This window comes from Bufo gargarizans, chromosome 3 (genome assembly GCF_014858855.1).
Source record: "Bufo gargarizans isolate SCDJY-AF-19 chromosome 3, ASM1485885v1, whole genome shotgun sequence".
In the NCBI taxonomy this organism is placed as follows: Eukaryota; Metazoa; Chordata; class Amphibia; order Anura; family Bufonidae; genus Bufo; species Bufo gargarizans.
The window spans coordinates 106,380,447-106,452,535 of NC_058082.1; the positions used below are offsets into that span (position 1 = coordinate 106,380,447).

The 72,089-nt window shown below is 44.5% G+C and overlaps 1 protein-coding gene and 1 long non-coding RNA gene across 2 annotated transcripts; one reads left to right on the forward strand and one right to left on the reverse strand.

The window, feature by feature from the left end:
- Window positions 1-3,027: 3,027 nt before the first annotated feature.
- Window positions 3,028-29,208, reverse strand: SP1 (Sp1 transcription factor). Its single transcript, XM_044284148.1, has 6 exons — window positions 29,007-29,208; window positions 28,426-28,514; window positions 16,757-18,128; window positions 14,556-14,724; window positions 13,058-13,257; window positions 3,028-6,737 (listed from the first exon to the last, which is right to left on the reverse strand). Exons 1-6 carry the CDS (start codon window positions 29,011-29,013, stop codon window positions 6,421-6,423), a joined length of 2,154 nt encoding a protein of 717 aa, XP_044140083.1. The 5' UTR covers window positions 29,014-29,208; the 3' UTR covers window positions 3,028-6,420.
- LOC122930638 lies at window positions 28,431-35,906 on the forward strand. The gene is made up of 3 exons (XR_006388152.1): window positions 28,431-28,652; window positions 32,616-32,783; window positions 35,639-35,906. It is a non-coding gene; the product is annotated as an uncharacterized LOC122930638 (long non-coding RNA).
- The last annotated feature ends 36,183 nt before the right edge of the window (window positions 35,907-72,089 follow it).

Sequence of the window (72,089 nt, forward strand, 5' to 3'; positions counted from 1 at the left end):
ATGGTTTGCAGCGAATCCCCTTGCTCATATAAATCAGTGCAGAATTTTATTGTCAGACATCCGGCAGCCGTGGGTGTCACATAATTTGAGTAAAAACCACAAAGACCAAGAAGCAAGACAGTTTCTTATCAGAAAGAGGAGCTTAAACTAACACAGCAGAAACTAACATTTCTGTGAAAAGAAAAAAGGTGGGGGTCAACTGATCCCCCGCAGCTGTCCTGCAATGTGGTGGAATGATCTGCATGGAATGATCTGCAAATTTAGCTTTTGTCCATTTCTGTAGTTGTTCTATAAAGAATTCTCCAGACTCATGATCTTGGGGGTCAAAGTTAGCACCTTTTAAGTTCAGGAATGTGGATTTGATCCATTATCAGTGAGGAGTATTCACCTGTCTTGTTTTCCACTATACTTTGCAGGTCCGACCATGTGCACCCATAGGTTTGATGCACTTGGGACAGTTTCCTGAAAAAGGGCATGGGATGGGTCTCAGGGTCAGGCAGTAAATTCACTATGGTGAATAACTGTTGTGGGGTGAAAGACACATATTCTGGTGGTCCCTGTGGCCGGTTAAGTGCTAGGGCTTCTTTCAGTGTCTCAAGGTTTCCCTGCTCAATTTTCTGTAAGTTCTTTTGTAACTCTGTAATCTGACCCTGCAGTATTTGATCTTGTGAACGTCGTGATGGGCGCACGGTCATGGGTACAGTCCACTGTGGTGCCAGGGGTAAAGTTGGCGGATCACCGTAGTCTGTCGGGGTACCCCGCGAAGGAGTTTGCATATTACCCGGTGCATTTTGTATGCCCATTGTGGATTCTGCAGCACCGTCTGCATCCCCCTTGTTCGGCTTCATCAGGTTGCCCCCCTACCATTATAGGAGTAAGGGTGGCAGGTGAGTGGGGTAGCATGAATGTACCGTCCGGGTTTATCATCGGGTACAAGGTAGTAGGAAGGGGCAAGGGTGACATAGGAGTGACGGGGGGGTCCGGACCGAATGATATTAAAGGTCCGTTCATGGGCGTTGCCTGGGGACAAGATGGCGCTGTAGCTAACACGGGAAGTGATGGGACGTGCCGGGGAGTAGTTACCAAGGTGTGGTTTTGTGGGTGGGGAACCCCACAGGGAAGGCACGTATCACGGGAGGAGGGATTCTGTTGACCACATGTTTTGCAGGTCCACCCACCTGCTTTCTTCCCGGCGCCATTATAGGGTGGTGGCTAGTCATGTATCAATGCAACACCAGGCTCACAGAAATATCTCTGTCTTTTCTCATCAAAATTTAGTTCCCCCCCGGTCTGTTCAAATTCTTTACTACAGTCCAACCACACACGGACCATGTCTGTCAATTCATCATCTTCTAACTTCCCCCTCTTCTCGTTTAACAACACTTGCCAGGTAGCACTACATAGGATGCCTCCTTTACAGACACCTTTAACTCTTCTCCAACTTACTTAATCCTTTTATGAGGATGCCTCCTTTACAGACACCTTTAACTCTTCTCCAACTTACTTAATCCTTTTATGAGGATGCCTCCTTTACAGACACCTTTAACTCTTCTCCAACTTACTTAATCCTTTTATGAAACGTTTGCCTCTCCTGTCCGCCACGTACTGTTCAGGTGAACAGTAACCCTTCGGGACACTTTCCTCATTTCCCATTATCTCTCGTACCTACTGAAGCCGCCTAAAGACCTCTGCATAGAGTAATCACTGGACGTGAAGACCTTTGAGTCCCGGTCAGCACACTCTGGGCTACCGCGAACCGCTCTCCACCCATCTGTGATCGTCCCCTTTATGGAGATTCGAGTCAGACACCGGGCTGAACTCCGATACAGGAACACAGGAGAACTCCGTGTCTCAGTCAATGATACTTGTCAACAGGGTCTTCACAACTTATAGGCACAACACAGTACATCAAGACTTTAAGAAAACATATGGGGTTCTTACTTTCATGCCCTCGAGGACGTCCCAGACTGCTTCCGCACCCCTCCCTCAGACGAACACCAAGAGGCTACACCAGGGGACACTTTATAGGCAAGATGACTAAATTTTCCTACCTCATATCACGGGTTGCGACCCCGGTGTCCGTTAGTGCGCCTCTCCTCGTCTGGTCTCTGGGGGTACGGGAACAGAGGGTCCAATCCTCGAGCCCCACGTTGGGCGCCAAAATTGTTCTGGTTCTGACAAAGCTGCCAGTTTGATTTGATGTACTGCTCCAAATTAATTAAGATACGTGCACGGAGAGATCAGACAGACAACTCACTACATGGAGTTAATCAGTATCTCTGGTTTATTTCTGAAAACAACATGGGTTTCATGAGAGGAGGGAGTGGGAGGGGGGTGAAAGATAAAGTATATATTTTCTATTGGCTATGAACTCTCTACTTTTCTGTAACCTTGACGGCCAGAGGAAATTCCTTCTCCCTCCCCCCCTTGTTCCTGGGTGAAACCGTTACTTCTTTCTTTGTAGCTGCTTGCTTGAGCTGAACGGAAACCACAAAGAAACACATGATAAAAACACAAAGTAAGATTCTAGTTTATAGGTGTAGGCTGAATGCCTGGCCGCCATCTTAGCTCAACAAGCAAGTATCCATTTTGTATCAATAGTCCATAACAGAGCGATGTGACAATGTGGCCCCCAGACCAAAAAAGGTTGTGCACCCCTGCTCTAGAGGGATAGGAGTCCTGTAAGGGGATGTGTATTGGGTGTATCATCAAATTTGAGTGCATTTTTGTGATCTCTATGGATAGAATTTGCTCTAAATATCTGGATATGTATGATATTTATCGGCTATTGGAGTCATATTACTATTAGACAATCCTTTGTAATACTCTAAATCTGTCAAGGGGGTGGCGGGTTTGTGTTGTGTTTAAGTGTATTTTTAACTCATTATTGTAGCTATGTTATGTCATGATTTTGTATTATAACATTTGACGCTGCTTGATTGTAAACTTCTGATCTGCATTTTGTATGGTCATTTTACTTGAATGAAACAAAATAAAAATTATCTGAAAAAAAAAAAACACACCAGATCGGACAGAGCTCTTAAGAGACTTTATTAAAAACAAAAATGTAATTAAGTTTACAAATGAGTTATAAACTACAGTAATTGTCACCTTTGTACAAAAGGATGGTTTTAAAATGCTTCCCCTATAACACCAGGATAAAAAAAAAAAATACAAAAGTTTTATTATAGTCTAGCCTTTAGTTTATTGCCAGTGTTAAAGTTTTAGGCACGGTTTATACATTCCCAGAGGTTTTAGAAAAGTTAATGGCTTGACAAATACTGTCCAGAGAAAAGACTTGGAAGTCAGATTGGACAAAAATTTTGCAACGTACAAAAATAAAAAACATAAGGAAACCATTAAGGAAACCAAAACTATCTACAATTCCTGCCATTGGGTGATCTCCCTAGGTGCCAAAGATAACCAACAACCCTTACATATAAATAATCTTACCGAAGCATCTCATCCTATAAGTTGGGATGAACATATTCAATGACCACCCCACCTGCAAAGAGCCAAGTCAACACCTGCACATAATATTACTGGAAGCCACATCATCCTACTTACACCACACAAGTAAATCTTGCTTTTCATCATCGATGGCACAAGTAATGCTTGAAACCCCAATTATCTTCCACATTTTCAGAGAACCTGCTCCATAGAAATCATGCAGGTGCTATATCAAAATGTAGACCTGTATTTACCCATGGAGCGCTCCTCTTCCAGACAATATTCATTAGTGGACTGCAATTACGGTACTGTCGTTTCTCCAGTGGCCAAGCAACTTTCCAGCAACGTCTACAAACAGTAAATCACGTCACATAGAAAGTTATCCGTATTAACAGCTATATAGTCCACTTATAACATACTAGTCATATCAATCATTTCATTTGATGGCCACGTGGTCTCCCAATAGCGCGTCACTCGGCCCCTACATATGGGCTTGTCCATCATATGACAAATAAGGCTTATCCATTCATTAGGACTCAATGTTACATGGGATGTCCCCCACTTTCTTTCCCTCTGGAAAACCTATGACTGCAGTGGTTCAAATTTATGGAGCCAAAACGGTAACATAGCCCATGAACAGGTTTGGGACTAGACCTGTTTTTGATAATCCTGCCTTTCCAGGACCTTATGACAGGTCTCGAACAATTAGACATTGGGTTATTATGGGATAAGCAGAGACACTTGGCTTGTGAATATCAGCTAAGTCAGACAAAAAGCAAGGTGCAAAAGAGAGCCTGTTCACGAAACGCCATGACCTGGAGAGACAATGGCAAGTCCACTGGTTTTCCTGAATACTCCGCTTACTGCACGGTAAATTGAAACAAACTTGGAGCCTTTTTGACAGAAATAGAAAGAAGTCATTTATTTACAAGAAATAATAGAGAGGTCACAGAATTTATAGGTTTTAAAAAATAAAACTACTAGTTAGTACATAGGTAACGATGCAGGAAATCAAGTACAATGCATGAGACATGACAACATTGGAATTAGGGGGGGGGGGGGCAATTTTAAAAATAATTGCGTGACATACGGTAATGCATAGCTCGTAACTGATTGAGTGGGTTTCCTTATAAAGTAATCATTTATGGTCTAGCCACATAATGATAGATTAAGGCACAGTCATTGAGAAAACACATCTTCTCCATCAAATGTAACCAGCTCTCCCCTCACATCCAACCTGAACAGAAACCTCAACAAAGCCTAGTATCCAACGTGACGTCCTCCACTGAAAGCAAGATGCGCGGATTTCATCTACACCCTAGTAAGATGATAAATCTCTACCTTTTACTTTTAGGAGCAGAATACAAGATGCCCTGAGGGGACAAACCACTGTATAAAAATACATTTTAGTTTTGTGTGTAGGCTGCATGAATATAGCTCTATAAAATATGCAGGTGGAAGCCCCCCCAAATACAATTTTCAAAAAAAAATAAAAAAAAGGTAAGTATACAAGTACCTAAAAAAACAAAAACAAACCTCTCCACTAACATTTACAAAATGGGCCAGAAGATGAGCAAAGGGGACACGACATAACACCGAAGAGAACAGTCCATGTCAGGAACCTAAAATTCCTCTCCACATTCAGAGACACTGTGCTCAGTAGACGGCATGACTCCTCTTCCTCCGGCCAGAAAAGGAACATAAATGAACACTTAAAACCCCACAACTAAGACGAGTCAGAATGTGGCAACAAGAACTCACTAGTCTGGTGCATTATCACCCAGGGGATTTCATTGCTCCATGGGAGGTCTGACTGGACCAAATGATGTCAGGAAACCAAATATGCAGAACAGAACGAATAGATTAGCAGCTCCATTTCATATTTAGCCTCCAAATTCTTCATACAGCACTGATAAATCTACAATACATGACTGGATACAAAACACTTATTGCTTGCACCACTTGGTATTTCCACTTTTTATGGCAGAATCATGACCAACCCACTACAGTTAACGATAGCTTCTACATATGGCAGACTGCTTCCATTGTGGCGTGCATGCCAGATCAAGACAAGATGATCGCCATTATTTCTGCTGCTCAATGGCAATGTGACAGTTAATGAAGAAAAGGGTATGAGAGAGAAAATGTATACAGAAGCCCACAAAATGCCTGAAAATTCAACAAACAACTCAATCCATTCAGATTACAGATTAGCCAAAAAAAATAAAATAAAAATAAAGTAAATGACAAGATAAGGCTATGCAGAGAGACCAGAGAACATTTTGGTCTAAGCACTTGTTATAACGTCACAATTTTTGGCATTTTTGTCTTTCATGTTTTAATATCCTCTATATATTATATGTGTGTGTCTTGTTAAAAATGTATTGCTTTGACAATAATTATAAAGGTTCAACGTTTACTGGTGTACCTTAGGTTCTCCTCTGTTTCTGAAAATATAAGAAAATAGAAATATTTATTATATATATATATTTATAATAAAAAAGGAAGAATAGATAAGTCCTGGCAAACACCTTCACCCTAACAGAGTCAGAGGCTTTACAGTGGCTAGCTGCTGGCTCTCCTTCAGAAGGCGGGTATCATTAGCCTTTATATCAAGCGGGTTAAAGCTCAAATCCACTCTGCCTCAACCAGGTCAAGGTTTAATAACTGGAGGTTCGTTTCCCATTTCAACACATACATGGTTACCTTCCGTCCAAACAGGAAGCCCTGTAGAGATCTGTAATATATTGTTAATCAATGAGAATGGAGGGGGAGGGGGGGGGGGGGGCACTGAAAATTGCTACAGAGGGCGAGTCTCCCCGCATCAAAGCTGGGAGGAGAAGTTGGCACAAACTTCCAAGTCACAACAGACGTTTGACACTTTTGGACCCATCATTCTTTTACAGCCCAGACTCCAATAACTAAACACATTTTTCCCAATTATTTACAGTCCTGCCCGAACAAGGCCCCTCAGAAGCCATTGCCGCTGATATTGATTGACTGCAGGTCTGCCACTTGCATGACGTTTATGCCGCTGCTGGCGAGACGGGCAATGCCTTCGGGCGATATTGCCTCCATGGCTACCATATTGGTGGTGATGAGGGCCTGAGGGGTGGGAGTGGAGGCAGCACTTCCATCAGAGCCTGTCCCTGTTTCCATTGGAACTGTAGTCAGGGCTATTGGTCCGGGCTGGCTCTTCTTGTTTTGATGTGTCTTTATGTGCTTCGACAAATGATCACTTCTCATGAAGCGCTTTGGACACTCCGGACACACAAATTTCTTCTCACCTACAAAGCACATAGAAGTGTATGATATTAATATTACACTGTTAATTCATCTACTTAAAAATATTTTAATACCATTGGCTCCAAAATCCGATATAATGTGTATGTATATATGACAATCATTGTGTTACAATCAATAAGGAGGTCTCAGAGTGCCCTGCTGTATACAGCAACAAACGTGAAACTGCAGTTAATCTGTATTAGTTTTTAGGGAATTGAACAATTCCTAATTAAATGGGCTCCAAAGTAATGGAGTAATATGCTGATACCTCAAGATCCTTTGTAATATCTCTCACAATCATTTATGGACAGGGCCCTGAACAGAGGAGCTCCTTCTTTAAGTGTAATGGAATTTTTTTTTTAACACAAGAATCCCTCATGTGGGCTTTGTAATTCAATCTTTAGTAAGTTCCCCTAGTGGCGGCTGCAGACAGCCATACATTTGTCCTATGTGGGTGTTCAGAGTTTTTTTTTTTTCATATGACCTATCCTCTGCATAGGTCATCGGTATTTCATTGGTGGGGCCCGACAACTGGAACCCCCGCCGATCAGCTGTTTTATAAGGCACCGGTGCCGCAGTCTTCTCCAGCTTTGACTAGGCCATGCGACCTGACCATTATCAGACACACAGCATAGGTGCAGCTCAGTCCCATTGAAGTAATTGGGGCTGAGCTGCAATACCAAGCACAGCCGCTATACAATATATGGTGCTGTGCCTGGCGAGCTGAGAGAAGGCTGTGGAGCTACTGTGAGCACAGGTGCCGTCTCGGAAGTCGGACCCCCACCATCAGCGATAAAAAAAAGAAATAATTTAAAACCCTCAGAAAATCCTTTTAACTTAATGGCTATATAAAACGGACCCAGAAAATTAGGGTCAGACGAAGACCCATTTAGCAAAGAGAACCAAAAATACAACTGTAAATTGCAGCCACAAGTTGAAAGACTTTAACCCCTTCTACCCCGGACCAGTTTTCACATCCCTGCATTTTTTGCAAATCTGACATGTGTTACCGTATTTTTCGCCCCATAAGACGCACTTTTTCCTCCCCAAAAATGGGAGGAAAATGCCCCTGCGTCTTATGGGGCGAATGCTGACAGTTTAACATCGCTGGACGCGATGTACGGAGCGGGGGCCGGGGGAGGGACTGGGAGGAGGAGGAGGAGCTGGGGGCCGGCAATAGCAGTGGGGGGGTGCGGTCACTGTACTATAGCCCCGCCGCTCCGGTATACTAATATAAAATGCATTATTGAATTAATTTATTAAACATGCCCCCCTCACTCCTAATAGTATCGTATATCCGAATTTCTTCTGTATAATGCCGGCAGGCAGGGCGGCGCGTCACTCACTGATGTCACGTGCCTGCGCCGCCTGCTTTATGAATGAAGCAGGCGGCGCAGACAAGTGAAGTCACTGAGGGACGCGCCGGCCGCCATTATACAAAAGAAATTCTGATATACAGTACTATTAGGAGTGAGGGGGGCATGTTTAATAACTTTTAATTCAATAATACATTTTATATTTGTATGTGGCGGTGGCCACACGGAATCTGTGGATGGCACAGTTATGGGGTGGGGGGTCTGTGGATGGCACATATATAACAGTGCCAGCCACAGATCCCCCTGTAACAGTGTCGAGTCATCCACAGATCTCCCCCCCCCCCCATAAGTGTCCGTCATCCACAGACCCCCCCCCCCATAAGTGTCCGTCATCCACAGACCACCATTAGTTCCAAACCCACCAAAAGCACACCTTTTTGGTTAATTTTTTCTTATTTTCCTCCCCAAACACCTAGGTGCGTCTTTATGGGCCGGTGCGTCTTAAAGGGCGAAAAATACGGTACTTTATGTGGTAATAACTTTGGAACAATTATTTATCCAAGCCATTCTGAGTTTTTCTCGGGACACATTGGACTTCATGATAGTAATACATTTAAGTCAATATATTTTACCTTTATTTATGAAAATAAATTCACAATTTTCAAAATTACTATTTCTCCGCTTTTAAAACAGAAAGGGATACCTCAAAATATGTATTACTTAACATTCCCCATATGTCTACTTTACGTTTGCATCATTTTGCAAATGTCAATTTTTTGGGGGACGTTAGAAGGTTTAGAATATTAGAAGCAATTCTGAACATCTTTAAAAAGTGGGATTTGGAAATTTTCTTAAAGGACCAGTTCAGGTCTGAAGCCACTTTGTGAGGCTTACATAGTGGAAACCCCCCCATAAGTTACTCAAAACTGACTTTACAAACTTTGCTAACCCTTTCAGTGTTCCACAAGAATTAAAGGATTTTCCATTTTAATTCATTTCTTTCTTTAACACAGAGGGTTAACAGCCAAACAAAACTCAATATTTATTACCCCGATTCTGCGGTTTACAGAAACACCCCACATGTGGTTGTAAACTGATGTAAGGGCACACGGCAGGGAGCAATAGAAAAGGAGCGCCGCATGGTTTTTGGAAGGCAGATTTTGTTGGACTGGTTTTTAGACACCATGTCCCATTTGAAGCCCCCCCTAAGAGTAGAAACTCCCAAAAGTGACCCCATTTTGGAAACTAGAGGATAAGGTGACAGTTTTATTGGTACTATTTTGGGGTACATATGATTTTTAATCGCTCTATAGTACGTTTTTTTTTTGTGAGGCAAGGTTTTTTTTGTGAGCCATTTTTTGTGAGCCATTTACATCCCCTTGGGCACCTTATTTTTATGAATGACAGGTTAGTAATAGCGTATTTTTAGCAAAATGTGCCTACAGATTACATTTATAAGACCACATTAGGAATGGTTAAAGCTCCCTGAACATAACCATATTTTTATCTGGAGGGGGTGAAACCTGGTGACAGTATCCCTTTAAGTTTTACACAATAGCATTTTTTAAACAAACAAATTGTTTTAGTGTCTCCATAGTCTAAGAGAGCCATAGTTTGTTTTTTTTCCCGATTTTTTTAGGGGCTCATTTTTTTGCGGGGTGAGGTGATGGTTTCATTGGTTCTATTTTGGGGGGGCATACGCCTTTTGATTGCTTGGTGTTGCACTTTAAATGATGATCGGTGACAAAAAAAAAAAAGTTTTTGTGCACTTTTTACGATGTTCATCTGAGGAGTTAGGTCATGTGTTCTTTTATTTCACTGACACAATAATAATTTGTTTTTTTTTGCTTCAAAAATGCTTTTTAGGCCTCATGCACACGACAGTTTTTTTTCACGGCCCGCAAAAACGGGTCGGGTCCGTGATCGTTTTTCCGTCCGTGGGTCTTCCTTGATTTTTGGAGGATCCACGGACATGAAAAAAAAAGTCATTTTGGTGTCCGCCTGGCCGTGCGGAGCCAAACGGATCCGTCCTGAATTACAATGCAAGTCAATGGGGACGGATCCGTTTGATGTTGACACAATATGGTGCCATTTCAAACGGATCCGTCCCCATTGACTTTCAATGTAAAGTCTGGAGTTCTGTTATACCATCGGATTGGAGTTTTCTCCAATCCGATGGTATATTTTAACTTGTAGCGTCCCCATCACCATGGGAACGCCTCTGTGTTAGAATATACTGTCGGATATGAGCTACATCGTGAAACTCATTTCCGACAGTATATTCTAACACAGAGGCGTTCCCATGGTGATGGAGACGCTTCAGGTTAGAATATACAAAAAAACTGTGTACATGACTGTCCCCTGCTGCCTGGCAGGTGCTGCCAGGCAGCAGGGGGCAGACCCCCCCCCCCCCCCCTGTTTTTAACTCATTGGTGGCCAGTGGGCCCCCCCTCCCTCCCTCCCTTGTAATAATAGCATTGGGGCCAGTGTGCGCGCCCCCCCAACCCCCCCCCCCCCCTCCCTCCCTCTATTGTAATAATAGCATTGGGGCCAGTGTGTGCCCCCCCCCCCCCCCCCCCCCCCGATCATCGGTGCCAGCGGAGTAGAAGATTCATACTTACCTGGCTGCTGCGATCTCTGTGTCCGGCCGGGAGCTCCTCCTACTGGTAAGTGACAGGTCTGTGCGGCGCATTGCTGTCACTTACCAGTAGGAGGAGCTCCCGGCCGGACGCAGACATCGCAGCAGCAGCCAGGTAAGTATGAAAATCTTCTACTCCGCTGCCACCGATGATCGGGGGGGTGTGCGCACACTGGCCCCAATGCTATTATTACAATAGAGGGAGGGAGGGGGGTTGGGGGGGTGCGCACACTGGCCCCAATGTATTAAAACAATAGAGGGAGGGAGGGAGGGGGGGGGGGGGTTGGGGGGGCGCGCGCACACTGGCCCCAATGTATTAAAACAATAGAGGGAGGGAGGGAGGGAGGGGGGTGCGCACACTGGCCACCAACGAGTTAACAACAGGGGAGGGGGGGCCGCACAATGATATTCAAACTGGGGAGGGGGGGGTCTGCCCCCTGCTGCCTGGCAGCCCTGATCTCTTACAGGGGGATATGATAGTACAATTAACCCCTTCAGGTGCCGCACCTGATGGGGTTAATTGTACTATCATATCCCCCTGTAAGAGATCGGGTGCTGCCAGGCAGCAGGGGGCAGTCTTGTACACAGTTTGTAGTGTATTCTAACTAGAAGCGTCCCATCACCATGGGAACGCCTCTGTGTTAGAATATACTGTCGGATCTGAGTTTTCACGAAGTGAAAACTCAGCTCTGAAAAAGCTTTTATGCAGACGGATCTTCGGATCAGTCTGTATGAAACTAAAACCTACGGCCACGGATCACGGCCACGGATGCCAATCTTGTGTGCATCCGTGTTCTTTCACGGACCCATTGACTTGAATGGGCCCGTGAACCGTTGGCCGTGAAAAAAATAGGACAGGTCATATTTTTTTCACGGCCAGGAAACACGGCTCACGGATGCGGCTGCCAAACGGTGCATTTTCCGATTTTTCCACGGACCCATTGAAAGTCAATGGGTCCGTGAAAAGAAACGGAAAACGGCACAACGGCCACGGATGCACACAACGGTCGTGTGCATGAGGCCTTAGTGTCTCCATTGTCTGAGAGTCAAATATTTATATTTTTTGTGGGATGAGGTGACTTATTGGTACCAGCTTGGGGGCATACGCCTTTTTGATCGCTTGGTGTTGCAATTTTGTGATGTAAGGGGACCCAAAAAAAAGGCTTTTTTTGGCAGTTTTTTATTTTATTTACGGTGTTTATCAGATGGGGTGGATCATGTGATAGACTGTCGTTACGGACGAGGCGATACCCAATATGCAAGTTCTTTTTTTTAAACTTTATTTTGACCCACTCTGGGACTTTACTTTTGGGTGTCCGATCCCCTCTGCAATGCATTACAATATATCTGTATTGTAATGGATTGCCTGTTCGTGTACTACAGCGAGTAGTACACAAACAGGTTGCCTAGGAGACCCAGCCTGAGGCTGGATCTCCTGGGCACCCGTAGAAGGCATGTCCCGAGGCTGCCTCTGGTCCCCGCCACAGCAGCGCGGGGACCCCTCCTATGCCGCGGTCAGTGCTAATCGCGGCATAGAAGGGGTTAATCTGTCCGCATTGGCTTGTACAGCGATGCCGGCGGATACAGCAGGTGCCCGGCTACCAGGGACTGCCGGGCCCCTGCAGTGAACGGGTGCGCAACGCACCGGTGCCCGCCCGATCACTCATGACTTATTAGTACGTCAAAATGAGGGAATGCACCTGCCGCAATGACGTACTATTACGTCATATGTCGGGAAGGGGTTAAAGGTGTTGTCCACGTCATTATTGTTGATGGCCTCTCCTCAGGATAGGCCATCAATATCTGATCAGCGGGGGTCCCACACTCACTAACCAGCTAGCTGTTTCAGAGTAGCTCCGGTGCTGGAACCACACAGCCCCCACCCACTTCTGCAGTGCTACAGTTACAAGCTCCATCCACTGCACAATGGACGAAGTTGTGTGGTTCCAGCTCTAACACTACTGACACAGCTGGGTGTCAGAACCCTGCAGATAACATATTGATTGCCTATTCTGAGGATAGGCAATCAATAACAAAAGGCATGGACCACCCTTTAAGCTTCAAATAATAATAAAAAGTGGTTCCATTTATACAGTGTTCCACAGTATGTTATACCATGAAATGTCACAGTAATACATGCTGTCAGTTTTAACAGAAATGTCTGCTCAGAACAATATGAATACCTGTACTATCTGCAACTTTGGCTACATAGAAATACCAAGAAGTAGGTGATAACTTTATTATAAATTATTTTGTAATCACCAGACCTAACAGATGTCAGGAGAAAAAAAATATATAAAAATTTGTGCAGCTGCCCTCACACTGGTCAGTATGAGCATAGCTGGCACAACTGGTACAGACAACTCACCAGTGTGGGTACGCTTGTGCCTCTGTAGTTCATCACTCCGGGTAAAGCGTTTTCCGCAGAATACCCAGGTGCAGACAAAAGGTCTTTCCCCTGTATGCCAACGTAAATGAGCCCTCAGATGGGATGTCTTTCCATAGACTTTGCCACAGCCTGGGATATGACAGATATGTTGCTTTTTCTTCCCTGGGTCACTTGAACTCCTGAAAAAGAAGATATGTTTGAAGATGTTTAAGCATTCTGTAATATAACAAACCAGGGCATTTTTTAAATACAAGACGCATGGTAGAGGATGCAAGAAATCCTTCAGTAACTCATGAGCACTGGAGGAATAGACTCAATCTACCAATATCTTAGACAGCAGCTTATTCACCTCTGCTGCCAAGTTATGGTGATATAACCCCATGACAAGGAATCTGTGGTCAATGACTTACTTTTATAAGTTTTTATGTTAATGTTTATGTGGCACCCTCACAAAAGTCTGACCTTTCCTGTTTGGTAGAAATTACTTTTCAGTTTGTGCTGTGAGCAGTGCCACCAGGGGCAGCTGTCATCTGTCATCACAGGCGGCATTAAAATTAGATTAAACTACTCTTAAAAAGCTGGAGATAGACAACACAGGATACATCATTCACAAAGGGTGATGATCAGAGCTTACCTCCTCCCCTCCCTACACAACGGACCTCTGCAATGGTCACATAACACACCCACAAGTATAACTCACGGAAGTTAAAGGAGGTAAGGTCATCAGTTCTGAAATCTTAGAAAACCCTTTAAATAGGTTGTTTTTTTCCCTTTAAGAGAGCAACAGCAAAGAACTTGCTTTGGGTGGAAACTGCTCATCTATGTATTAGGGCTCATTCAGATTAGCTTAACTTATGAATGAGTTCGCATCCACAGACCGTTGTTTCATTCCGTGGCTCTGCAAAAAAGATTGAGCATGTCCTATTCTTGTCCACAACTGCAGACAATAGGCATTTCTATCATAGTGCCAGCCATCTGTGGTCCACAAAATGCAGAACGCATATGGGACTGTACCCATGCTTTGCGGATCCGCAGTTTGCGGACCACAAAACACTACGACCGCTTGAATGAGCCCTTAAGCTACCTTCACATTAGATCCGTCATGGATCTGCAAAAATGCTTTTGTTACAATAATACAACCACATGCATCCGTCATGAACAGATCCGGTTGTATTGTCTTCTATAGCCACGACATATCCGTCTTGAACACCATTGAAAGTCAATGGGGGAGGGATCAGTTTTCTATTGTGTCAGAGAAAATGGATCCATCCCCATTGACTTACATTGTGTGTCAGGACGAATCCGTCTTGCGCCGCACCACATTGCGGACAGAAAAACGTTGCTTGCAGCGTTTTTCTGTCTGATGGGGACGCAACCAAACGGAACGCAGATGTGAAAGTAGCCTTACTTTGAATGATCCATTCATTTTAAAAGGTATCCTGTGACACAACACTGTCCTAATGTTTCTTATTCATACCTTCCCTCACTGTCTTTACAGTAAGGACAAGTACAGGCCTCTCTACGCATTCTCCGTCCAGGTTGGGGTTGAGGATCTGGGCTTGTTTCACCCTCCTCCATGGCAGAATGATCCTCGTGTAGCCCATCAGCACCAGCAGTATGAATGCTTAGGTGGCCACTTCCATCACCTGTTTATGGAGTAGACAATAAAAATCAGACACGGGCCAATAAGCAATAGGCGGATTACAAGCATGGCTTGTCAGATGAGGAGACAGAATTATAGTCAAGGATAATAAATATTAAAAAAAAACTAGCAATATGACGACAATACAACCTGTCTTCACATAGTTCAATATAAGGGGGAGGGACACACAAACATACAGCAAGTAAACCGAACTTAACGATAATTTCTGATCACAAGCAACTTGATTCAGAGATAAAAATAAAAAAATCCTTGAAAACAAGCAATACACAGCGCCCACTTGTGGAGAATATTTTCCCTGATTGAGCCACATCTACAAAGCTATTCTCCCATTGAAGCCCTCTCTTCATATATACAGAATCTTTTTAAACACACCGATCCACACAAAATGAATCTGTAATACAGTTGCAATAGTTTTATTAGTGTCACAGGCATTAAAATAACTTATAATGCTGTGTGTCTCTGCATAACATTACGTCTACAGAATTCTACTGACATAATGCTGTGTAAGAGTCCGTTCAGACTGTAAGGGCTCAGTGTCCGTATTGCGGACCGCAGATGGCGGGTCTGCAATAAACAGGCACCAGCCGTGTGAACTCTGTGGTGTGGATGCGGACCCGCTGACTTGAATGGGTCCGATTTTAAAATGCAGCAGAGGCACGAATCAGAAGCGCTTTGTCAGCTTTCAGGTCCGTGCCACCGCACCTTAAAAGACAGGATGTCCCATCTTTTGCAGACCCATTCAACTCAATGCATCTGCACGGCAATACGGGATTCACACTGCCGATGCCTGTGCATCACTGTCAGCGGCACAGACCCCTTACTGTTGTGTGAATGGGCCTTAACCCTTAGAGCTCTGGCATGTACTGTATTAGGCCTCTTTCACACAAACGTTTGTTTTCTTCTCCCGTTTACGGGCCGTTTTTTGCATTCCATATACGGAACCAGTCATTTCAACGGTTCTGCAAACAAAAGAAAACGTCCAATTTTGCCCGCAAATCACGTTCCGTGGCTCCATTCAAGTCCATGGGTCCGCAAAAAAACGGAACACATACGGAAATGCATCCGTAAGTCTTCCGTATCTGTTCCAATTTTGTGGAACCATCTATTGAAAATTTTATGCCCAGCCCAATTTTTTCTATGTGATTACTGTATATGCCATACGGAAAAACGGAACAGAAACACAACGGAAACAAAAAACACAGAACGGATCTGTGAAAAACGGACTGCAAAACACTGAAAAAGACATACGATCGTGTGAAAGAGGCCTTACACCGACAGGGCCCTGTTCTTCAGGAGCAGGTCTCAGGCGTGGGTCGATCCTATGGATATACCATAAACGTCCAAATGGGAATACCACTTTTTAGTGCTGTAAAAGTCCAGTATCTGCATTATGCAATGTCACTTCAGTAGACAGAACTAGAAAAACTGGTGCTGCAGCAACAAAACGTAAGGATCTGACAACAACAAAGACACAAACTACATGCATTCACCAGTGCTTCACAGCAGCGAGGATCACTAGATAGGATGCACTACTGGGGACAGGCTGACTACCGGGGTGGTGAGAAACCTTTAATGACTTGCAAGATCAGACTCTCACATTGCATTAACAGATTTTTTTTATTTTATTTTTCCTTGGACAGCAAAATGGTATTATCTTGTACACACCCAATAAAAATGAAAACACTTATACAATGGATGTACTAGTGTTGGCCAGCAGATATTTTTGCCAGGCGCATACACCCGATAGCTAAAACCTAGGACTCAGAGGTTTTGATTATTTCACTTTACTTGTTTGTTCCTTTTCCAATTGCAAAAGGACTGCAGAATATGCTGTGGTGCTATACGACTAAATATCATTACTGTGGACCACAGTATCCCATTTGCATTTGGGGGGGGGGGGGACAAGTTTTCAGCTACATTGCCTACCTGTTACTTCTGATAATGATCACACGCATAATGTTCCTTTTAACAGTAGTCAAGTATTACAAGTCAAGCTCTATGTGTAACAGACTTACCAGATGCATTAGTTATGGTCAGAGGAACCCCCTGAAGCTGGTGTACTTGTATTCCAGAGGCTCCTAAGGCACCTAGGTTAATGGTCTGTAGGCCAGACATTGATGAAAGTTGAGCAGCATTGACGGTCACTGTTCCAGCATTGCCAGACTGCCCCAGGGATACACCTTGCATGGGAGCAAGAGTGATTGTCTGAGTTTGAGGATTTTGAACCTGTAGGTTTTGAAGTTGGATAGTTTGCCAAGTAACCTGCCCGTTGGGACCCACTGTAGGAGTACGGATTATGATTGGGCCAGTGTTAGGCAGAGTTTGGAACTGAAGGTTCTGTAGGGCGTCTTGCGAGATGGCTTGTGCACTGAAGGATTGACCAGAGAGCTGTGCAGCTTGTAAAGTCTGGATAGTCTGTCCACCCTGAACAATCTGCGGTTGAATGAGAATTTGCTGCTGTTGTTGCTGCTGAGACTGGTCACCATCTTTTTGTTGGCCCTGTTGCATGTTGGCACTGGTCTGCTGGATGGAGTCAGTGACCAAGGTGAGCTGACCGCTGGACCTCTGAATGGGGGTGCTGCTTCCACTGCTACAGTTCAAGAGATTCATACCGCTGGCAGTGGTGCAGGTGGAGTAACTATTGGCATTTGTAAAATAAGCATTGGCTTGTGAGGTGACCAGCTGTGAAGAGCTAACACATGAAGTAACAGGCTGGGAGTTATCCTGATTGCCACTGCTCAGTGTGACTGACTGAGACGTGGGTGTCAGAGAAGCTGCATTTACAGGGAGAAGGGTGATATTGCCATTAAGAGCAACTGGAACATTGGTCAAGTACTGGGTCTGCCCTGAAAGGACATTGTTGGCTAGACCCATCCCCTGAATGGGGACCGCTTGCTGAAGAAGGTTGGGCATTGCAGCCAGTATGTTTCCTGAACCAGTGCGGTTGGTAGTAATTATTTGCTGATTGCTGGCTGGGATGATCTGCAGCTGTCCAGAGGCATCTTGCTGGACACTGACCTGAGGGGCGGTGGTGAACTGCAGCTGTTGCCCATCCACTGTCTGGAACTGGGGGATAACTTGGTACTGAATATTAGGCATCATACCCTGAAGACTGGCCAGTACCTGCTGATTCTGCATATTTGGGGCAGCCGCTACCACATATTGTCCAGGGGCTATTGGACGGTTCTTTGAAGAGCCATCTCCAGCTTGGTCCTTGGATGGAGTTGTAGATATGATCTGCCAGCCATTGGCCGTCTGTGTTAATTGGGCTGTGCTCAAATCCAGTTCTGTTGCACCTTGTTGCTGACCCGCACCATTTCCATTTTCAGGAGGCTCAATTCTACTACACGTGGCTGCCAACAAAGCCAAGGGAGAAGGCTGGGAGTCCTATCGAAAGTGAAACAAAAGAAAGCAGCAAAGTAAAACATCATTATGACTACATGGGCATAGGGGGTCACACAGAAGCCAGCATTAACATTGCACGAGTCTAGCAGATGGGCTTAGGTGGGTAAGTACTTACTGTATACTGTACTGACATTTCAGCAAACCAGCAATAAGATTCCTGACACAAGAAGCCTAAATTTTAAATCAAGGAAATGGCAGCATGTTTCAGTTACTTCAGCTTCAAAAGACTGGGTGTAACAAAGAATTAGTGCACAAGCTGGAATCGCAAGCAAAACATTGACACAAGTCTGTATTCAGACAAGACCGTCAGCATATGCAAGTGATTTCAGAAAGCTGGCTTCTGAAAACCTTGGTATTCATGGCTGCTCTGTGCGGTTGTCTATTTGCACAAGATCTTAAAGTGGTTGTGTCACTTCAGCAAATGCCATTTATCATGTAGAGGAAGCTAATCCATATTGCTTCTTTTGCTGGTTTTATTCATTTTTTTCCATCACACTATACACTGCTCGTTTCCATGGTTACGACCACCCTGCATTCCAACAGCGCTGGTCATGCTTGCACACTATACGAAAAAAGCACCAGCCTATGCGTGGTCCCACAGTCCCGGACTATTAAAAAATATATATCGCATTCCAGCTGAGGCCAGTAACTGGATGCAGCAGTCTTGTGACCAAGAACAGGTTCCAGTCTGCTCAGGCCCAGCAGTGGAAAGGGGGAGTTTTAAAGGGAAATGAACATTTTTAACACAGTTCTGCACACAGTTGGAATTAAAGTGGCATTGTACTTTGGAAAAAAAAAACTGATAAGCCATAGCGACGTGTCAAGTTTTGAGGAGAATGCGAGTGCAGAAATCCCTGCCAACCACTAGAATGAGGAGAGAGAAGCACTCCTATAGCACACACTCTCTCCTCTCGCTGTAGGAGAATGAATCGAGTCTCAGCGCTTGGACCCCCACTGATCAAAAGTTTTGATTTGTCCCTATGTCATACCCAAAGTACAGCACCACTTTATACTGCACAATCCCTTTAAAACGACAAATTAACAATTAGTCTCATCCAGGGCTGCACGATATAGGAATTTTGTGCGATTGCGATTAGGGCCCTAAAAATTGCGATAACTATATGTGATGCAATATTCTAAAGGGAATTGTGCTAGAGGTCTATTTGCTTGGATTTTCAAGGCAAAAGCACACAGAAATTACTGATAATGCTGAAATGTAGTTATGCTTAACTCAAGAACTGAAATGCACAGTGTTTTTCAAAATAAAACATCTTTTACTAAATTAAATAACATATTTGCATTACTGCAAAAGTACAAAATACAAAACTTGCCATTTTCCTGATAGCGCTGCACAGAACAGATAAATAGATAAAATAACGACTTGCCTCCAGCCCCTCCTCGCACTGTAACTGATGCATCGCCGGCCGCGCTGTGCAACATAGCGGCCGGCAATACATCCGCGTCAGCCACGTAAAAAGTCAACCATCGCTTTATAAAAGACGCACTGCCATTTTCCTCCCCCGAAAAAATACGGCAATACAATTGCAGCATTTTTGGGTCGGCCAATTGGCGATTGCGATATATTGCGATTGCCTTAGCGATATATTGTGCAGGGCTAGTCTCATTCGAGCTTCTATAAATGGAATGCAGAGCCATCATTTGGCATTAAGAATTCGCCAACTACAATGCAGAACAACTCTTCCAAAGACATCCACATTGCTTAATAGTATCTATTAAGTGTTAAAGGTGTTGCCCCATCTCAATTATGGCATATCACTAGGGCTGCAGCTAACGATTATTTGAATAATCGATTAGTTGCCGATTAATTTCTACGATTAATCGGCAAAAATGACAATTACAAAACAGAGAGGTTTATATGATCTTACTTGAAAAAAATATGTTCAAAGGCCATATTAAAACAAATTGTGGACGGCGCAGTTATGGAGAGGGGGATCTGTGGACGGCGCAGTTATGGAGAGGGGGATCTGTGGACGGCGCAGTTATGGAGAGGGGGATCTGTGGACGGCGCAGTTATGGAGAGGGGGATCTGTGGACGGCGCAGTTATGGAGAGGGGGATCTGTGCACTGTTATGGGCATAACAGTGCACAGATCCCTTTCCTCATAACAGTGCACAGATCCCCCTTCCCATAGCAGTGCCATACACAGACCCCCCCTCCTCCCCATAGCAGTGCTATACACAGACCCCCCTCCCCATAGCAGTGCCATAGACAGATCCTCCCCCCTCCCCATAACAGCCCCGATGCTTATAAGTCGGACAAATCACGTCTGCATCTTTATTTTACCTTTTTACAATGACGCTCCTGTAACAGCCAGGCAGAGCGGGCGGCGGCGTAACGTCACTCACTCACGTGACGCACCTGCTCCGCCCACCTCATGAATGAAGGAGGCGGGTCACGTGAGTGAGTGACGTTACGCCGCCGTCCGCTCTGCCTGGCTGTTACAGGAGCATCATTGTAAAAAGGTAAAATAAAGATGCAGCGACCGCCCGCCCGCCCGCATAGCAACGAATCGGCGATTATTCGATAACTGGATTCGTCGACAACGAATCCAGTTATCGAATATAATCGATTACATCGATTAATCGCTGCAGCCCTACATATCACTAAGATATGTCAGACTGGAGCAGCTCCCAGAGGTGGGACACACACCTATCTCCAGAATGGGACCCCTAAAGTAAAGAAAAGAATGCCACGCACGGGTGGAGTCTGCTCCATTTCCTGTTATGGATGTTCTGTAAACAGCAGAGCGGGCGAGTCCTGCACCTATAGGACATTTATGGCATATTCGAGCATTAACCACTTCACATCCACCCACAGGATATAAACGTCCTATGGGTGGATGTTTATCTCTGAATGCACGTTCTGGAACATCCATTCAGAGATCACAGCTGCGCGCTAATAGTGCAGCTGCCAAGCGGGAGGCCCGCTGTCAGTGACAACAGGGCAACCCAGAGGGAAGGCAGGGACAGTTCACAAGTGTCCCTGACTTCTAGATCACTGTATACACAGTGCATCACTGAGTGTATTCACTGAGTGCTGTGTATACAGATCAGGAAGCGCATCGCTATACGCTATATTTGGTATCGCCGGGTCTGTAACGACTGGCGCTATAAATATATCACATGATCCACATCAAAAAATAAAATAAAAAACTGTAAAAATAAAAAAATAAAAAGAAGCCATTTTTGTCCCCTTATATCACAAAAAGTGCAACACCAAATAATCAAAAAGGCGTATTTCCCACAAAGTGGTACCAATAAAACAGTCACCTCATCCCGCAAAAAAATGAGCTCCTACATAAGAAAATCGCTCAATAAAAAAAAATTAAAAGCTATAGCTCTTAGAACATGGAGACATTAAAACATTTTTTGTTTCAAAAATGTTATTGTGTTAAAGTGAAAAAAAAAAAAAGGTAGACATTAGATATCACAGCATCCGTAAAAACCAGCTCAATAAAATATCACGTGACCTAACCGCTCAGGTGAACACCGTAAAAAATAAAAACCGTGCCAAAAAATAAATAAAAATTTGGCAACTAAAGTGCAACACCAAGTGATTAAAAAGGCGTATACCCCCCAGAATAGCACCAAACTGTCAACTCATCCCACAAAAAATTAGACCCCAAGACTATCGGTCCAAAAAAAAAAAAGAAAAGCTATGACTCAAACTATGGAGACACAAAAAAAAAATTGGGGTTTAAAAAATGCTGTTATTGTGTAAAACTTGCCATGTCACTAACGATCTGCTCTATAAAAATGTCACATGACCTAACCCCTCAGGTGAACACTGTAAAAAATAAATAAAAACTGTGCTAAAACCACAAATTTTTGTCACCTTGCTCCATAAAGTGAAATAATGAATAAAAAAAAAATCATATGTACCCAAAAATGGTACCAATAAAAACTCTTCCTGCAAAAACCAAGACACTGCACCAGACAATCGGCAGAAAATTTTTCAAAAATGCTTTATTATGTAAAACTGAAACAAATAAAGAAGACAGATTTGATATCATTGCATCCGTAACTACTTTGTCTATAAATAGCACATGATCTACCCTGTCAGATGAATGTTTTAAAAAACTGTGCCAAAACAGCCATTTTTTGGTTACCTTGCCTCACAAAAAAATGAAATATAGAGCAGTTAAAAATTATATGTACCCCAAAATAGTACCAATAAAACTGACACCTTATCCCCTAGTTTCCAAAAATGTGGTCACTTTTGGGGATTTTCTACTGTAGGGGTGCATCAGGGGGGCTTCAAATGGGACATGGCATCTAAAAACCAGTTCAGGTAAATCTGCCTTCCAAACACAATACAGTGCTCCTTTTCTTCTGCTCCCTGCCATGTGCCCTTACATCAGTTTACGACCACATGTGGGATGTTTCTGTAAACTGCAGAATTAGGGTAAGAAATATTGAGTTTTGTTTGGCTGTTAACCCTTGATGTGTTAAAGAAATGGATTAAAATGGAAAATCTGCCAAAAAAGTGAAATTTTGAAAATGTCATCTCCATTTTCCTTTAATTCTTGTGGAACACCTAAAGGGTTAACAAAGTTTGTAAAATCAGTTTTGAGTAACTTGAGGTGTAGTTTCTACAATGGGGTCATTTATGGGGGGTTTCCACTATGTAAGCCCCACAAAGTGACTTTAGACCTGAACTGATCCTTAAAAAGTGGGGGTTGGAAATTTTCTTAAAGATTTTAAGAATTGCTTCTAAAATTCTAAGCCTTCTAACGTCCTAAAAAAATAAAATTACATTTCCAAAATGATGCAAACAAAGTAGACATATGGGGAATGTTAAGTAAAATATTTTATGAGGTATCACTTTCTGTTTTAAAAAGGAGAGAAATTGAAATCTTGAAAATTGCGAATTTTTCTAAATTTTGGTCAAGTTTTGGATTATTTTATAACTAAAGGTGACTATATATTGAATCAAAATTATGACCATCATTAAGTACAATGTGTCACGAGAAAATCTCTGAATGGCTTGGATAAGTAAAAGCGTTCCAAAGTTATTACCACATACGTCAGATTTGCAAAATTAAGCCTGGTCAGGAAGGGGGAAATGGCCCGGATATAAAGTGGTTAGGGCTTGCTCACACAAATGTATTTTGTGTTCTGTATACAGGCCGTTTTCTGCGTTCTGCATACGGTCCGTATACGGAACCAATCATTTCAATGGGTCCGCAAAAGATGCGGACAGCACTCTGTCTGCTGTCCGCATCCTTTGCGTGGCCCTGCAAAAATTATGAGTCCTGTCCTATTCTTGTCCGTTTTGCGGACAAGAATAGGCATTTCTATAATGGGCCTCCTGTTCCAAGGGGCGGCTGTGCCCGTGTTCCGGACGCGTGCAATCCGCATTGGGGTGCGGGCCCACTGACTTCAATGTGTCCACGATCAGCAAGATGCAGCTGAAGATAGGACACTTTTGTGGCACTAGGGATCGACCAATATTGATTTTTTGTTTTGTTTTTAGAGCCGATGAACTTTTAGGCCGATGGCTTATGCCAATATTCTGTGCATTTTCATTTTTGGAAAAAAAAAATAAAAAATTTCTGCTACACCGTTCACCACTTTTCGGACGTGGCAATATGTGTTATAAAATATATAAACAATAAATAAACATATGTAAAATTGGAAAATGGGGTTATTTATACTTAATATTTAGGTGTTTTTTTTTTTACTTTTTATTTAATAACCTTAGGGGCTAGAACCTGGGGTATTTTCATTCCTTGTCCTATTCACCCTGATATAGAGCTCTATTAGGGTGAATAGGACCTCACACTCTCCCTGCTGCCCTGTGCATAGTACACACAGCAGCAGGGAGATTACCATGGCAGCCAGGGCTTCAGTAGCGTCCTGGCTGCCATGGTAACCAATCGAGCCCCTGGATTACACTGCTGGGGCTCCGATCACAAGCTGAACAGGAGAGGGGACCCTGTGACCACTGCTACCAATAATTTTAATGGGAGAGAGAGAGAGAGAGAGAGAGAGAGAGAGAGAGAGAGAGAGAGAGAGAGAGAGAGAGAGAGAGAGAGAGAGAGAGAGAGAGAGAGAGAGAGAGAGAGAGAGAGAGAGAGAGAGAGAGAGAGAGAGAGAGAGAGAGAGAGAGAGAGAGAGCGCTGCGCCACCAATGATAATTAACATTTAATACAGGAGGCAGGTGTGTCGGAGGCAGAATCACACAGCCGGCACCCTTCCTCTGACAGCTGTGATCAGCAGCAGCAGTTAACCCCTCAGGTGCGGCAGCCGAGAGATTAACTGCCGCTGATCAAAGCTTCCTGTCATATAGGCGGGGCACCTCCTCCTGTATTTGTATTAGGCCGAATGCACACGGCCCTGAGCGGTCCGTGGAACCGCGGCCTGGATTCCTGCTGAGAGCAGGAGCGCACGGCGTCATTGGTTGCTATGACGCCGTGCTCTCCCTGCTGCCGCCGCAATACAGTAATACACTGGTATGATCTATACCAGTGTATTAATGTACTCTCAGCAGGAATCCAGGCCGCGGTTCCACGGACCGCTCACGGCCGTGTGCATTCGGCCTTATACGTTAACTTTCATTAGTGGTGCAGTGCGCCCGCCCCTCCTCCTCATTGGCAGCGCGGCACAGGGAGGGATAGAGTGACTCCTTCTCCCCTGTGCTGCCGAAGAAACATGAGCGTGCTGACAGCAGCGAGCTCATGTTCTGTGATAGCGCGCTGGACGCATTATCGGCAAGGTTAGATGCGGATAACTTAGAAAACCGTGAATATCGGCTGATAATATCAGTAAATCCGATAATCTGTTGATCGCTAGCACGGGCCCAGTGTGGTAAGCAACATGGGCATGGCGGTCCCACAGTTGTGTGAACGCACCCTAGGGCCTCTTTCACATGACCGTTTTTTCCCCCGTTTGAGCCTTTTTTTTGCGTTCTGTATACGGAACAATTCATTTCAATGGTTCCACAAAATAAAAGAAAAGAATGTACTCCGTATGCATTCTGTTTCCGCATTTCCGTTCAAAGATAGAACATGTCCTATTTTTGCTCGCAAATCACGTTCCGTGGCTCCATTCAAGTCAATGGGTCCGTAAAAAAAAAAAAAAAGTAATTTTTCCTATGTAATTACTGTATATGGGTCTCTTACATTAAAGGCGTTATCAGGGAATTTATATTGATGACTTTGAATAGGTCATGAACGCCAGATCGTGGGGGGCCCGACGGCAATCAGCTGTGGCATCTTCCTAGGCCAGTGATGGAGAACCTTTTACAGACCGAGTGCCAAAACTGCCACCCAAAACCCACTTGCCTGCCTGCATTCAGTGTAGTGTTGGTTGCGAATATCCCCCCTGCTTCTGGCTTGTGGGCCAATGAGAAGGCTGCAATGTCTTTGTCTGAGTTTAGCAACATCCCTAGCAACCAATAGGAAAGCTGCCTACCCCTTACTATATAAGAACCTCCCCATGGAGTTCTGAGAGAGACAGCAGTGACATTGCTGTGCTCTGTGCTTTACTGTGTCATTACATTAGTGAGAGATATATACACACACACACACTATTACAGATAGTTAGTGTAGGTTAGATGGCGATAGTGTAACTGATAGGTTCCAGTGCAGGGTGTTAGATAGTGTGATGTTCACAACAATACTTAATGCACCAATCAGTAATATGTTGTCAGACCGGCTAAAATGAAGTTGCGCGTATTGCGCATCATTAAATGCTGATTTGCGCAATCGCGAATATATTGGAGCACTCTATCTGCATATAAAGCTATTGTGATGTTCTTCCGTGCCAACCATTTTCTCCAGTCTCAGGAAACTTCTAGCAGCTTGAAAAATGTAGCAACAGTGACCCACGCCTGTGTTGCGCGCACAATATGCGCATATTACATTGCCGATTTTCGCAATCAAGAAAATAGCAAATTCTCAAATTTGCGAATTAATGACCAATATTTGCCCAAATATTCACGAAAAATCGCAAATTTTAATATTGCTCCTGCCGCTCATCACTAATTCAGTGCTCTGTCCGTGCTGTTCATAGTGCGCCCTGTACTGATGAATGGCATGAAAAGTCTAAGTCATATTGGTACGCCATAGACGTTTTCCAGGGGGTGGGTGCCCACAGAGAGGGCTCTAAGTGCCTCCTCTGCACCCATGCCATAGATTCGCCACCACTGTCCTAGGCCATGTGACTTCCCTGGCCATCAGTCACATGATCTAGTCAATGGGGCTGAGGTGCAATGCCAAGCAGTGCCACTATGCAATGAACGATGCTGCGCTCCGGCCCCCTCCAAAATCTGACCGATGACCCCCGCCTATGTGATAATTAGGGATGAGCGAATCGGCTTCGGATGAAACATCGGAAGTCAATTCGCATAAAACTTTGTTCTACTGCTGTACGGAGCAGGAGCTCTGTACATTAGAATGTATTGCCTCTGATGAGCCGAAGTTATTGCTTTGCGAAGTTTCGTGAGACTTTGTGCAATAACTTTATAAATTAATTTGTACAGTAAAAAAACATTTCCCAAACTCAGGTTCGATTCCAAGGCACCACTTGGAACCGAACCCGAGTTTGGGAAACTGTTTTTACAGCACAAATTAATCTATAAAGTTATTGCACAAAGTCTCACGAGACTTCCCAAAGCAATAACTTCGGCTCATCAGAGGCAATACATTCTAATGTACAGAGCTCCTGCTCCGTACAGCAGTAGAACGAAGTTTTATGCGAATTGACTTCCGATGTTTCATACGACGCCGCTTCGCTCACCCCTAGTGATGATGGCACGACTTATTCTTCAGCGCCTTCCCCTCAGAGGTGGTTACAGATATGTTTGGCTCATAAAGCACGGCTCCCATTCCCTGCTGTATGGCCGTGGGAAAAGACCAGTAGGTCTGGGGACAGTTCTCATGCCACCATGTCCACGTGTATCTTAGGGTGGCCTCACATCTCATTTCGTACATCCGTTTAATGTATAGATGGGGAAGAAAGGATGCAAAAGCACAGCAGGCCACGCTTTTCTATCCTGCGGTAAACGGCACTGTCCGACACATCATTAATGTGCACATTTTTTATACATTAAATGCACGGCACAAATGTGATGTAAACCCGTCCTTACCGTGCGATCCCGCGTGTTATCCCCATGAAACCTTTTAAAGGGCTTCAATAAAACGTTTGGATTTCAATCTATTGATGTAAAGCCAACGAGTCCGCAAAGCGGAGCGCGCATGACTGGCGCCCGCGTTTGGCAGACCCGTGGCTTAAGGTCCGCAACGCAGACACAGTGGCCCCATGAGAAATGTGTAAGTGCAGGGACAGAGATGGCGAACATTTGTCTAGTATAGTTCTAGAGAGCTTGTACATTAATAGTATAAAATTAGTCCCGAAGGCCCCCATAGCAGCGCCCTGTAAACGAACCAAGGACTCACAGTGTACAGTATAAATATACATTCACCTCCCTGCCGCCAGTCGATACATCAGCGCTCACCATTAGCAGTGCAGGGAGCAGCTATTCTGCAGTATATGGGCGCAGTTATGGCAGCCGCTCCATACAACTGCTTACACGTTATCACATGCATGTACTGACAATGTGTGAAGGGTTGGAGACGCTTTGGAGTTTCCTTTGGCAAATCCCCCTCCCCCAGACAAACCTGCTAAGGGAAGCAGTTACTTGCTCCTGACCCCTTCGTGAGCCAGCTGCCTCGCTCGGGTCCCCTGCTTTCAACACCTAGCGGTTTCCTGCCCCCCCCCCCCCTTGCATCACATGCTGGAGGAGCAAGTAACCACAGCAACCAGCTATTGGCTGCAGCAGCATCCAAGTGGATGTTACCAGCAGGAGACATGAGTGTAACAACCAGGCCGGGGAGTGAAAGAGCCGGCACCCAGTGAAGGGGAGCAAAAAAATAAAGATGGCCAGCCCTTTACAAGTCTGAGGTCAAACATCTTTGCCAGTGACGGCTAACCCCCGGCACTCCAGCTGTGGTGAAACTACAACTCCCAGCAGGCTCCATTCATTTCTAGGCAGTTGTGAGAGCAGCCAACATGTAAACAAACCAGCATGTCAGGAGGATCACAGAACAGGAGGGACAGGGCAAGGAGGATGGGTTTTTGGAGCCAGCCCCAAGTGGGCAGTCAGAGCAGAGGGGTGGGTGGCTTGGCAGCCAAAGGGTGGGAGCCCGGCTGCAGAGCCCAGGCTAACCAACTCCCCGCACCCTCCTCCTCCTCCCGGCCGGCGCTGTGTGAATGAGGGGGAGTGGGGGAAGGGCTGCCCGGGTGGCTGCACATACCTGCCCCTTCTGTACGAATCCGCCTCCTCCTCCTCCCGCCCGGCTCTCTGACTTTCCAGAAGCAATGTCCTCGGCGGTGGGCTCCTGATCTGCAGGGCAGAGAAGCGGCCGTCAGTGTGAACAGTACAATAAACCAGGCACATCGTCAGCTGCGTACGAGACAACATGGCGGGCAGGACGGGGAGCCCGCCACTTCCGGGACAGGCGAGCGCGAGGCGGCAGCTCAGGTGCGAGCCCAGGGGTCAGCAGAGGGGGCAATAGTCTACCTCCACCCCACCCACGCTGGGGGACAGCGAAAAGGGCGGGAGAGGTGGAGAGACAGGAGGGAGGGGATCCTCGCCACCACCTCCGATTGTGGGGCAAGAAAAAAGGGGGCGAGGTAGCAAAGGGACGGCGAGGGTGAGGGCGGATATCAGCCTGTATACAGCCCCCTCCGGTAACCGGCCTCACCCGCCGCTCTGGGACGCCTCACCAGTCCCAGAGCCTTAACCCCTCCGCTCCCCCCTCCTCCTGATTCCCTGACCGCTCTAACGGCTCGGGAGGGACCCCCGCCGCCTCCGGTAAAGTCCGCCATTTCTTACCGCTCATCTTGTCTGAGGGGCGCAGGCACTTCACACAAACCTCGGCTGACGATGGCAACCTAACCTGCCTGCCGCGCGGCGGAGACGGGGAGCAGGCGTGGCTACGGGCGGAGATCGACAGCCTGCCTAACCACTCCCGCTGAGGGGCGGCTCCACCCGCCCAATGGGTTGGCGCGGTGGGCGGGAAGAAGCCTAAGACTGACAGCAGGAGAAGGCCAATGACAGATCGCGCGGCCCCGCCCACCGCCACGGAGTGACGGAGAGGGGGAAATGGGGGAGGGGGGGAGAAGGAATGTGGCATGGGCGGGAAGAAGGGCGTCGCTCTCTTCCTCTTCTCCTGCTGAGTTCCCCTCCGAAAAAAAAAAAAGAATAACTGACGCGCCGTGCGACCAATGACCGGCCGAGTTGAGGGATCGCCCTCCCGCGGGAGCCAATAAGCGGAGGAGGACGCGTGTTGTAGTGACCGGTGACTTGGGAGTATGGTTTATATTGCATAATTTTGGGCGCCATTTATTAAAATTCAAAGTTCCGCCTTGTAAAAGGGGCTTCGGTTCTTCAGCTGTCATATTCTGTGTGTGGCACCTCAGGAATAGGGTCACCAGCCGCCTCAGTAACGCCCTATAGGCCTGCGTTACTATACAGTGCGCCCCCAGGCGGCGAGGGCTGGCATGGCCCGAGCACACGTGACTGCGGCGGCGGCCCTGGCGATGAGGGATAGCTAGTAGTAGGAAGCAGGCCTGCATCGCTTCATGTGCGGTATTTCGCTCAGCCGTTAGTCGATGTATTCCTGAGGAGTGTGTTCACACTGGAGGATTTTGAGGGGATGGTTTTTAGTGTCCCATTTGAACTTTATAAAGCACAGATCCACCGCATCAAATACTGCCACACTTTCTGCCTCATTTCTTTCAATTTCACGGATTACCGTGACCAGACTCACACCGCGGTTTCCCCTGGTAACTGAATAGAATCCGCACCAGAAAACCTCACAGAAATAATGGCGCGGACTCCCATTGAAAACAGTCGGAGGCGGCTCTGCACAGATTTTGTGGTAAAGTCTGTGGTAAAAATCTGCCGCATGTGCACAGATTCCTGCGGCGGATTATGCCGACTGAAAAAAATCTCTGGGTTGGTTTCAAAGCATGCGGGTTCCTCACAGGTCTCGGGTGCAATGAAGGGCGGTTTCACAAGATCTGCAGAAGACAGGCGTATCTTCCTATATTACTGTCTACGGGGAAACGTTCCTGATAGAGGCATTCACGCTGGCCACGTGGTAGGCTGACGCGTTCAGTCTTAAGCTCATTATCAGACAGAACCGCAATGGAGAGGAAGTACCGTGGAACCGAACCCAATTTCGGATCCAACTTTTAAAATGGTTTTTCAGTTTAAAAATCAAATACCAAAGTATCGCAGGACTTCGGGAATGACTCACTTTGCCTCATCAGAGGCCGTACATTAAACCGAAGTTCTGAGCAAATCGACTTCGGATCTAGGATCTGAAGCTCACTGCACGTCACTATCAATAACGCCTAAAGGCGGCCGTAAATATGTCGGTGGAAGGATCGTTCTCTCCTGACAGCCCCCCCTCCACACAGTCATTCAGCTTGGCGTGTAAGGTCTCTTTCACACTAGTGATACGGATTTTGTCGGGATCTGATTGACTGAACTTGCCTGCAGAACTGTTTTTTTCTTCTTCTGCAATTGCGTTCAGTGTCTGCGTTTTTTCTGATCCGGATTACGTGCATTTTTCATATACTTGAGGAATAACGACCAACCATCCGTGAAAGACCCGTTGCACCCGGATGCCTTCCGTTTTTCACACATCCCCATTCACTTCAATGGTGCCAGGGCCGGGTGAAAAATCGCACAATATAGAACATTCTGGGGTTTTTCCTGAACGCAGAGATGATGCGTAAAAAAAACGTGCATAGATCTATTAAAATGGGCGGGGGTCAGGATTGAGTCCAAATGCTATGTGTTCACTACACGCATCACATCTGGACAGAAAACCCGCTGGTGTGAAAGAGGTCTGTGTGTATTCAAGAGGGAGAGAGGAGAAAACCACTGCCAGACACTTCTGGTAGCGGCTTATCTCCCGGGAGAACAAAAGGATCCTTCATTTCCCCGAAATCGTCTTGTCGAGGGCTCTCTGTACACATTAAACTGTCGGCCTAACCTGCGTTTCCAACAGTACACTAATGTGTACCATACCATAGGCGTGTGTGTACGCTGGTTGGGGGTTTACCACTTTTACAAAAAAAATTATGGAAAAATTTTTTTTTTTTTTTTGATTATATAAATAAAATGTAAACTTTTTATTTTTTTTTATTTTACTCTCACTATAAGACATGGCTTTTACAATGCAGTGATATACAGTACCACTTCAACAGAAATAGGCATCTGTGACATAGCCCAATACCCAGAAGTCCGGGCCTATTGCCATGGCAACGCTTTGACGCCCTGCAATTGTGTTTGCAGGGGCCAATGGTGACAGGGAAACTCTGTTTTGCCTACATGCCATGGCCACTATTGATTGTGGCATTAAAGTGGTTATCCAATACTAACACAGACCTCCCAAAGTGGCCAACTCAGCAGCAGCGACCAGGTAAGAATGATCACCACTATGGGTCGGCCACTCTGGGAGGTCTGTGTTAGTGTCGGATAACCATTTTAACTCATTCCTGACGTGTGACGTACTACTAAGTCACAACGGGAAGTGTCTTCCCACAAATTGACGTAGCAGTATGTCATGATCATCGGGCGGGCAACAGAGCTGTGCAGGGACCCGGCTGTGTCTGCCAGCATTGCTGTAAACGCCGATGCCAGTGGATTAACCCCTTATATGCCATGATCAGCGCTGACCGCGGCATATAAGAGGATCACAGAGGGAGGGGTGCCCCTCCATGCTGCAGTGAGAGGTGGCCGATGACTTCCATGTACGAAAGAAGCCTGGCTAGGCTAGGTCTTACAGACACACTGTCGGTGTATTACACTGACAGTCAATGTAGTACAATACAGCATGTATTGTGCTACATTGAAACAGGGATTAGCCCCTGAAATGTTGAAGTCCTTGTACTGGTACAAAAAAAAAAGTGCCCCTTTTCCTTCAAGAAGCGATTTTTAATATTGGATATGGGCGCGTCCATAATGAGCGGCTCTATAAAAGTATCACATGACCTACCCACTCAGGTGAACACTGTAAAAGTAAAAACTGTGCCAAAACAGCCATTTTTTGGTCACCTTGCCCCCAAAAATGTGTAATATTGAACAATCAAAAAAATCATATGTGCCAAAAATTGTACCAATAAAAACATCAACTCTTACAGCAAAAAATGAGCCCCTACGCAAGATGATCAGCATAAAAAATTTAAAAATAAGGCTTTCAGAAAATGGAGACACACGATAAAAAAAAAAATGCTTTTTATTGTTTAAAACTGAAATAAAAAATAAAAAAATAGACATATTAGGTATGGCTGCGTCCGTAATGACCAGCTTTATAAAAATATCACTGTTATGACCAGTGGGTGGGACCTGCTGGTCAAACCAGATATAGTGTAGATTCTCTCTTACAACCAAGGGATGGCATCCACTAACCCCTTGTGTGTTATTCAGCACTCTCACAGAAGACAGGACGGAACGCAGCAAGAGAGAAACTGAACCACTACCTACCTATGGGATGGAGCACGGAGGCAGCGTGGTCGGAAGACGCGCGTGGCAGGGATGCACCTGCCCCATCTGGCGGAGACAGCAGCGAGGCAGGAGATGCTGGGGATATGACAGGTGAGACAGCGGGAGGTATGGCAGAAGGCCCAGGCATAACAGTCACATGATCTACCCCCACAGATAATTGCTGTAAGAAATAAAAACTGCAATTTTTTTTATTCACTTTGCCCAAAAACAGTGTAATATTGAACAATGCAAAATCATATGTACCCCAAAATAGTACCAATAAAGCTGTCACCTTATACCGTAGTTTCCAAAATTGTAACTTTTGGGGCGTATCTACTGTAGGGGTGAATGCGACATGGCAACTTAAAGCGAACCTTTCACCTAATTTTCACTTTATAAACTAGCAACAGTACCTTATAGATTATCTTCAGTGTGTTCTTATACATGTTAGTGCCGCTTTCCTGCACTCTTTATTCTTGAAAAAATCGTCTTATAAAGTTCACATTTCCTGCTCCAACAGTCACGCAACAAGTCAAGGGGGTATCCCTTCCCTCACCTCTGGCTGTACCTCCCCTGCCCTAACCCTGCCTCTATGCTCTGTAATTGACAGCCGACTCAGTCGCCGGGACCGCGCTTGTGAATCCTGCGCATGTGCCGTCCTCCTCATTCGCCGCGCGATCCCGTCTTTCTTGCGGACACAAGAGCGATCCTGTAACAGAATTGCACATGCGCCGTACGCGATGCCTGCCTGTCGGCGAATGAGGAGGACGGCGCATGCGCAGGATTCACAAGTGCGGTCCCGGCGACTGAGCCGGCTGTCAATTACAGAGCATAGAGGTGGGGTTAGGGCAGGGGAGGTACAGCCAGAGGTGAGGGAAGGGATACCCCCTTGACTTGTTGCGTGACTGTTGGAGCAGGAAATGTGAACTTTATAAGATGATTTTTTCAAGAATAAAGAGCGCAGGAAAGCGGCACTAACATGTATAAGAACACACTGAAGATAATCTATAAGGTACTGTTGCTAGTTTATAAAGTGAAAATGAGGTGAAAGGTTCGCTTTAAAGAGAGTCTGTCACCTCCATATGGCCATATACAGTGCTTACATTGTCCTATAGCACACCTATACATGAATGTAATGGTACCTTTGTCTTTTTCTTTACACTTAAAAAAGCTCTAAAAACTAACTTTGATTCATATGCAAATCAGCACTCGCAAGTGCCCAGGGGAGGCGTTCACTGCTCTGCCTTTTTTCATTGTTTCCCCAGCCTATGCCCGCCCTTCTATTCCCTTGCGTCATCTTTCGGTCTGGCCGAGATCCTGCGCACTGCCTTGCCAGGCTGGGGCATGCACACTGCGATGCCCATTGTGGGCACGGCATCGCTTTAACTACTGCACCAGTGAACAGCGCAAAACCAGCGGCAATGTGGCGTTTTTGCCGGCGCATGCGCAGTAGTTAAAGCAATGCCGTGTGCATGGCCCAGTGAGGCAGTGCACAAGCGCGGTATCTCGGCCAGACCGAAGGATGACGCGAGGGAATAGGAGGGCGAGCAGAGACTGGGGAACATGCTCGTCCTCCTATTCCCCTGCGTCATCCTTCGGTCCGGCCGAGATACCGCGCTTATGAAAGTTCATTTTTCCAGCTTCTGCAAGTGTAAAGAAAAAAAAAACAAAAGTACCATTACATTCATGTATAGGTGTGCTATAGGACAATGTAAGCACTGTATATGGCCATATGGTGGTGACAGACTCCCTTTAAAGTTATCCCAGTGAAATTTACCCTCCAAAATCCATGCTGCTCCTTCTGCGCCCTGCCATGTGCCCGTACAGCAGTTTACTACCACATACAGGGTTTTTCTGTAAACTGCAGAATCACAGTAATAAATATTGAGTTTTGTTTTGCTGTTAACCCTTGCTGCTTGATAGGGGAAAAAAAATGATTAAAATGCAAAATCTGCAAAAAGAAGTGAAATCTTGAAATTTCCCCTTTATTTTCCTTTAATTCTTGTGGAACACCTAAGGCTACTTTCACACTGGTGTTTTGGTTTCCGTTTGTGAGATCCGTCATGGGCTCTCACAAGCGGTCCAAAACGGATCAGTTTTGTCCTAATGCATTCTGAATGGAAAAGGATCCGCTCAGAATGCATCAGTTTGCCTCCGATCAGTCTCCATTCCACTCTGGAGGCGGACACCAAAACACTGCTTGCAGCGTTTTGGTGTCCGTCTGACAAAACTGATCCAAACGTCCTGACACACAATGTAAGTCAAAGGGGGCGGATCCGTTTTCACTGACACAATATGGCACAATAGAAAACGGATCCGCCCCTCATTGACTTTTTAATGGTGTTCAAGACGGATCCGTTTTGGCTATGTTACAGATATTACAAACGGATCCGTTCTGAACGGATGCATGCGGTTGTATTATCTGAACGGATGTGTTTGTGCAGATTCATGACGGATCCGCACCAAACGCGAGTGTGAAAGTAGCCTAAAGGGTTATCAAAGTTTGTAAAATCATATTTGAATAACTTGAGGGGTGTAGTTTCTAAAATGGGGTCATTTATGTGTGGTTTCTATTATGAAAGCCCCATAAAGTGACTTCATAACTGAATTGGTCCTTTAGGACTCTTTCACACGAGCTGATGCCGTGTGGGTAATCCGCTGTGTGAAAGAGAGCCAAGCCCCGTTCTGGACAGCAGAGACACATAAAGAAACCACATAATAACCACAATAAATAGTGCAGATTTATGTAATTTTTTTACACTGTTTTATGTGCATTTTTTTGCATACAAATACACGGGTAATTACCCTTAGGGCTTATTCATACGAATGTTGTGAAACATGTTCGTGTTCTGTCCTCTAAAAACCGATGATTATAAATATGCAGGTTTTTTTTGTGGCCCAGTGTCTTCAATAGGCCAGTCTAGCATGAGAATTGGAATAAAGTAGCAATTTTTTTCTGCACACAGGGCCGGCATTAGGAGGGGGAGCAATTGCCCAGGGCCCCCTTCCAGTGGCCTTCGTCAGTGCTGGCGGCAGCAGTTTACGGCAGAGCACATGCGCCTATGGCTCCCATTCCCGCTGTTCAGGCTGCTAGACCTGATGCCTATAAGGCAGTAGAAGAGAGCAGGAGGTCTCGATGAAGTGATCACAAATGCCTGTGTCTTACACTGCCTGAGACCCAGCACAGACGGGTGTGCTGATGTCATCGTGACTACCTGTGCTGGGACATGGACAACTCAGCATCTCAGATGGCGGCAGGGGACGGGAGTCAGATGAGTGTTTTTTTTTGTTTTTTTTTCTTAATACTATACATCTGCACTAGGGATGAGCAAATCGACTTTGGATCTTTCATCCGAAGTCGATTTGCTCATCCCTAGTGCAGATGTATAGTATTAAGAGCTCCATACAGTATTAGAATGTATTGGCTCTGAAACTTGGAACCGAACCCAAGTTCGGGGAAATGTTTTTTTATTTACAGTACAAATAGCAATAACTTCGGCTCATCAGAGCCAACACATTCTAATACTGTACGGACTTGTATAACAGCTTGTATAACTGTAAATTTGGTCTGCCCTCAAAATAACCCAACACACAGCCATTAATGTCTAAACCGCTGGCAACCAAACTGAGTGACCAATTAGCCATTTTCCCTCCCCGATGTCATGTGACTCGTTAGTGTTACAAGGTCTCAGGTGTGAATGGGGAGCAGGTATGGTAAATTTGGTTTTATAACTCTCACTCTCTCATACTGGTCACTGGAAGTTCAACATGGGCACCTCATGGCATAGAACTCTCTAAAGATCTGAAAAAATTAATTGTTACTCTACGTGAAGATTGGCAGCACCCTGAAACTGAACTGCAGAACAGGCCTTGCCATGGTCGACCAAAGAAGATGAGTGCACGCGTCATATCTAGAGGATGTATGAGTTGCTGCAGAGGTTAAAGGGGTGGGGGGTCAGCATGTCAGTGCTCAGACTATACACCGCACAATACATCAAATTAGTCTGCATGGCTGTCGTCCCAGAAGGAAGCCTCCTCTAAAGATGATGCACAAAAGATCCCGCAAACAGTTTGCTAAAGACAAGCAGACTAAGGACATGGATTACTGGAACCATGTCCTGTGGTCAGTTGAGACCAAGATAAACTTATTTGATTCAGATGGTGTCAAGCGTGTGTGGCGGCAACCAGGTGAGGGGTACAAAGACAAGTGTGCCTTGTCTACAGTCAAGCATGGTGGTGGGAGTGTCATGGTTTGGGGCTGCATGCTGTGAGGAGCTACAGTTCATTGAGGGAACCATGAATGCCAGCATGTACTGTGACATACTGAAGCAGAGCATGATCCCCTCCCTTCGGAAACAGTATTCCAACATGACAGTGACCCCAAACACACCTCCAAGATGACCTCTGCCTTGCTAAATAAACTGATGGTAAAGGTGCTGGACTGGCCAAGCATGTCGCCAGACCTAAACCCTTTTGAGCATCTGTGGGGCATCCTCAAACGAAAGGTGGAGAAGCGCAAGGTCTCTAACATCCACCAACTCTGTCATGTTGTCATGGAAGAGGATTCCAGTGGCAACCTGTGAAGCTTTAGTGAAATCCATGCCTAAGAGAGTTAAGGCAGTGTTGGAAAATAATGGTGGTCACACAAAATATTGACACTTTGGGCTCAATTTGGCCATTTTCCTTTAGGTCTCTTTCAGACGGGCGTTGCCGGAAAATGTGCGGGTGGGTTGCATGTTTGGTACCCAAACCCGAACTTCTGTGAAGTTCACAGAAGTTCGGGCTTGGGATCATTGTTCTGTAGATTGTATTATTTTCCCTTATAACATGGTTATAAGGGAAAATAATAGCATTCTGAATACAGAATGCATAGTAAAATAGAGCTGGAGGGGTTAAAAAAAAAAAGAGCTAAGATCAAGACAGAAGGAGATGCGGCCTGTGCGAGCAAGTGGACTAAGGTGAGTTAAATTTTTTTTTTATTTTTTTTTCAGAATGCTATTATTTTCCCTTATAACCATGTTATAAGGGAAAATACTAATGATCGGGTCTCCATCCACACATCCCAGTGTGAAAGGGGCCTTAGGGGTATTCTCACCTTTGTTACCAGCGGTTTAGACATTAATGGCTGTGTGTTCAGTTATTTTGAGGGCACTGGCACTGTTATACAAGCTGTACATTGACTACTTTACATTGTATCAAAGTGTCATATCTTCAGTGTTATCCCATGAAAAGATATAATAAAATATGTACAAAAATAGTGTGCTCTCCGCACCCATACCGTCCCCATAGAGAATGAATAGGTCCGCACCCGTTCCGCAATTTGCGGAACGGATGTGGACCCATTATACGGACGTGTAAATGGAGCCCTATAAAGCAGAAAATACTGTAACATCAAATGGTTTCAGTTTACCCTCCTCCTGTGTGCCGCATGCACAGAAATCCCGGACCAGGATATTTTGTGAAAGTAAGTACATTTTCCAGCACTGTCGGCCTGGAAACATTATCCTTGGTCTAAGCCAGAGAGCAACTTACCTGAGGTAATTAAGGCTGTAGACTTGGCTGACAGTTATTTGTTGGGAGCTAGCACCACAGCTAACATATAGACCTGAAGGATCCATTTACTTAGGGCTTTGGAGACATTATAAGCAGCTGCAGCAAATTGAGGGTGCACTCTTACCCTAAGTTCACACCTGAGCGTTTTACAGCGCGTTCCTACGCGCTGTAAAACGCTCAACAAGGAGAAACCAATGCTTCCCTATGGGAATGGTTCTCACCTGGGCATTTTACAGCGCGTACGATCGCGCTGTAAAACGCCCGACGCTCAAACAAGTTCTTGAGCTTTTTTGGGGCGTTTTGTCGCGCGTTCCCGTACATAGATATTCGGGAAAGTGCGACAATGTGTGTTCGCCTGTCTCTGTATGCGCGATTGTAAACGCCGGTACAATCGCGCATACAGAGCGATCCTTTCGGAACGCTCAGGTCTGAACCCAGGGTTAGTGAAGCGACCCCCTAGCCCTGTCCAAGTGGGACAATAGAATTCCTGGACAATCTAGCTGTAACTGTATCAGTTAGGGAAGGCACCAACTAAGTTGTACTTTTCAGGCCTGAAGCTGTGCACTTTTGAGAAGAAAAACAAGCAGATGACTTTGTGGCCCTTTAGAACTGCAAGATAATCTTTATTTATATAGTGCCAACATATTCTGCAGCGGTATATACACTCAGGGTTCACGTACAGAGTCATAAATAACATAGCAACAAATAAGTCAACAATTAAAACAAGAGGAATGAGGGCCCTGCTCGTGAGAGCTTACAATCTATGAGGAGATTGTAGGCTTTAACCACTTTGAAAGCCCTAGGCCCCATAGCGGTGGAGACCTGAGCTTCCCCCTGGTTAACATACTGGTCCCTTAACCAAATGGACATGATCAATTTCTGTTTTTGTTTATTTTCCTCAGAAAGCATGTTCTCCTCTTTATTGTTATCCTCCTCCTAAGAAGAGGGAAACATTTTATCTTGCATTCTCCTTCAGAATAATATACTGACTGGGGTGGTTGCACCTGGCAACGCTTAGAGTTTTCCTGAAAGTGAGACGGATTCCTGTCAGCTTGCATTTTTCAAAACAGTCAACATTGCAGAGATGGTTCACAGCAAAGTCATGAGGGTGAAATTCTGGCACTTCAGAAATGTATAGCTGTCAGCCAAAGGGGATATCATAATCCTAGCAGTTAAAGTGCTTTCAGTTGGAAGTTGCTTTTTCTTCGTTCTGAACCTCTGCCACCAGAACCTGCTGAAGACATCAAAGACAATACCTAAATTAGAAATGATTATATATTATAGCAAGAAAAGGCATTTTAAGAGGCCGTATTGTGGCCCACAAATAGCGGGTCCACGTTATATACGCACTGGCCCTTTGTGCACCTTATCACGGATGCGGACCCATTCACATGAATGGGTCCGCAATCTGGAAGTTATGGGGCAGAAGGCCACGGAAACACTATGGAGCACTTACATGGCATTTCGGCCCATGCCATGAACATGCTCTATTTTTCTGTGATATGGACGGATCGTGGACCCATTAAAGTTGAATGAGTCTGCATCTGTCAGTGCATGCCATACGGACAGTGCCCGTGCATTAGGGACCACAATTTGCATGGGCGGCACATGTTCGTGTGCATGAGCCCCAAGAGTAAGAATGCAGACATAAACACAGCAGAGAAACTCTCTTCTTTCAATATTGATCTACTCAGGAAAATACATATCTTTCTAAATGATGAAAAAGTAGGGCACCTCCGCCCTTACATGTGTAAAGTCCAAAGGGACACTAAAGGTGGATTTACATGGGATGATCCTGCAGCCGATTGTCAGGAAGGAAGCGTTCCTTCCCAACAGTCGGCTGCTCGCTAAGTGAAGGAGCGCTCCTTCACTGTATTGCGATCCCTCGTCCTCATACAGAATCATGGTTTCTAAACAGCAGATCGCTGTTTAGACCACACGATCTTCTACCCAGAAGCCATGATACGTGGTGTCTGCATTAACGACAGCATCACCGTTTGTTCATCGAGTAATTGGCGGCACATTTACAAGTCAAACTGCCTACAGGGGAGGAAGGTGAAGTGCATTAATGCAAACAAACTAAATATACAATAGCAGGCCTCAGTAGCAGCTTCAAAGAAACAGAAACCAGCATAGGGTTAATGAAACACCCTTCTACACCTTCCAGAACGATCTGGGAAGTCCAGCATAATGAATAAAAAACTGAAACAAACAAGCAAAACAAAACATCTGTCCAAGTCCCCATAGGACAGAATAAAATACAGGGTGGGAGGTGCTCGGTATCCTGATATAGGGTCAGGGTTCTCTATTTGATTAGTGATTAATTTAATTCATAAAAAATTCCATAATACACAGGGGCAAACATACCCAATTATTGTGCTGCTGTTAGGACTAAGGGAGCCTAAGATGTCTGTGAGGGAGACTTGGCTGAATAAACTCATCATGGCGGTCTGCTCCCAGTGGAGAAGATGAGGAAAATGAACATCTAAATCAGAGGAGACATCACTTTATGTAAGAGGTTTGTGGTGCTGTGTTCTCCTGTATGTTTGGTAGCACATCTAATCTAAATATGTCTTTAGCATTAGGGTCTGGAGGGGTTGGATAGAGAATTTGTCATGGGGGGAATCTGCATTTGAATTTTTGCCCTAGACAGTAGAGAACCTAGAATCAGCCCTGGCCTTCCTCCAATGTAAGCTGGCTTCCTAACTCTGAAGTGCACTCCGCAGTAAGTGCAGTACCCCAGAGTAAGGGGGTATCTACAGATTGTTTATTCTCTAATGTTATTTGATGTTATGTCCTGTTATGTATTGTTAGTTGAGACTGGAGTTTGGAAGGGAGATAAAGCTGTGACTAACCAGTCTCTGCATGATCTACAGAAGGAAAGAAGGAGTAAGGCCTCTTTCACATGAAGTTTTTTCACTTACGGGCCGTTTTTTTGCGTTCCGTATACGGAACCATTCATTTCAATGGTTCCTGCAAAAAAAAAATAATGTACTCCGTGTGCATTCCGTTTCCGTATTTCCATTTTTCCGTTCCGTTGAAAGATAGAACATGTCCTATTATTGCCCTCTATTCAAGTCAATGGGTCTGCAAAAAGAACGGAACACATACGGAAATGCATCCGTATGTCTTCCCTATTCGTTCCGTTTTTGCGGAACCATCTATTGAAAATGTTATGCCCAGCCCAATTTTTTTAATGTAATTACTGTATACTGTATATGCCATACGGAGTAATTACTGTATACTGTATATGCCATACGGAAAAACGGAACAGAAACGAAAACAGAACAACGGATCTGTGAAAAACGGTCCGCAAAATACTGAAAAAGCCAAACAGTCGTGTGAAAGAGGCCTAAGATGAATGAGAGAGCTAGAGACTGCATGGCCGAGCATTGGAGTCTGTAAGGTAACCTGCTACCAAAAGCTGTTAAGACTTTTCTGCAGTGAGGGACACTGTTAAGACACCCTTCACACCTGGACATGACCTGGCCAGTCGTATAACTAAAACCCTGTGTCCCTCATGGCAAGAGCACAATTGCCCCTCATACATTCTGCATGAAGAGACTTGAGACAGAGATGGAAGAGTATGATCATTTCCATCCAAAAATCCATACATTATCTGGAAAGAATTGCACCGTGTACAGTTGGAACTGTGTTTTGCTTTCGTTGGTTGTAATAGATCTAGAACTCCTATTTTGCACTTCAGTAAAGAGAGAAGTTTATTCTGCTGCATCTGGCCTGGTTACTGACTCATCATTCGCCAGCCATGCATGCTACCATACAAACATCATCACGGGCACCCCAATCACCATAAGGCAGGAGTCATAGAACCAGGGTATGCCCCGAGGAAAGAAAGGGTGTGCCCTCTGTTCACTGCACTAGTCCTAGGGAGCGACAGTTTGAGGAATGCCACCATAATTGACTGTTACGGCCAGAGCCACTACCAATCCCATCCTCCGCACTGGCTCCTCAGAGGCTTGCTGTATAGTGCTTCACAACCTCTTCCTGCTGCTCTAACATTCATCCACGAGCATTTACAGCCTTCACCGGAGAGCAGAGGGAAGAGATTGCGGAGCGTTTAATGCAGAGACCAGGGGCATTTAGTGGTATCAGTGGTAATATTGTCCTTTGTACAGTGCGATTAGTTCAATTTCAGTATGGAGGTTGGATCAGATCTGTGATGGCTTAACTTCCGGCACTCCAGCAGGTGTGTAGAACTATGACTCCCAAGATATACACTTGCTTGACTGTTCTCAGAACTCCATAGAAATGAATGGAGTATGCTGGGAGTTGTAGTTTCATCACAGCTGGAGGTTAGCCATCACTGGACTAGATGGAAACTTGTTTTGTTTTCAACCATATCATCTATGTAACTGTGTAATTAGACCCTAAGGGCTCTTCTGTTTTTCCGTTCAGATGCGATGCGTGTAGCAGACGCATAGCATCTAGACTGCATCCTGACCCATTCATTTCAATGAGTCTGTGCAAATGGCCGCCATTTTCTGTGCATTATCTATGCATCAGGAAAAATCGCAGCAAGTTCTATACTGTGCATTTTTCACCCAGCTCTGGCTACATAGAAGTGAATGGGGCTTGCATGAAAAACGGAAGACATCTGGATGCAATGTGTTTTTCACTGATGGTTGCTAGGCGATTTGTTATTTTTCAGTTAGTTTTTTTTACCTGCGTGACAAATGCCTGCAATCCGGATACAATTTGGACGGAAAAAACGCAAACGCTGAATGCAATCGCAGAAAAAACTGATGGAACTTGTGTGCAAAACCATCAGTTTTTCCCTGAACAGATCCTGACACAATCCGTATCACTAGTGTGAAAGAGTCCTCAGAGGTGTCTTGTGAAGTTGTTACGTTCTCTTGAGATGCAAAGGCTTTGGGTGTGTTCTTATGTCAGTCGGTATATATGAAACCGCTTATGGCAAGATTCCAAAAACTGTCAGATGGAAAGAGGAACAGAATAAGAGGCCAAAACAAAGCCTGACTCAAAACTGTATTCACATGCATTCAATTTCAGGCTTTCCAAAAATAACATCAGGGCTCATGCCCAGGAAGTAAGGGCTCCGTGTCCGTGCTGCGGAGCGCAAATTGCAGTCCACAATGCACGGGCACTGACTGCAGCGCAGCCACATGCGGATCGCGGACCCATTCACTTGAATGGGGTCTGCGATCCGCATCTGGCGGTCCGCACCGCAAAAATGTAGTGCAATGCCAAAAACACCACGGAAGCACCCCGTAGTAGTAGGCCTCCGCACCGCTAAAAGGTTGTGCATGCACTATTTTGTAGTGTGGACCGTCGGATGTAGTGTGGACCGTCAAGTGAATGGGTCCGCGATCCACATGCGGCGGCCCCACGGTCGGTGGCAATGCAGCACCGGTCCGGCCGGCACACGGTCGCGTGCATGAATCCTAAATTTTACTCCACCACAGGGCTGGCTTATTTATATTCAACAGTTTTGAGTGGTAAAGTGCGACTTTTTTTTAGCTTCCAGGAAGACGTGCAACTTTTCTCCACACAGATGCAACTACTTTTAATGCACAAATAAATTAGACCAGTGTAAGGGAATATGAACCTCTCTAACTGAAAACTATTTGCGGAAAGGGTGTGGACCCATTCATTCCAATGGGACCAAAAAGATCCTTGTTCCATTCCGCAGCCCCGCAAAAAAATATAGAGCATGTCGTCTGAATGCGCCCTAATAAAAATACACCTAATTCATCTACTGCTGTGCGACTTTTAATAAATACTAGGCAAAAGACTGACAACCAAATCAAATATGCCAGTCTAATTTTACACCTAAAAACAGGCGAGCTTGATAAATGTGCCCCAGGAAGTCTAGACCTGCACCAGATTTATCACAGAGGCTTAGGCTGGATGATAAATGTGCTGCAGGAATGGACACTTTTCTCTGACTGGCTTACTTTCCGAAAAAGTTTTATGCCAGAATTACGCCAACATTTTGGCACAGAATGATGTATCTTAGGCATCAGCGCTTTCCTGTGAAGCCCCGCCCACTTCTCAATAAGCCCCACCACCTTGTCAAGCATGTCAGAAAAAAGTGTAGAAAACCAAATTACGCCACTTTTTAGACAAATATTTGGCACAGACACAATAAATCTGGGCCATAGTTTATTAGTGGTGTTTTTCTGCACTTTTGCATTTTTTATGACACTTTTTGCTGGTAAAGCATGTTAGCTGAAAGTCTATAGAAAGTATGAAACATAGGACAAGCATTTTTTTGCTCCTAGGGTTTTGTCATCAGTTTTGAAAAAGTCTAATTAGGGTGTTATCGCTGTCCGCGGTAAACAAAAGTGCTGTCCGCATCTTTTGCGGCCCTATTAAAGTGAATGGGTCCGCACCCGAGCCACAAAAAATGCGGCTCGGATTCGGAACCAAACCACGGTCATGTGCAAGAGGTCTTATTTGTCCTCAGCAACCAGATTCCAACTTTCATTTTCCAAAGGGGCTTTGAAAAATGAAAGGTGGAATCTGATTGGTTACTATGGGCTACTAAGCCAATCTTTCTTTTCACCAGCTTTGATAAATTTCCCCCTATAATGTTACATCATATGTTTAAAGAAATATATATTTTTAAACAGTTTTTATTACCTGTGGACAATGACATTAATAAAGAAATGATGTCATAAGAAAACAAGGAAGGTGAATATTGCGGTGGTAAAGAGATATCTTTTTTTTTTTCTTCTTCTTCTTCTTTTATTTCATTTTTTATTATTTTCCCATTTCAGCATTTTTTTTTATTTATTTGATTATCTTTATTAATTAATATATCAAAACATTACAAATAGAAAAAAGGACACAATTCCCCCCCAACCCCAATTCCCTAAAACCCTCCCCTCCCCCCCTACCTGTGGTGCGTCAAAATAAAACCTTTATAAATAAAGAAATTAAACACAACTAATCAAGTCCTCCAACCACCCCATATCTTAATCCACTTCTCCTCAGCTTCCCTCTGTTTATACATAATTTTCTCATAATTTTTTACCATAACAATTAGATTTATCCATGTAATTATATCTGGAGTATATCGAGCAAACCAGGTCCGACTGACCAACACTCTGGCCAACATCAGTATCCTACTCAGGAGGATCTTTTGATACTTGTGATTATTTAGTTTGGAAAGATCATTAAGCACGAATACTTGTAGTTCAAAAGGGATTCGTATTTTTAGTTTATACATAATACAGTTATTTATAGTATTCCAGTAGTTTATGAGTTCTGGACAAGTCCATATCATATGAAGAAAATCCGCTCCTACAGTGTCGCATTTAGGGCAGTTAGACGTGTCTCTTAATCCACATTTATTCATCCATAAAGGAGTGATATATAATCTATGGCAAATATAAAATTTTATTAAAACATGGTTGAAGTTCTGGGATAGTGAGCCTAAGTTCCCAAAAATATTCTCCCACCCTTCTATTTGTAAATTCGGACAATCCACCTCCCACGCTTTTTGTCCTGGTGACTGTGTATCACTAAACCGTGCCTTAAGTAGTAACTTGTATATATTTGAAATTTTTATTCTAGACAGTGTACCCCCTACCCAATCATTCAAAAAAGATGAATTATCTATATCCAACACCAGTTTATCATCCAAACTGGATAGTACTGAGCGCAATTGAAAATACCTAAACCATGAAAGGTTTTCTATATTATGTGTCATCTCTATAAATGGTTTAATTTCTCTATCTTTAACTACCTGTGAAATATACAGAATTTTGTTCTTCTGCCAAAATGTGTCGGCTGCAATATCATCTAGCCTTTGTAAATACAGATTATGCCAGAGAGGCGTAAATGTAAGTGAACCCTTAACCTTCAACCATGTCCTAGTTGTAGCCCACACTTTCAGGAGTAATTTTATAGTCTCTCTGTAGCCTCGCTCATAACTCTTCAATAGACCAGATTCCAACAAGGTAAAGATATTATTGTGGGCGTGGCTAGTTACCAACTTCCCCAGCAATGCACTGTTCTCTGATTCATAGCACATCAGTAACTGGGCTGCAATAAAGTACCCTTTAAAGTAAGGGAGATTTAAACCCCCGCACTCCACTGATTTATACAAATATTCCAGCTTTATTCGAACTCGCTTTCTTCCCCATATTAAATCATTAATTATTCTTTCCATGAGTTTAAAATATTTATCTTGTATCCAAATGGGTGTATTCCTGAGCACATAAAGAAATTGTGGTAATATCACCATTTTAACTAGTGAAACTCGGTCAGCTCTGGATAGGGGAAGTCTCAGCCAGATCCCTATTTTAGCTCTACTCCTTACCATTATGGGGATCAAATTAAGTTGTACAAAATTTTCAACCCGGGGTGATATAGTCAAACCCAAGTATTGAAAAGTGTCAACAATGTCTAACTGTGTCACAAGAACCTCTTTCTGTGGCAGGGGGTCTATTGGCATCAAACTGGTCTTGGCCCAGTTTATAAGAAGACCAGACACCTCACCAAATGCTTTAACCATTTGAATAATCCTAGGAAGAGTAATTTCTGTGTGGTCTATAAAAAAAAGAACATCATCCGCATATAAGGAGATACGGTCTTGTGATCCTAGCGTACCAAATCCTTTAACCTGATCGTCCTGCCTGATGGCCATCGCAAGGGGTTCGATATAAATATCGAATAACAAGGGGGATAATGGACAGCCCTGCCGCGTGCCTCTATTTAAATCAATACTACTACTCAGGATTCCATTAAGACTCAATTTTGCCCTTGGAGATCTATACAATAACTTAAGAGTACGTAAAAAACTTTTCCCCAAAGCCCATCCTTGCCAGAACCTTCAAGAGGAAGCGCCACTCCACCCTGTCAAAGGCCTTAGAGGCAACCAATGACAGGATGGAGCGAGCGGTCCCCCCAGGGGCCTGAATATTAGAAAAGAGCCGATGTAAATTATGATGTGTGCCCTTGTTTTGAATAAAGCCACTCTGATCCGGATGGACAATAGAGGAAATGACCCTAGAAAGCCTTGTAGCCAGGACCCTCGCAAGAAGCTTTACATCTGCATTAAGCAGTGAGATTGGTCTATAAGATTCTAAATCTAAAGGGTCCTTGCCTTTTTTTGGAATTAATATTATTACAGCCTCCATCATTGAATCTGGCAACTTCCCATCCTCCATTGATTCAGCAAAGACCTCCAACAGTCTCGGGAGAATACAATCCCTATATTTACTATAGAATTCATATGGGAGCCCATCTGAACCAGGAGTGGAATTGGCTGAGCATAATTTAATAGCTCCCTCAAGTTCCTGAATTGAGACCTCTAGTTCAAGTGCTTTCTTTTGCGTCTCAGTAATAGTTGGAAAGATGATCCTGTCAAGATAGAAATCTATCTTATCATCTGTGATCTTGGATTCAGCTTTATACAAATCAAGGAAATAGTCAACAAAGGCCTTCTCTACCGGACCCTGTCTAGTGACCATCCTACCATCAATCAATCGAACCTTATCTATATATTTTTTGTATTGTTGGCTTGAAATTACTCTGGACAAAAATTTACCAGGTCGCCCTGACTCGGTAAAATATTTTTGCCCTTTAAAAAAAAGGCTCTGTTGGGCCTTGTCCAATAAAAAATTAGAATATATTTGTGTGGCTCTTTGCATAGTTTCCCTATTCTCCTCCGTCTTATTCATGTAGAAGGATTCTGTCGCCAGTGATGCACGTTCTTCTAGATTTTTCAGTTTTTTCCCGTACTCCTTTCTAAGGTTCGCGATGTTACTGACCATCAATCCCCTCATATACGCCTTAAAAGTATCCCATACCACTTGAATTTTTGCTGAGCCATAGTTATTATCCCAGAATCGGCCAATTTCATTTTGGATTATTTCATGTGTCTTTATAACTGATAGCCAATAAGGATTTAGTCTAAAAGGAGGTTTTGGTGTGTATCTTTCCTGAGATAAGCAGAGTTCAAGTAGTAACGGAGAGTGATCCGATATTGACCTTGTTTCATATTTCATTCGCTTTACCAATTTCACATGTTTACTACTTATCAATGCAAGATCTATTCTGGACATCGATTTACCTGCTTTACTAAAACATGAAAAAGCCCTTTTCCCCTGTCCTAGATATTCCCAAGCATCTTCAAAACCAGCCTCCAGGCAAAACCGTGCCAGGGGAGACCCCTGGACCGGACTATCACTCCTGACACTCATAGAGACCCTATCACGTACAGGATCAATGACACAGTTAAAGTCGCCAATAATCAGTGTTGGACACTCTGGCCATTTATCCATAAATAATACCAAAGAATTAAGGACCGAAAAGGAAAATGGCGGTGGAATATAGACAAAGGCCAAAATACATATCTTCCCCCTTAACCTACAATATAAAAAAATAAATCTCCCCTGTTGGTCGACAGAGGATGCCTCACAAACGAAATCAATAAGTCTATGTATCAAGACAGTAACACCTCTCGAGTAATTGGAGAAAGTAGAATGATACGTGTGCGCAGCCCATCCCCTGTCGACCACCCTAGAGGTCTCCTCAGTGAGGTGGGTCTCTAGCAGGCATACTATTGCTGGTAAGTGGACCTGAGTCAAGTCAAAAACCGCTTGTCTCTTTCCTCTATCCCCCAAACCACGTATATTCCAGGCAATAATTCTAGTCAGCATTATCAACAGCGGTTAAATGGAAAAGAGGAGAGAGAAAGAAAAAAAAAAAAAACATATATTTTGACGCACCACAGCCCAACCCCAACCCCCCCCCCCCACATACAGGTAATCCACCACGTATTGTAGTAGATTTCTTTCCTATGACCATCCCTCCCGCACTCCCCCCACTCGGCCACCCCCATTAGGAAGCGAAGAAAAAGAAATTTAGGGGTATAGGCCCCTTCTAACAATTATTATTCCCGCCACATCATAAAACAATTAAATCATAGATTATTTCGATCAAGCCAATCCGCGGCTTCTTCCGAGGTGTCAAAAAAAAGAGTTTTATCATTGAAAATAATCCGCAATTTTGCTGGGAATATAAGAGAATATTTAATATCCCTTTCTCTTAGCCTCTTTTTGACAGTCATAAATGTGCGTCTCTTTTCTTGTATATCTTTTGAAAAATCTGGAAAAAAGGCCAATCTGTTCCCGTTATATACAACCGGAATGTGTTTTAGGATGGTAAAAGTAGTTTTTTTAATGGTAGGTATCATCCAAGGGAAAAGACATCTGGGAGAAAAAAGAGAAAAAAAAAAAAAAAGGAGCAATCTCACCGGTTTTCATCCTTCCCCTACCAGCCGAGGATTGGAAGTCCTGAGGGGCCCCAGCAGCAAAAAATGAAGAAACCACAGTCTCCAACAGCCTGTCAAAATAAAGTTTGTACGGTTGATCCCAGCAGTATAAAGGAAGAGGGGAGAATGGTGAACAAAATCTAGAGGCACAAGGAGGGGTTCAGATATATCAAGGAAATCATTACAAGCCCCCTGAAGAATCCTCCAGCAGCCCGTCAATCTCCACACAGGATTAGTCACAATCACAGGGAGGTTAGATTAGATCATACAAGCCCCCTACAGAATCCTCCAGCAACTCGTCAAACTCCACAGAGGATTAATCACAATCACAGGGAGGTTAGTCACAACGGCAACAAGGAGGAGGGGGAACAAATCGGCGAAAACTGAAGGCACGAGGAAGAGGTCAGATGCATGTCGGACGATCAACAGAGGTCCCAAATAGATTTCATCAGCCCGTCCGGCGGTCCATCAACCGGGAGAAACACAGCAGGACTACTTACAGTGACACAAAGAGAGAGAAGGGAGGATCGGCAGCAGTCCCGAATGAATTTCATCAACCCGTCCTGCAGTCCATCAGCCAGGAGAAACACAAGAGGGCTACTCACAGTGACACAGGGAGGAGAAGGGATGATCGGCAGAGGCTGAAGACGAACTCCACACACAGAACTAACCACAGCGGCACGGAGAGGAGGAGAGAGGATCGGCAGAAGCTAAGGACAGACTCCACGTCCAAGTTCAGCAATCGGGGCAGCGACACATGCCCCGCGATCATGAAGAGGACGCGGGCGAAGATCACCACGAGGACGCCAGGAGATTCAAGGCAGCAGGACAGCCGAGCCGCGGGGAGGCGGAGAGCGTGACGTACTCTGTCTACGTCATCACGTCATCGCATTTGCACCGGTAAAGAGATATCTTGACTTATTATCATCACTATGATAATAAGTCAGCACAAGGGTTAGCAGTCCACATGTATATAGGACACATGAAAGCCCTGATAGACATACACTAGAGAGCCGCACACCACTCTGCCAGGGACAACCCCAAACCAACCGACCCCAAAGAGACTCGCCGGTAGGGCCATCTCTTTTGTAGATGAGCAGTTCACGTATGGGAAGCCCAATAGTGAAGAGAAAACTGCATGGTTGTCTAATAGGTCATCATGTCAGGCCCTATAAGAAAGTGAATTGTCAGTTAGTACCTGCAATGATCAAACTTAGTTTATTTGTTTTATTAATTTCAGCATAGCCATATTTAATTATTATTCATGCATAGTTTTTTCACAATTATTAGGCATCTGAAGGCCTTGGTGAAGACAACCGTCACTCAAGCTCTACTGTTACTAGAATTGACTGTACATTAACCCTGTTAATTATTGACTTGTTATCTCACACATGTCTGAGATACTTAGTTGCTTGTTTATCATTTCTTTAGTTTTCCCTTTCTCTTTAAAGTGGTATTCTCGTTATCTCCTATCCACAGAATAGGGAATACTTATTAGATCAGTGGGGGTCTGACCACTGGGATCCCCACCAACCACAAGCACCGTAGTAAATTGAGCGTCTGGTCAAATATGTGCTGTGCCTCTCCATTCACTCTCCATGAGACTACCGAAGGTTCATTTTGTGGGGCCCTGCAGGGTAGGGGAGCCCACGTTCTTGTGATAGGTGGGGGTCACAGCAGTCGGACCCCCACATATCTAATAGTTATCCCCTATCCTGTGGATATGGGATAACTTGATATACCCAGAATACTCCTTTAAATTCTTTGTAACAAAGGCAATGAAGGACTATGGAACCATCAGGTAATACTCAGGAGATTTGAGATTTGTGTCTTTGTTTTGACTCACAGTTTATGTAACAGCGGCGGCTGTGTGCCTCTGTTCCCCTGCTTACCGCCGGGGTCCCGGATGTTATTTTGAGCGGTGATCTGCTACCAGTGCTTCACCATTCACATCTGCAGTCCTGGGGTCTGTCTATGTGGGTACTGTTCTGGGATCCGCTCCACAGTTTCCATTCAGCCCTGGCCTCAGCATGCTTGCTGCTTGTTCCCTGCAGCACTTCCTTAAGGGCCGGCGCGCATCACTTCCTGTGCTTTATGGGTTAGATCATGTGACCTCGCTGACCAATCTTAGCCCTCCTGCATGTATATAAGTGGCTCAGCCCCCTTCCCAGATGCCTCAGCGTCAAGGTCCTTGTGTCCTGCTAGGTTGCTGTGATCTCTGCTTGTGTTCCTGACTCGTGTTTGTGGACTCTGCTACCTGTTTGATCCCTGCCAGCTTGCCTTGACACTCCTGTTGCCGTCTCTGATTGCCTGACCTGTACTCTTGCTTGTTTGACTTTGCCTCTGCCTCATCCTTCGGTCCTGCACTATTGCTCCTGGTTATGCTCGACCTGCTGACTGCCTCTGTACATCTGATACCTTGCTCTGGTACCTCCTGGTCTGCCTGGACCAGCTGCCTTGTGTGCCAATCCTCCTCAAGAGGTAGCAACCTGGTGTTCCCCTCAGGAAAGTCTAGCCCCATCATCAGAAGTACTGTGAAGATCGAGGGGTTTACTTAGACAAATCCCTTAGAGGAGGTAGGACACATGGCACAGTGGGTTCACACCCGCTGGAACGTTTGAGTTTAGACTGAGGTTGTTGAAATTGTTTGAAGATCTTGCGTTGGAAGAGTCAGGAACTCAAGAAAATACTGAGTTACTAGGGTCAGAGTCGCTAGCTGTAGAGGGAGACTCTGTGGTGGATACTCTGTCAAACATTGACATATATTCTTCTTTTTGCATGGATGTTGACTGTCGATGAGACCCAGGTAATTCCACCATTTGACTTTTGAGGCCCCAGAAGGAAAAGTTTGAGAAACCCTGATATAAAAGCACTAAGCCTAGGTAAAAAAATTTTTTTTTTTCATATAGCCTGTTTTTAACATATGTGAACTGCTTGCGATCTCTGTCCTTTCCAAAACTTTTTTTTTTTTTTTGTAGTGGTGAATACTTTATGAGCTTTGAAGAACTAGACAGGTGAATGTAATCCTATATCTTTACACTTTGCAATGTAACTGGCATTCAGTAATAGCCTTAAACCCTACCCTTGATAACAATGGTCCCATGAATGCTGATGTCTTTAACTCCTTTCTTTACAATGTAAAGGGAGTATAAAACACCCTGATGCTGTAAGCGATTGCGGGAGGGAAGCGTTCCCTCCCGGCAGTTGACAGATTGCTAGCAGTGGACACCACTGCTATTACATTCAGCGATATCCTCTGCACCATGGGGAGGAGCGATCGCTGTGTCATCAGTCATCCCCATGCAGGACAGCGGTGTGCCGGCAGCAGAGCGTGATTACACAGCATGATCTGCTGTCGGCAAATCCATTTTTTTCAGCAACAGAAAATCTGCCTGTCTGATATACCCTTTACTGGGAAGTCAACTTTCAGGCCTTGAGGTGGGAGGTTGTAGTATGAAGAAAAGGTAGAAATAACCCTGTCTTTTTAAGATGTCCTTATATACTTACAGTATATGAAAACATACATAAACATATATTTGCCTCTTTTACCGCATGCATTTATCTATCATGTCACCAGTGGATGGCCATGTACATGAGATAACGGTTAGCCTAATGCTCTTTTTGCGGATATCTATCTCTCTGGATTCACTCTTACATATGCATGCTCTGCTCGGCCAAGAATGCATATGTATTGAGGGTGCTGAGGGGAGAAAGCCCCTTATCCGCCTGAAGACAAAATGATCAGGCAGTTGAAATCCAATTTGCCTGGTCCTTATTTACCCCAACATGCGTTGATGGGGGAAAGTTGGGAGGCTAAAATTAGGTTCTTTGAAGTAGGTAAAGGGAGAGGCCGTTGGGAATTGAATGTACATGAGTGGACTAAACATAAAACTGGATACAAAAAAGGCAGCCGCCACTAAAATAATCGTAGGGTGCTGCCCTGTGTAAAACAGTAATATCCACACAAAAAGACAAAGCACACAGGTGTACTAAAAGCACACCAAAATTATATACTAAATCACAATAGTTTATTAAGGATGCAAAGAAAAACAAGCAGACAAACATTCAAATCAATAAAAAATCATCCACAACAGGACGCCTCAACCCCCCACAATGAACAGCACAAGCCATAAGGAGACAGCCTGATCTTAGTCCGGATTGATTTTGAATGATGAGAAGGAGCGGGGGCTAGAGAAAAAAACAGCGCTAGAATCTGTGGAGTGGCAGCTATAGCCAGGTAAAAGCAGCTGACATTGTTGGAGGACACGTTCCCTAGAGGCAATAGTCTAAAATGAGTCCAGACATGAGAAGAGTGACCCCCTTTACACACCTTACAGCCGTAGCATTTTCATTACAAGTCTCCTGTCTTTTCATATTGTGCATCAAGAACCATGGACCTCTTGTGACTATCAGTATGCTTCCGTCAAATACCCATTTTAGCTGACCTTGTGTTACTGCTAACATTTTCTTGAATACAGAAAACATTCAGGCCCTGATTTATCATTCCTTCACTCCATAATTCTGGCATTAAAAAGTTGCAAAATAGAGCTTTTGCAAGTTTTTTACATGTGCAAAATGTAAGCATTTGGACAGGGTTAGTTATGTTAATGAGTTTCACTACAGATTTATCATTGCAACTTTTTAAAAAAGTTTGCAATCTCACTCCAGGAGAAGTGTGGAGTAGGAAAACTGGAATAGCATCTCTAGACAGAAGTGTTAGGCCTCTTTTACACGGGCGTCCCAGATTTGCTCCAGATGCATTGTGTGTGCATTGTGGGAAACCCGCGCAAGTGCGCACACAATTTCAGTCAGTTTTGACTGCGATTGCGTACTGTTCCGTTTTTATCGCGCGGGTGCAATGCGTTTTGCACGCATGTGATAAAAAACTGAATGTGGTACCCAGACCCAAACTTCTTCACTGAAGTTCGGTTTTGGGTTCGGTGTTGTGTAGATGTTATTATTTTCCCTTATAACATGGTTCTAAGGGAAAATAATAGCATTCTTAGTACAGAATGCTTACTAAAATGTTGCTTGAGGGGTTAAAAAATAAAAACAATTAACTCACCACATCCACTTGATCGCGCAGCTGGCATCGTCTTCTTTCTTCTTATTTCAGGACCTGTGAAAGGACCTTTGATGACGTAATCGCACTCACCACGTAATGAGCGCGGTGACGTCAGCACAGGTCCTGCTGAATGAAGATAGAAGTACCTTACGTCATCAAAGGTCCTTTTGCAGAAGAAAGACGATGATTACGGCTGTATGATCAAGTGGATGAGGTGAGTTAGGGCTCTTTCACACCTTCTTTTCTTCTGGCATAGAGTTCCGTCGTCGGGGCTCTATGCTGGAAGAATCCTGATCAGTTTTATCCTAATGCATTCTGAATGGAGAGAAATCCGTTCAGGATGCATCAGGATGTCTTCAGTTCAGGACTGGAACGTTTTTTGGCCGGAGAAAATACCGCAGCATGCTGCGCTTTTTGCTCCGAACAAAAATCCTGAACACTTGCCGCAAGGCCGGATCCGGAATTAATGCCCATTGAAAGGCATTGATCCGGATCCGGCCTTAAGCTAAGCGTCGTTTTGGCGCATTGCCGGATCCGACGTTTAGCTTTTTCTGAATGGTTACCATGGCTGCCGGGACGCTAAAGTCCTGGCAGCCATGGTAAAGTGTAGTGGGGAGCGGGGGAGCAGTATACTTACCGTCCGTGCGGCTCCCTGGGCGCTCCAGAGTGACGTCAGGGCGCCCCAAACGCATGGATCATGGGGCGCTCTGATGTCATTCTGAAGCGCCCCGGGAGCCGCACGGACTGTAAGTATACCGCTCCCCCGCTCCCCACTACTACTATGGCAACCAGGACTTTAATAGCGTCCTGGCTGCCATAGTAACACTGAACGCATTTTGAAGACGGAACCGTCTTCAAATGCTTTCAGTTCACTTGCGTTTTTCCGGATCCAGCGTGTAATTCCGGCAAGTGGAGTACACACCGGATCCGGACAACGCAAGTGTGAAAGAGGCCTAAATTGTTTACATTTTTTAACCCCTAAATCGACATTTTAGTTAGCATTCTGTATTAAGAATGCTATTATTTTCCCTTAAAACCATGTTAGGAGGGGAAATAATACAGTGAACTTACCTTAATGGGGTCCGGGGTTGCTCATCCCTATCATCTCCTAGCAAGCATGCATGAAAATCGCACAACATCCACACTTGCTTGCAGATGCTTGCGATTTTCACGCAGCCCCATTCATTTCTGTGGAGCCTGCGTTGCGTGAAAAACGCAGAATATAGAACATGCTCCGATTTTCATGCAACGCAAAAGTGATGCGTGAAAATCCCCGCTCATCTGCACAGCCCCATTGAAGTGAATGGGTCTGGATTCAGTGCGGGTGCAATGCATTCACCTCACGCATTGCACCCGCACTGAATTCCCGCACGTGTGAAAGGGGCCTTAGGTTTAAAGACAAGCCAAATTTATCTAGCAACCTGTGAAATTTGATAAATGTGGCACAAAGTACTCCAACACAGACTCAAGCAAAACTGATTCAAATATTCCCCTAATGATAACTCCCCCCCCCCCCCCCCCCCCCCGTCAAGTCTCTCATTTATCTCTGCTACAAAACTAAACAGCTAAAAGCATGTAGATCAATGCTCTCTACCTGCTGTGTACAGTGTTTGGGTACACCCATTTTGCCTGTGGTTACTTACAGCCGCCTCCCTTTTTCACCATGTGGCTGGGGTTTCCCTCTGCTGAGTCACTGTATGACTCCTTTCAAAAGCGAAATCTCCACCCTGTAAATAAGTAAACTCATTGACAGCCCTCCTCTCAGCGAGTGAGAAGTAGTACTCTGCATATCTGCTGCTTCTATAGGGTACCGTAGGAGTCATCTCCTTCCAATAATTGTCCATGCACTTTTAAGGGTCACGTTTCCTGGGGTAATGCAGTACACGTACAGTCCGGTAGAGGTCTATTTTTGCAGGAAAATTATTTTACATCAATCAGGACTGGGAACTACTTGCACTTGAGAAATAATCTTGAGTGCTGATTTAGTATCTGGGAAACCACTGCCCAGATGTCTGAAGTAGGGGAAATTATATGGACTATGTAATACCACATTTGTTTGTATATATAATCTCTGATTACTTGGAATAGGCTGATTCTATCTGTCTGTCTATCATGCTTTTCAAAGGGAGTCAATTGCAAAAATTTTTAAAGAATACTCCAGCTTTTTAGACATTCCTTTGGATAGGTGATCAATCAGATCAATGGTGGTTTGACACCTGGCCCCTCCTCCGATCAGCTGTCTTTGGCAGCCTCCAGCACTGGAAATGAATCAAGGACTGGAAGTGGAAGCAGAAGGCTTCATCCATTAGACAGTGGCCATGCCGGCATATGGCAGCTCAGCTCTCATTCACTTCTCAAATTCCCACTGATATGCCATAGATGACCTCTAGAGGACAGGCCAATGATATCTAAAAGTTGGAATACCTTAAGTCACTTCTGAAGGAATGTCCGAAAAGGGTCATGAAAGTCGAGTAGGTGTGGGTCTGCCACCTTTGCTAAGAATAAATTGCTGCAAACTTCCATTATCAGATAAAGAGTAGAATTAGCCTACAACTATTTGCTGTTGTGTTGGAATCAAGGAAAACTCCAGCTCTGTACACTATGTACAGTATAACTCCCGGACCCCTCATCTTCCTTAAAGGGGTTATCCAGCATTTTTTCAGACCTCACAGAGTAGCCGGACCCGCCCTGTTCCTAAGGTTAGTATATTTAAATGAGAATATGGTGAACAAGAGTTCAGGGTATCTGAAGGCTCACTTTCATAGGTTGTGCTGGATTAGGCACAACGCTAATGTCCGCTTAAAGGGTCACTGAGCTTTCAAAAAACGTTTGATACAGTATAGAGCCACATATCAAAGGTTGTGGTCGATGGGGGTCTGACTGCTAAGATACCCACCAATCTCTAGAACAAGGAGAGAGAAGTACTCACATAGTGCTCTCTCTCCTCGCTGCAGGAGCCTGAATTGAGCTGGGTCCATAGCCTTTCTATTGAGCCCGTCTCCTGTAGCGAGATCAGAGAACGCGCCTCTCTCCTCGTTCTAGCAATTAGTAGGGGTCTCGGCACTCATACCCCTACTGATCAAAACTTTTGATATGTTGCTATATCATATCAAAAGTTTTTGAAAGCTCAGTGATACTTTAATCAGGTAGTAGATGCTAATGTCCCCTTGAGAGCCCCTTGCTTTCCAATAGTTCATTATACAATACCTTCTTATCCATGTCCAAAAATCTACCAATAATTGTTAACTCAGTCCTTTAACCTTTTAGTGACCAGTAGAGATGAGTGAAGTGTTGAAAAAATTAATTCAGCAATTTTGCCCTAGTAAGCCAAGAAATGTGATTTGTTCCGAATTCATTTGTCACAAATTGCTATAAATAAGGTATACCTATTCCACACAGAGCGGCTGTGCTGCGAGCGGGTTGCGGCTATGCTGCGGTGAAGAACCATGTGGCCAATTAGTGAAAACCTCACTGTATAGTCCTTCTTGATTGTTAATGGCTGCGCAGGAACTTTAACCAGGGGCTGTTGCTGGTATGGGGTTTGGCTGGTTAGGTTGGGGGGGACAATATGCATATTATTGCTGTTCTTGCCTGCAATCTCCTGCACATTATTTGACAGTAAACACAGAATATTAATCAGCTCTGGCATACCCACTTCTCCAACCCCAGCGCTTTCCTGCCCTACAGGTGGGAGCTGTTCATGTCATCAGGAACATCCAGCTCCTCCTCCCTCTGCAGGGGACTTTGAAGGATGATTTAGAAGAAGTAAATCCAAGAGATGAGAATGGCAAATGTGGCAGAAGAGGGAAAGACGCTCATAGGGTAATAATTTTTGAGTGAATAATTATGAAAAGTAGTGCTCACCTTTTTGTGTTGTGCAAGCATAGGCACAACACTAGTGTAGGCGTGTGTTTAGACAGTGGTCGGTGCTGCCCATATCGTTCGCTCCTCCCTTGTAGGTTTGCCAGTCCTCCAGAGGAGCGATGAAAGACAATACAAGAGTGTGAAGTAATTGTGGTCCACCGTTTTCGATGCTTCTTGGCGCAATGACTCAACCTCAAGTGGTTGTAGGTAGTTTTTTTTATTATTTATATATAGGTGACAGCGCGTTTCGGAGTTAGAAACACCCCTTTTTCAACTCTAAAAAGTAGTCAGGTTCCATAAAGAATACATGTATTAATAAAATTGGGAAACATGGTAGTGATATAAAAATGTTTAAAAAAAAAGTATAATTAATAATATATAATAATCGTGATGGTATTGTGAAGTTCATGTAAAATATATATATATATATATATATATATATATACAGTACAGACCAAAAGTTTGGACACACCTTCTCATTCAAAGAGTTTTCATTATTTTCATGACTATGAAAATTGTAGATTCACACTAAAGGCATCAAAACTATGAATTAACACATGTGGAATTATATACATAACAAAAAAGTGTGAAACAACTGAAAATATGTCATATTCTAGGTTCTTCAAAGTAGCCACCTTTTGCTTTGATTACTGCTTTGCACACTCTTGGCATTCTCTTGATGAGCTTCAAGAGGTAGTCACCTGAAATGGTTTTCACTTCTTCACAGGTGTGCCCTGTCAGGTTTAATAAGTGGGATTTTTTGCCTTATAAATGGGGTTGGGACCATCAGTTGCGTTGTGGAGAAGTCAGGTGGATACACAGCTGATAGTCCTACTGAATAGACTGTTAGAATTTGTATTATGGCAAGAAAAAAAGCCGCTAAGTAAAGAAAAACGAGTGGTGATCATTACTTTAAGAAATGAAGGTCAGTCAGTCCGAAAAATTGGGAAAACTTTGAAAGTGTCCCCAAGTGCAGTCACAAAAACCATCAAGCGCTACAAAGAAACTGGCTCACATGCGGACCGTCCCAGGAAAGGAAGACCAAGAGTCACCTCTGCTGCGGAGGATAAGTTCATCCGAGTCACCAGCCTCAGACATCGCAGGTTAACAGCAGCTCAGATTAGAGACCAGGTCAATGCCACACAGAGTTGTAGCAGCAGACACATCTCTAGAACAACTGTTAAGAGGAGACTGTGTGAATCAGGCCTTCATGGTAGAATATCTGCTAGGAAACCACTGCTAAGGATAGGCAACAAGCAGAAGAGACTTGTTTGGGCTAAAGAACACAAGGAATGGACATTAGACCAGTGGAAATCTGTGCTTTGGTCTGATGAGTCCAAATTTGAGATCTTTGGTTCCAACCACCGTGTCTTTGTGCGATGCAGAAAAGGTGAACAGATGGACTCTACATGCCTGGTTCCCACCGTGAAGCATGGAGGAGGAGGTGTGATGGTGTGGGGGTGCTTTGCTGGTGACACTGTTGGGGATTTATTCAAAATTGAAGGCATACTGAACCAGCATGGCTACCACAGCATCTTGCAGCGGCATGCTATTCCATCCGGTTTGCGTTTAGTCGGACCATCATTTATTTTTCAACAGGACAATGACCCCAAACACACCTCCAGGCTGTGTAAGGGCTATTTGACCATGAAGGAGAGTGATGGGGTGCTGCGCCAGATAATCTGGCCTCCACAGTCACCGGACCTGAACCCAATCGAGATGATTTGGGGTGAGCTGGACCGCAGAGTGAAGGCAAAAGGGCCAACAAGTGCTAAGCATCTCTGGGAACTCCTTCAAGACTGTTGTAAGACCATTTCAGGTGACTACTTCTTGAAGCTCATCAAGAGAATGCCAAGAGTGTGCAAAGCAGTAATCAAAGCAAAAGGTGGCTACTTTGAAGAACCTAGAATATGACATATTTTCAGTTGTTTCACACTTTTTGGTATGTATATAATTCCACATGTGTTAATTCATAGTTTTGATGCCTTCAGTGTGAATCTACAATTTTCATAGTCATGAAAATAAAGAAAACTCTTTGAATGAGAAGGTGTGTCCAAACTTTTGGTCTGTACTGTATATATCATGCCTCAGCCCCACTTTATGTAATTGTTGTTAGCATGGCCACTTATTGTTATTTATAGTAGCTATTTTGCATCTTACACCCTATTGAGCGTAGTTCCACATCTTGCCCCTCCTCCTTTTTAGATACAGGACGTTCATAACACACCTCCGAATGCATCACACGCATTGGAGGTCACGTGGGGACCATTGTGACGTCACTTCCGGTTTCAGGTGCATACATAGTGACGTCACTTCCGGTTAGTGGTCCAAACGGCTGGCGTTTGTTCCAATTATCTTTGTTTGTAGCAGGAATATGTTCCCAGGAATGGGCCCCCACCAGACCGGGGCAACACCAAAAATAAACATATACACCTCTCACAGCAGCAGGTTCTTCGTCTAGAGCAGGAATGTGCTTCCATGCATACAAAATGCAATATTTTCCTTTGACAATATTTTTTTTCAAAGGTTTTTTTAGTTTGTAAAGCCCACAATAAATTTGGACAACATTAGCTCCACATGCTTCCCGAATCGGTCTGCTCTCAGTTTACATATCAGGCACATTGAGTCGGGAGAAGAACACTGCGGTAACGCAGCTTGCCACGCCGTGTGCTGATTCCTCCAAGCCAGAGGGCAGCAGGACTAGCAGGGTTGAACAGCGGCTCTCTTATCCTCCTTTTGTCTGTGAGGAGGCATGGGTACTGCCGCTCATCCCACCCATACATAATCAGCGCAGCACACACTGGGCTCCGGCCTTAGGCAGCACCGAAGCCAGTGAGGAACCAGCTTGCCCCGGCCCGGGTCTGGAAGTGTCACCAGCTCTGCCGCCGGGATCAGTTTACCTCCCCTTGTTGATGACTCAGTCACGGTCCCTGGCTCCTGGTGGGGTCCTCGGCGGTTACCTCCAGTGCGCAGCCTGGATCATCGATTGCAGGTCAGGCTGCTGAATAAGCCTTAAGCTGCGAGGCTTGGCTACACATGGGAGGTAGTGTCACACAGCCAGGGCCAGACTCCACCAGGAAGGGGCTGGCAGGCACAGGGGAGCACCTACACTGTCATCCAGCAGAGAGGAGTTTGTAGTCTGTTTTGAACGCAACATTGTTCTCGAGTTACATAGAACTGCTGGTAAACTTACACCACAAAACTAATGCAGATCTGCTTCATCTTTGTGGACTTGACATAGAAAATCATATCCTTTACGTTCATGAAAAACGTACAGTAATCGGGTCCTATACAATGCAGATGTCTGGAGGGGGAGAAGAATGCAGGGCTTCCAGGGAGAGATGGGATAGATAGATATATACATGTGGTCCATCTACCCCATCTCTCCCTGGAAGCCCTGAAATTGTAAAAATACAAAAAACTATTTACAAGCTTTTTTCAACAGAAAAAAAAGTGTATTTTTTTTTTACTTGGAATTTTTTAAATATAATAAAACAATTTACTAGTCCTACAAGGGTACTTTAACAGGGGATCACTTCTAGAATACTCTGTACTGCTTATGGAGTACAGACTACTATACTGTCAGTGCTAGACTGATGGTTATCAGACAAAGAGGCGCAGCCTGATATACAGCCAGGTCCATAAATATTGGGACATTGACACAATTCTAACATTTTTGGCTCTATACACCAGCACAATAGATTTGAAATGAAACGAACAAGATGTGCTTCAACTGCAGACTGTCAGCTTTAATTTGAGGGTATTTACATCCAAATCAGGTGAACGGTGTAGGAATTTTGCATATGTGCCTCCCACTTGTTAAGGAACCAAAAGTAATGGGACAATTGGCTTCTCAGCTGTTCCATGGCCAGGTGTGTGTTATTCCCTCATTATCCCAATTACAATGATCAGATAAAAGGTCCAGAGTTAATTTCAAGTGTGCTATTTGCATTTGGAATCTGTTGCTGTCAACTCTGAAGATGAGATCCAAAGAGCTGTCACTATCAGCATGCCATCATTAGACTGAAAAAAAAAAACATCAGAGAGATAGCAAAAACATTAGGCGTGGCCAAAACAACTGTTTGGAACATTCTTAAAAAGAAGGAAAGCACCGGTGAGCTCAGCAACACCAAAAGACCCGGGAGACCACAGAAAACAACTGTGTTGGATGACCGAAGAATTATTTCCCTGGTAAAGAAAACACCCTTTACAACAGTTGGCTAGATCAAGAACACTCTCCAGGAGGTAGGTGTATGTGTGTCAAAGTCAACAATCAAGAGAAGACTTCACCAGAGTGAATACAGAGGGTTCACCACAAGATGTAAACCATTGGTGATCCTCAAAAACAGGAAGGCCAGATTAGCGTTTGCCAAACAACATCTAAAAAAGCCTTCACAGTTCTGGAACAACATCCTATGGACAGATGAGACCAAGATCAACTTGTACCAGAGTGATGGGAAGAGAAGAGTATGGAGAAGGAAAGGAACTGCTCATGATCCTAAGCATACCACCTGATCAGTGAAGCATGTTGTTGGTAGTGTCATGGCGTGGGCATGTATGGCTGCCAAAAGAACTGGTTCTCTTGTATTTATTGATGATGTGACTGCTGACAAAAGCGGCAGGATGAATTCTGAAGTGTTTCAGGCAATATTATCTGCTCATATTCAGCCAAATGCTTCAGAACTCATTGGACGGTGCTTTACAGTGCAGATGGACAATGACCCAAAGCATACTGCAAAAGCAACCAAAGAGTTTTTTAAGGGAAAGAAGTGGAATGTTATGTAATGGACAATTCAATCACCTGACCTGAATCCGATTGAGCATGCATTTCACTTGCTGAAGACAAAACTGAAGGGAAAATGCCCCAAGAACAAGCAGGAACTAAAGACAGTTGCAGTAGAGGCCTGGCAGAGCATCACCAGGGATGAAACCCAGCGTCTGGTGATGTCTATGCTTTCCAGACTTCAGGCTGTAATTGAATGCAAAAGATTTGCAACCAGGTATTAAAAAGTGAAAGTTTGATTTATGATTATTATTCTGTCCCATTACTTTTGATCCCTTAACAAGTGGGAGGCACATATGCAAACTGTTGTAATTCCTACACCGTTCACCTGATTTGGATGTAAATACCCTCAAATTAAAGCTGACAGTCTGCAGTTAAAGCACATCTTGTTTGTTTCATTTCAAATCCATGATGCTGGTGTATAGAGCCAAAAATGTTAGATTTATGTCAATGTCCCAATATTTATGGACCTGACTGTAGATATGCTACCTTCATTAGTCTCAGGCTATTTTATGAAGACATCAGACCCCCGCAATCTCATTTGTAGGGTGCCGATGGGAGACAGAGGGAGCTCTCTCCTCTAAACCACTTAGACCCCGCGGTCACCATTACCTGTAAAATCTAAGGGGTTAAACAGGCCGAATCAGCACTTCTACCAGTTCAAGCAGGTGGCTGCATGGGTCTCCCATAAAAAGTTGGCGGCGTAGCCTAAGGCCCTATAGTCACCGCTGTAAAAAGGCATATTGGTGGTCACTAACAGGTTGAGGTCCCCATACATCAGTGTATTATTTGCCAAACCCAATGAGAACAGCGGGTTCAGCTGAGAGTCTGATGTGTATGGGAAGCTCCCAGGTCCCTGTCAATATCATTTGCAGAGTTGGGCGAAGTGAATATTTTCGCATGATCTCTTTGTTCTCCCAGGAGATAAGTCCTGTTTGGCTGAACCTAATGTATATGTCTATGGGGGAGTCAGAAGAGAAAGCCGTCAGCCAAACAATCATTCTTCTGACCGCTTTTGAATGTCTGTGGCCAGATTTACATGCAATCAAATAGGAAGTAAGAATCTGCTTTTAAGGTAGCAGTGGGTAGCATCACCGGCGGTAAACATAACATTTACTACTGAAACCATTGTTTCGATTTTCATAAGGTTTTGGTAGACTAATTGTAATATTGTACAAACCGGATTCCAAAAAAGTTGGGACACTAAACAAATTGTGAATAAAAATTGAATGCAATGATGTGGAGAAGGCAAATGTCAATATTTTATTTGTAATAGAACGTAGATGACAGATCAAACGTTTAATCCGAGTAAATGTATCATTTTAAAGGAAAAATATGTTGATTCAAATTTTCACAGTGTCAACAAATCCCCAAAAAGTTGGGACAAGTAGAAATAAGAGGCTGGAAAAAGTAAATTTGAGCATAACGAAGAGCTGGAAGACCAATTAACACTAATTAGGTCAATTGGCAACATGATTGGGTATAAAAAGAGCTTCTCAGAGTGGCAGTGTCTCTCAGAAGCCAAGATGGGTAGAGGATCACCAATTCCCACAATGTTGCGCAGAAAGATAGTGGAGCAATATCAGAAAGGTGTTACCCAGCGAAAAATTGCAAAGACTTTGCATCTATCATCATCAACTGTGCATAACATCATCCGAAGATTCAGAGAATCTGGAACAATCTCTGTGCGTAAGGATCAAGGCCGTAAAACCATACTGGATGCCCGTGATCTCCGGGCCCTTAAACGACACTGCACCACAAACAGGAATGCTACTGTAAAGGAAATCACAGAATGGGCTCCGGAATACTTCCAGAAACCATTGTCAGTGAGCACAATCCACCGTGCCATCCGCCGCTGCCAGCTGAAACTCTACAGTGCAAAGAAGAAGCCATTTCTAAGCAAGATCCACAAGCTCAGGCGTTTTCACTGGGCCAGGGATCATTTAAAATGGAGTGTGGCAAAATGGAAGACTGTTCTGTGGTCAGACGAGTCACGATTCAAAGTTCTTTTTGGAAATCTGGGACGCCATGTCATCCGGACCAAAGAGGACAAGGACAACCAAGTTGTTATCAACGCTCAGTTCAGAAGCCTGCATCTCTGATGGTATGGGGTTGCATGAGTGCGTGTGGCATGGGCAGCTTGCATGTCTGGAAAGGCACCATCAATGCAGAAAAATATATTCAGGTTCTAGAACAACATATGCTCCCATCCAGACGTCATCTCTTTCAGGGAAGACCCTGCATTTTTCAACAAGATAATGCCAGACCACATTCTGCATCAATCACAACATCATGGCTGCGTAGAAGTATCCGGGTACTGAAATGGCCAGTCTGCAGTCCAGATCTTTCACCTATAGAGAACATTTGGCGCATCATAAAGAGGAAGGTGCAACAAAGAAGGCCCAAGACGATTGAACAGTTAGGCTACTTTCACACTAGCGTTCATAGGTCCGTTCGTGAGCTCCGTTTGAAGGAGCTCACGAGCAGACCCGAACGCCTCCGTCCAGCCCTGATGCAGTCTGAATGGAGCTGATCCGCTCAGACTGCATCAGTCTGGCGGCGTTCAGCCTCCGCTCGCCTCCGCACGGACAGGCGGACAGCTGAACGCTGCTTGCAGCGTTCAGCTGTCCGCCTGGCCGCGCGGAGGCGAGCAGATCCGTTCAGTACTTACAATGTAAGTCAATGGGAACGGATCCGCTTGAAGATGTCACCATATGGCTCAATCTTCAAGCGGATCCGTCCCCCATTGACTTTACATTGAAAGTCTGAACGGATCCGCTCAGGCTACTTTCACACTTAGAATTTTTTCTAAGTTGTTAATGCAGACGGATCCGTACTGAACGGAGCCTCCGTCTGCATTAATATGATCGGATCCGTTCAGAACGGATCCGATCGAACGCTAGTGTGAAAGTAGCCTTAGAGGCCTGTATTAGACAAGAATGGGAGAGCATTCCTATTTCTAAATGTTCGGCTGTTCAATGCGTGCTTCTGAATTGTCCGCCCCTTGCCTGATGTAATTTCGGATTAATAAAGCTGCTGATTTTTTGACTACACACGGGTGAGTGCCGCTGCTTTTGTTCTGTTCTACATTACTTCTATTCCTATTTCTAAACTTGAGAAACTGGTCTCCTCGGTCCCCAGATGTCTGTTGAGTGTTGTAAGAAGAAGGGGAGATGCCACACAGTGGTGAAAATGGCCTTGTCCCAACTTTTTGGGGATTTGTTGACACCATGAAATTCTGATTCAACATATTTTTCCCTTAAAATGGTACATTTTCTCAGTTCAAACTTTTGTTCCGTGATTTATGTTCTATTCTGAATAAAATATTAGAAGTTGTCACCTCCACATCATTGCATTCAGTTTTTATTCACGATTTGTATAGTGTCCCAACTTTTTGGGAATCCGGTTTGTAGGAAGTTTGTGATACAAGTGGTATGTCCAGTAGTTGTAAATTTAGGAAGCCCAGATAAATTACATTGATTCACTAAAATCAGTCCCTGATGACCAATATTTAGTTGCTGTGTGTGAGCAAGACAATAAAGGAAGTATTACTTCCCTAAAATAAGTAAACGCTGGAGTAACATGAAATCAGCAGATTTCAACAGATTTAGGCCTCATGCACACGACCATTCCGGATGCACACGGATCCGCAAAAAACTGAAGCCGCCCGTGTGCCTTTCGCAATTTACGGAACGGGCGGCCCATTGTAGAAATGACTATTTTTGTCCGCAAAACGGACAAGAATAGGACATGTTCTATTTTTTTGGCGGGGCCACGGAACGGACATACGGATGCGGACAGCAGACGGAGTGCTGTCCGCATCTTTTGCGGCCCCATTGAAGTGAATGGGTCCGCATCCGAGCCACAAAAACGTCGGCTCGGATGTGGAACCAAACAACGGTCGTGTGCATGAGGCCTAAACATCATATATGGCAAATTTGGCACACAGAATCTGGCAACTGGAACCAAGAAATGCTACCCTGCTTAACACTTTCAGTCCTGCAAGATTTTCAGTTTTTGTATTTTTTTTTACTTCCTTCTGTCCATAGCTTTTTCTTTTTGTTCATATAGCCATATGAGGGCTTGTGGGACAAGTTGCACTTTCTAATAACACAATTTAAAGGGACACTGACAGGCCCAATTAGCATATTTAGGTATATATATGTCAGTACAGGTCTTCTAAAGTCTATTAAAATCATCTAAGTAGCCCCCCTGTCCACCTTATAAATACCGAAATATAAAGTTTTATAACCTGCTTGTCCGGTCACCAATCTGCCCAAGGTGCGGCGTTTCATGTCAAAATGCGCCCAGCCAGCCGCTCCCAACTGCCGTTCTGAAGCCCCGCCCAGCTTATCAATATTCACTTCGCTGGGCGGCGGCTACAACTCTCCCGACTCACGATCCTGCGCATGGCCCATTCAATCCTCTGGGCACGTCCTCCGTCCAATCTTCAGCGCATGCGCCCGGCCGGGGTCGCATGGCGCCTGCGTACAGGGCGCTGCAGCCTCTGCTTTATGCGCATGCGCCCGGCACTTGAGTCGGGAGAGTTGTAGCCACCGCCCAGCTAAGTGAATATTGATGAGCTGGGCGGGGCTTCAGAACGGCAGTTGGGAGCGGCTGGCTGGGCGCATTTTGACATGAAACGCCGCCCCTTGGGCAGATTGGTGACCGGACAAGCAGGTTATAAAACTTTATATTTCGGTATTCATAAGGTGGACAGGGGGGCTACTTAGATCATTTTAATAGACTTTAGAAGACCTGTACTGACATATATATACCTAAATATGCTAATTGGGCCTGTCAGTGTCCCTTTAATATTGCATACAATGTAGTGGAAAGTTTGGAAAAAATTCCAAATGGGAATTGGGGAAAAAAAAAACTGTGTTAGGCCTCATGCACACGAATGTATTTTGTTTCCGTGTCTATTCCGTTTTTTTTTTGCGGATAGGATGCAGACCCATTCATTTCAATGGGTCCGCAAAAAGTGCGGACAGCTCACCATGTGTTATCCGCATCCGTATGTCCGTTCCGTAGCCCCGCCAAAAAAATAGAACATGTACTATTCTTGTCCGTTTTAGGCATTTTTACAATGGACCTGCAAAAAAACGGATGCAATTCGCGGACCGCAAAACACATACAGTCGTGTGCATGTAGCCTTGAGGATTTTGCTTTTATCGTGTCCTTGAGGTAAAAATGACCCGTTACTTTCATTCTTTGGGTTTTTACGATTACAGTGAAACCACATTTATATAGTTTTTCTTGTGTTTTAGGCTACATTCACAGGAACGTATTTTGTTTCCGTGTCCGTTCCATTTATTTTTGCGGATAGGTTGCCGACCTATTCATTTCAATGGGTCCGTAAAAAAATGCTGACAGCACACCGTGTACAATCCGATACCGTATGTCCGTTCCGTAGCCCCGCAAAATAAATAGAGCATGTCCTATTCTTGTCCGTTTTGCGAACAAGGATAGGCATTATTACAATGAGTCCGCCCAAAAAATCAATTCGCAAAAAAAAAAAAATAACTGACGCCATACGGACGTCATCCGTTTTTTGGCGGATCCGCAATTTGCGGACTGCAAAACACATACGTTCCTGTGCATGTAGCCTTACTATGAGCCATCAGTGCCTTTTCAAACAGCTGTTCGGTGTGGGTACCAGGTGTTTGACCCCACTGATCATATACGGATGACCTATCTATCCAGATGATAGGTCATCAGTATAAATGTCTCAGAAAACCCCTTTATTAGACTTTATAAAAATTGGTTTCATAAACAGGATAACTGTGTTTGGTTTCTTATAAAGAGAACCCATTTTGAGATCGAATCTATGAGTCTGGTTTCTCTCAAACTCCAGCAAATTGTAAAAAATTTTGACTCATTGTTCCGTTTACCAGCACAAACCTAAAAGCCTCCCTCTCCAGAATCTGATAGCTGATATCGGCACAGACTTGTCGGGGGGAAGGGAGACGACTGTGGAACGTGAGAAAATGTGGGACTTTTCCCTTTTCCGACACACTCACTCATTTTATAAAAAGTGGGTGGATGTGAGTAGGAGGTGGCGGACCAGGGGTGGGACCATAGGGGCCCAATACATTTACCAATATGTTTACCAGAAAACTGGCACACATTACACCAGAAATATTCACCAGCCCCTTGCTGTTGTAGGTTTCATTTTCTTGCACATGGACCTCTCAGAGATGTGCCAAAATGATTGAAAAAGTGCAGCTCCTAATAATTTTGGCATACCGTATGCTAGCACACTTTTTTTTTTTCAGTAAAGGGGTTCTCCAGGCCTAAAATGAATTTTTTCGCTCTGCACAGAGTGCCCGTAATGCTGCATATATTTGCCACATATATCTGTTCTTCATGTCCGCACTTTCCTTCCCCTCTTCTCAGCATCACTGCATCCTGGCAGGATGTTTACTTGCAGAACTTCCTATATTCATCAACTTCCTGCTGGGGTTTCAAACCAATCCCAGCATGCTCTACTCTGGAATGTTAGAGTAATTACAGAATGTATAATCTTTATAAGAGATGAATGTTGTACACACAGATAAAACCGCATCAGTGATATCACATCTACTTTATGGCAGAAAGTCTGTGATAAATCTTAGTGGTGACTACAGGGAGTAATTTACAATCGTTGTCTTTGACTGTAAGCCCTTAGCTTGGATTCAGCATATTTTTCGCAGTTTAGTGGGATATTTGTGGTTCTTCGTGTTTGGCCAAGTCAAGACCTAACACCAGTGGTTGGTTTCTCCCTGGCGCCATTCATCAGACCGAGGGCTCAAGTCCTATCAGCACTGACTTTGGGACATAGTTAGATCATGGCTGTGGGAAGAGTGTGCAGTCATATAATCTCTCGGTGACTCAGAGCTAGATCTGAAGAAGTAACGTCTTCAGAAAATAGTATTTAATTTCTGTATTACCGCCATTCCACTTAATGCAAGTGTTATATCAGAGAATAGTACTTAATTTCTGTATTACCGCCATTCCACTTAATGCAAGTGTTATATCAGAGAATAGTATTTAATTTCTGTATTACTGCCATTCCACTTAATGCAAGTGTTATATAGGGTACTTTTACACTTGCATTGTTGGATTCTGCAGGCAGTTCCATCGCCGGAACTGCCTGCCAGATCCGGCAATCTGTATGCAAACGGATACCATTTGTAGACGGATACGCATGCGGATCCGTCTCACAAATGCATTGCAATACTAGATCCGTCTCATCCGGAAAAACGGATCCGGTATTTATCTTTTTCACATTTTTAAAGGTCTGCGCATACGCAGACCGCAAAACCAGATCAATTTTTCTGGAATACTTGGGTCCGGATCCGGAATTAATGCATTTTTATGGAAAATAATGCCGATCCGGCAAGTGTTCCGGAATTTTGGACGGAGAAAATACTGCAGCATGCTGTGGTATTTTCTCAGTCCAAAAAACGTACAGTGACTGAACTGATGACATCCTGATGCATCCTGAACGGATTGCTCTCCATTCAGAATGCATGGGAATAAAACTGATCAGTTTTTTTCCAGTATTGAGCCCCTAGGACGGAACTCAATACCGGAAAAGTTTAACGCAAGTGTGAAAGTAATAATACAGCAATATTGTATATAGCAAGTATTGTGATGCACAGAACTTAAAGGGTTTCTGTCATCAAAAAATCGTTATGTAGCTGGCTGACATTAGCGATGTGTTAATGTCAGCAGAACATAACTGTATGACTTATATCTCCCTGCCTGCCGCCGCTAGCGATAAATAATGACTTTTGTAATACGCTAATGAGTCTCTAGGTGCTAGTGGGGCTTTGCTGCAGCACCTAGAGGCTCCGTCCTCTCACCGTTTGGCACGACCTTGTATCGGTGATTGACATCCTCTTTCTCCTCTGTGCCCGTAAAATCCTGTGCTTGCACCGTCACATCTAGTATTCGGCGCAGGCGCAGTGAGTGAAGGACGCTCGCCTGCTGCTGGCCTCCTCACTGCCCCTGCGCCGAATTCGAAACTGGACGGCGCCAGCGCAGGATTTTATGGGCACAGAGGAGAAAAAGGATGTCAATCACTGATACAAGGTCATGCCAAACAGTGAGAGAACGGAGCCTCTAGGTGCTGCAGCAAAGCCCCACTAACACATTAGCATATTACAAAAGTCATTATTTAGCACTAACGGCGGCAGGCAGGAAGATATAAGTCATACAGTTATGTTCTGCTGACATTAGCACATCGCTAATGTCAGCCAGCTACATACCGTATTTTTTGCCCCCATAAGACGCACTTTTTCCGCCGCTGCGTCTTATGGGGTGAATGCTGAAATTTTTAAATCGCAGGCTGCGATGTATGAGCGAGCAGGGAGGGGCTGGGGGCCGGCAATAGTGGCGGGGCGGTGCAGTCACTGTACTCCGGCCCCGCCACTCCAGTGCTGCACTATACAAATATAAAATGTTTCATTCAATTAAAAGTGATTAAACATGCCCCCCTACTTTTAATATTACCGTACACCCTAACAGCTTCTGTAGAATGCAGGCAGGCCGAGCGGGCGGCAGCGTAACTCCCTGATGTCACGTGCCTGCGCCACCTACTTTATGAATGAAGCAGGCGCCGCAGGCATGTGACGTCAGTGAGTGACGCGCCGGCCGGCCGCCCGGCCTGCCTGCCTGCGTTGTACAGAAGCTGTTAGGATGTACGGTAATATTAGGAGTGAGGGGGCATGTTTAATCACTTTTAATTGAATGAGACATTTTATATTTGTATACTGCAGCACTGGAGTGGTGGTGGTGGGAGGGAATCTGTGGATGACAGTTTTATGGGGGACATCTGTGGATGGCACTGTTATGGGCTGGGGGGTCTGTAGATGGCACTGTTATGGGGTGAGGGGGTCT

Coding starts and splice junctions, on each gene's coding strand:
- SP1 (XM_044284148.1), bottom strand. Junction 18,129..28,425: donor GATTCGTACAGAAGGGGCAG/GTATGTGCAGCC, acceptor CACTTTCGATAG/GACTCCCAGCCTTCTCCCTT. Junction 13,258..14,555: donor TGTAAAGACAGTGAGGGAAG/GTATGAATAAGA, acceptor CTTCTTTTTCAG/GAGTTCAAGTGACCCAGGGA.